A 72,089-nucleotide genomic window follows, 5' to 3' on the forward strand; every position below is an offset into this window, starting at 1 on the left:
TTCGCAATTCGCACTCCTCTGTGCTCTGTGCGATATGCACTCCTCTTCGCAATACGCACTCCTCTGTGCTCTGTGCGATATGCACTCCTCTGTGCTATTCGCATTCCTCTAAGCGATACACAAACCTCTGTGCTCTGAGTGATATGCACTCGCTTGTGTGACACATACAGAGCAGAGTCCCAGGAGGGAGAGTACGGCTGTCTCTCCTCCTGTCAGAGGATGCGGGTGTCTCTGGGTGCTGCCTGAGAATCCAGATAGTGCTGAGATTGAGATGAAGGGGATCTGGTGTGCCGAGAACCAGCGGAGAGAGAGAGGGGTCCAGTCCCAAGAAAGCCTACAAAGGTCGTGAGTACTGTGAATTGCCCCTGGGGGTCTACCTAGAGTCAGAGAGGACCACTCCGGAGAAGGTTCTGGGATCCAAAAGTCAGCTGGTAGCAAAGGGGTTGCCTGGTCAGAGGACCCTGAAGTATTAAAGGGGGTACCAAGGTTGAGGACCCTGAAGTGTAAAGGGGGCGCCTACAGTTTGGGCCCTGAAGATTTAGTGTACAGTGTGGAGTGTACAGGTTGAGAGTTGCAGCAGCACAGGATTTTACACAGAGCTACCTCAAGCCGGCGCAAGGCTGGAGGGAACTGTTCAGTGACTTTTGAGCGAAGCAGTGTCAGAAGTCAAGTATGCTACAGTCCTGGATCTTCTGAACTAACGTCGAGGTTCCAGCACAGTTTTCAGTGTTCCAATATCTTCAAGCGTCAAGAAGCGTTGGCCGGAATTCAGCTGGCACCAGGACAGCGCTAACAGGCCCGAAAGTGTACCTAGTTGAGCCAGAGGAGTATCCCACTCATTCCCTTCTCCCATCCCCTAAACTCAATAAAACAAAACAATCCAAGATGCCGGAATTGTCATTGTCTCAGTTCTCACACCTGGGGTTACAGCTCAAAAGTGCTGGGAGTGTTACCGGTAACAATGACAGACCCACATCAGGCTCAATGCCTGGAAAACTGCTACACATGGATCAAATCTCGGCCAGTCCCTGCTGAACCGGCCAAATTTTGATCCATGTATGGTCAGCTTAACTGAATCACTACTCCTGAATAGTCAGCAGGCAGCATAGAGGAGTCAATACACCCAAATCAGACGCACAACCCCACTCCAAACAAGCCTCCCTCAGACAGTAGACTACACTGGATCTTTCACCTCCTGGGGAGTTTTCTACCAGCCCCTGAGGAAAAGGACATTTGTCAGGGATAATACACGTTTTTATTACAGATATTTTCTCTATATTTATTTATAACAGATTATATTACATGTCAATGGGGGTTGTCTTTGGAGCTACTTAAGGTTTTTAGTGGTTGCCGTCATCCCTGATATATATACTAGAGCAAAATTGTGTTGGTTCCTCAAGCCAAAAAGATGGGATTGTGTAGGCAGGTAACTTTATATAAAACAAATAATTTATTGTGCAAATAAATTTAGAAAAGAACAATCAAACAATGTTAAACTTGTGAGAAACATTAGCGGTGTAACCGCTGGTTTTCCATTTTTACTTCTGCAGAAAAGGTGATTTCGTTGTTTACTGTGAAGACACCCGGACAAGGGATGTGAGTTAAACAGACGGTTTCCGAAGCGTTTCGTCTATAGGAGCCTTTCTCAAGGATATCACCAATATTTCTAAAAAAGTGAACAATTCTGAAATTAGTGACATTGTAATAATTGTGATATCTTATAGACATTATTCAAAAAAATATTAACGATTTTTGCTTCAAAAACTCCCCAGTGTACCTTGCTGTGCTTTGGGCAGAGAGATGTGGAGCTGGTTCCCCCCACTGCTCCCTCATGTTGCAGTGAGATCCTAAGTGTTCGAGTAGGCCTATAATCCATAGACTGGGTTGGTAACTGAGTACTTATGTGCATATAGTGGTATATACACCAACTGGGTTTAGAGTGCCTGCAGGGGTTTACTTACTTTAAACTTTCGATGTAACCTGGAGACTATGGAAGATATGGGGTGGTGTATGTCAACCAGTCAGGAGAAGACGGGGGTTCCAGGACTGACAATCCGCTGGCCTGATGTTGGCCTAGTGGAAACAAGTATTAACCATACTGGGTGGTGAGGCAGGCTCTGTGTGGGGCGGCCAGTGGGATTTAAAACTGGCAAGACAGCAGAGCAGTGAGTGGTCCTAAGCACTTACTTGGATATTGCCTAGTGTGGGGATCACATGGAGTATGGTTAGGGTGCTGGGTCCAAGGTCCCTTGGATCTGCTGCAGCCTAAGAAGACATATGTCTTGTCAGCAAAAAGTATATTTGATTCTTAAGGGCTGTGCTGCTTAAAGGTAGCAAAGACTTACTTTGGCCTGGTGGTTAGTGGGGTTCTTCACTGGAGGTCCCTGTTAGGTCCTGGCACCTGTCCAACTGATTAGATGTTCAGTCTCCTCTTGCTTGAGGAGAATGGCGTCTTCTGTGGATCCCCGGCGTCCTCTTATACACATTACGCATGCGCGGTACCGCGCATCGCGATGTGTGGCATCCCCAGGGCACCTTCCGGACAAGCGCTACTGCACATGCGCGCGCAGTCAATCGCTCGCTCCGGTCTGCGGGAGGCTGTGTAAGCTGACGCCGCTGACACGATTGGCTGACAAGTGACAGGAGATCTGTCACTGTGAGTAACCCTTAGATGGAAAGGGTCTGTTTGCCAAATTGAAAAGCCCCATAAGGGGCTTAGCGTGCCAGGTGAAGTGGGGGGAGCAGGTAACTGAAGGGAGGAGGCTGTTCATCTCTATGCAATGCAATGCACACAGTTTAGAAGGTATTGCACTCTGGAGAGAAGCAAGTTGTTAAGTAAACATATATACATAATAGAGTATTACATATTAGTATTAGTGTGTGAATATGTGCTACATATACACAGATGTGTGTGACAATTCAATCTGTAGTAATTCTGTGTAAATTCACGGTAATCATCCCCTAAATCCAAGGGGTGAACAAATTGGGTACAGGTGTTGTAGGTGAAGATCAGAGCTGATCAGCTCTAGAATAGAAAGCCTGTCAGGGGGTAGGTATGATGTCATATATCAGTCTGTTTTCCCGGAGGAGAATCCCTCCAGGAAGGGACGGTAACTCTCATGGTCATTTAAGCCAGGGGGTGTTGTTGCGTTAAGACATTTTATCCAGCGCATTTCGCGTTGGAGAAGGATTTTGTTCCAGTCCCCCCCTCGTGATGGTATATGAACTCTGTTAAGGGCTAGGAAGGTAACTCTGGGCATTTTATTGTTATGTGCATGGGTGACATGACGCCCAAGTGGGAGGTAGAAATTGCCAATCGTTATGCTCTGGACATGTTTATTGACTCTCTTACCAAATTCTTGGCGAGTCTTCCCTACATAAAAGGCCCCACATTCGCACTCAATTAGGTACACCATACATTTGGTTCTGCAGTTGGCAAAGTGGTTTGGCTGAAAGAACTCCCCATTTGGTAGTGTTTTTGATTTGCTTTTGCATATTACGCTGCATTGCTTGCAGCTCCCTCATGGATATGTCCCCTTGTCTCTACAAGGGTCTTTTTTGGGGGTGTCCTTGTATTCGCTTTGAATGAGCGAGTCTTTAATTGAGCCTGTTTTTTTGAATGTGATGGCCGGTGTGCTGGGGACTAGATCTTTAGTTGTGGTGTCCTGGGTAAGGATAGTCCAGTTTTTGTTTAGGATTTTCCTAATTTGGTGATGTTGGCTGGTATATCTGAGTATGATACGTGGTGTGTCTTCTTCCTGGGCTGGTTTCGATGTTTTTTTGAAGAGTATTTCGTGCCGTTCCTGTGTTCTGACTCTTTTGAACGCTTTTTTGAGGCATGATTTGGTATAACCTCTTTTAAGCAGTCATTTTGTTAGAGCATCTGATTCCTGTTGAAAGTCTTCGTAGTTTGTGCAGTTCCGTCTGATTCAAAGGAACTAACTGTATGGCATAGATTAGATGAGTAGAAAACATAGAAACATAGAATGTGTCGGCAGATAAGAACCATTTGGCCCATCTAGTCTGCCCAATATATCTGAATCCTATGAATAGTCCCTGGCCCTATCTTATATGAAGGATAGCCTTATGCCTATCCCATGCATGCTTATACTCCTTCACTGTATTTGCAGCTACCACTTCTGCAGGAAGGTTATTCCATGCATCCACTACTCTCTCAGTAAAGTAATACTTCCTCATATTACTTTTAAACCTTTGCCCCTCTAATTTAAAACTGTGTCCTCTTGTGGTAGTTTTTCTTCTTTTAAATATGCTCTCCTCCTTTACCGAGTTGATTCCCTTTATGTATTTAAAAGTTTCTATCATATCCCCTCTGTCTCTTCTTTCTTCCAAGCTATACATGTTAAGGTCCTTTAACCTTTCCTGGTAAGTTTTTTCCTGCAATCCATGTACTAGTTTAGTAGCTCCTCTCTGAACTCTCTCTAGAGTATCTATATCCTTCTGGAGATATGGCCTCCAGTACTGCGCACAATACTCCAAATGAGGTCTCACCAGTGTTCTGTACAGCGGCATAAGCACTTCTCTCTTTCTACTGCTTATACCTCTCCCTATACATCCAAGCATTCTGCTGGCATTTCGTGCTGCTCTATTACATTGTCATTCCACCTTTAAGTCTTCTGAAATAATTACTCCTAAATCCCTTTCCTCAGATACTGAGGTCAGGACTGTGTCAAATATTCTATATTCTGCCCTTGGGTTTTTACGCCCCAGGTGCATTATCTTGCACTTATCCACATTAAATTTCAGTTGCCAGAGTTCTGACCATTCTTCTAGTTTTCCTAAATCCTTTTCCATTTGGCTTTTCCCTCCAGGAACATCAACCCTGTTACATATCTTTGTGTCATCAGCAAAAAGACAAACCTTACCATCGAGGCCTTTTGCAATATCACTTATGAAGATATTAAACAAAATTGGTCCCAGTACAGATCCCTGAGGTACCCCACTGGTAACATGACCTTGCTCTGAATGTTCTCCATTGACTACAACCCTCTGTTGTCTGTCACTCAGCCACTGCCTAATCCACTCAACAATATGAGAGTCCATGCTCAATGACTGCAGTTTATTGATAAGTCTTCTATGTGGGACAGTGTCAAAAGCCTTACTAAAATCTAGATATGCAATGTCTACTGCACCTCCACCGTCTATTATTTTAGTCACCCAGTCAAAAAAATCTATAAGATTTGTTTGACATGATCTCCCTGAAGTAAACACATGTTGTTTTTCATCTTGCAATCCATGGGATTTAAGATGTTCCACAATCCTATCCTTTAATAGGGTTTCCATTAATTTGCCTACTATTGATGTCAGACTCACTGGTCTATAGTTGCTCGATTCCTCCCTACTACCTTTCTTGTGAATGGGCACGACATTTGCCAATTTCCAATCTTCCGGGACGACTCCTGTTACTAATGATTGGTTAAATAAATCTGTTAATGGTTTTGCCAGCTCACCACTAAGCTCTTTTAATAATTTTGGGTGTATCTCATCAGGACCCTGTGACTTATTTGTCTTCACTTTAGACAGCAATCTTAGAACGTCTTCCTCTGTAAAGACACATGCATCAAACGATTCATTAGTCATCCTTTCAAGTGGAGGTCCTTCTCCTTCTTTTTCTTCTGTAAAAACTGAACAGAAGTATTCATTAAGGCAGTCGGCTAGCCCTTTATTCTCTTCTACATACCTTCCGTCCTTTGTTTTTAATTTAGTTATTCCTTGTTTTAATTTACTTTTTTCATTTATATATCTGAAGAATGTCTTATACCCCTTTTTCATAGACTGAGCTAGTTTTTCTTCTGCCTGCGCTTTAAAAGTTCTTATAACTTGCTTGGCCTCTTTCTGCCTAATCTTGTAGATTTCCTTATCTTCATTGCTCTGGGTTTTTTTATAATTACAAAATGCTAGCTTTTTATTTTTAATGATTTGGGCCACTTCTGCTGAGTACCACAGTGGTCTCTTCCTTTTTTTGCTTTTACTGACAAGTCTAATGCAATTTTCTGTTGTCTTCAATAATGCACCTTTTAGGTAGTCCCATTTCTCCTGGACTCCATGTAATCCGTTCCAGTCTGATAAGGACTCATTTATGACTAATTTCATTTTTGAAAAGTCTGTTTTTCTAAAATCTAAAACTTTGGTTTTTGTGTGGTGTGACTCTTTCACAGTTCTTATATTAAACAACACTGACTGGTGATCACTAGATCCCAAGGTTTCGCCTACAATGACATCATATACCGAATCCCCATTTGTGAATACCAAATCCAAAATGGCCTCTCTCCGGGTTGGCTCCTCAACCACTTGTTGCAGAGACAACCCCAGTAGGGAATTTAGAATATCTGTACTCCTGGTAGAACTTGCTATTTTGGTTTTCCAGTTTATATCTGGAAGATTGAAATCTCCCATAATGATAACTTCTCCTTTCATTGTCATTTTAGCTATTTCTTCAACTAGTAGATCATCTAGTTCTTTAACTTGACCAGGTGGTCTATATATCACACCTACACGAGTTACTGCATGATTAACAAACTGCAACGTAACCCAAACTGACTCTATGTTGGCCTCACCAACTTGTATTAGGTTAGATTTAATGCTATCTTTCACATACAGGGCCACTCCTCCTCCTTTCTTGCCTTTTCTGTCTCTTCTGTATAAAGAGTACCCTGGTATGGTTATGTCCCAGTCATTTCTTTCATTAAACCATGTTTCTGTAACAGCCACTAAATCTACATTCTCAGATGCCATTATTGACCCAAGTTCATTGATTTTTTTACCTAAACTGCGAGCATTTGTAGACAGGACTCTGAGCTTATCATTTCTTAACCTCTGTGCTTCTGACCTGTTCTGGCATTGTTTTTCAGGGGGCAATTGGACTCTTGTATTTTCACTCTTTTTCCCCCCCTTCCTAGTTTAAATACTCTTTCGCAAATTCTTGGAGTTGTTCACTAAGTACATTTGTTCCTTTGAGAGAAAGATGCAAACCATCTTTTTTGTACAGTTCCTTTCTATTCCAAGTAGAGCTATCATGAGAAACAAAGCCAAATCCTTGCTCTTGACACCATTTACTAAGCCATATGTTGAACTCCTTTATGCGCCTCTGCCTATCATTCTGAACATTATGCACAGGCAGAACTTCCGAAAATGAAATGGTGGATGCAAAATCCTGTACGTCATTACCAAGTGTGATAAAAGATTTTTTCACCTCTGACACTTCATTGCAAGCCAGGTCATTTGTCCCTAGATGGACAAGAACATCCACGTCCCCTTCCTGCTTTGCTTGCTTAACAATATTAATAATACGTCTTCTATCTCGTCTAGCAGTAGCACCAGGGAGACATCTCACAAAACCATTTTCTTTAAGCTCCACACTTCTTATGATTGAATCACCCAGCAACAGCTGCTTCCTTTGAGACTTCACTTTATCTTTTTTGTCCTTGGCTGCAGTCTTGCATACATTAGACATAGGAGTCGATGGTTTCTCACCCTCTGTGCTTGAGTCCATATCCATGTTGTCCTTACATTCTGAGAGTGTTGCAAATGAATTATGGAGAACCACCGACTGTGGGACATGTCTTCTATCCACCACTTTAAGTCTTCCAGAACCTACAAACCCATCTGCCATTTCTGGGGGTCCTCTGTGGCAGTGGCATTGCAGCAGTCCCAGCTGGAGTTTGTTTAACAGATAATTTAAATATCTCTGATTTCAAAAATGCAATTTCCTGCTGCAGTAAGGAGAATTGTCTACAGATCTGACAGCATCCGAATCTCCAAAGAGTGGAACATGAAATAAATGCACAACAATTCCTGCACTGAACCAAGTCTGCCATTTTAAAGAGGAGAAAAAAAAATTGTAAATTTAAGTCAAACAAATCTTACCTTTTTTTTATTTTCTTTTTTCCACCTTCCAGCCTACCTCCTGACTATCTCCTGCAATATCTCTTCACTGTACTTAAAATGTTGTACTTGAATGGAGTACCTGCAGCTAATGAATTAGGCCAGCTAATGAGTCTGTCTCTATATGTACACACTCCTTCACCAGCTCCTCCCCCAGCAAAAAATGTAACACCTTAATGAGCTGGTCTCATTAGCAAATGCACAATAGCAAACACCTGACCAAATTTGCTGAAAAAGTTCGGAATTCGGCAACCAGAACCGACCAAAATGCAATGGGACAGGAACTGGGATTTAAAAGCCATGATTGGGCCAGAACCATCAGTAAAAGCCAATTGAGGGGGCAGGAGGATGCTAGGAATGTGATTGGAGGGACTAGGGGGTCCAGAGGCCAATCAGTAGTGAATACGCCCCCCAGTATATAAGATAGCCCCGCCAAATCTCTAGCACTTTAATACTGGGGCTGTGGAAGAGAGTGGAAGCATTTCACAAAAAATGCCCAAAAAAACGGCTGCTACAAAAACGCCCAGGTATGTTGTTGCAGGCGTTTTTTGGGGGGATTTTTTGGGCGTCTTTGGAGGCAGGCATAACATCTAAACTTCTGTATAGGGGTATATATACACACACACTTATATGTATTTATACACATAAACACATATAGGTGTGATAGGAGCGAAGTCCTATGCCTGTTAATTATTTTATTAGCGCAGGCATAGGGCTCTGCTACTTTCACACCTATATATGTGTATGTGTATATATACATACATGTGTGTTTCAGCTCTGTAGCATGTCCAGAACCAGAAAAAAAAAGTTTGTTTGTATTAGAATTGCAATAGAACAGGATAGTGGCTTCGCTATTTTCACACCCGGCTTTTTGTTGCAGGCGTTTATAGGGCGTGTTTGGAGGCAGGCATGACATCTGAACTTCTATGTAGGGGTATATATACACACACACATGTATGTATATATACAAATACACATATATAGGTGTGAAAGTAGCAGAACACTATGCCTGCGCTAATGAAATAATTAACAGGCATAGGACTTCGCTCCTATCACACCTATATGTGTGTATGTGTATAAATACATATAAGTGTGTGTGTGTATATATACCCCTACACAGAAATTCAGATGTTATGCCTGCCTCCAGGCATAACATCTGAACTTCTGTATAGGGGTATATATACACACACACACTTCTATATATTTATACACATACACACATATAGGTGTGATAGGAGCGAAGTCATATGCCTGTTAATTATTTCATTAGCGCAGGCATAGTGTTCTGCTACTTTCACACCTATATATGTGTATGTGTATATATACATACATGTGTGTGTGTATATATACCTCTACACAGAAGTTCAGATGTTATGCCTGCCTCCAAAGACGCCCAAAAAATGCCCAAAAAAACGCCTGCTACAAAAACGACCAGGTGTGTTGTTGCAGGCGTTTTTTTGGCCATTTTTTGGGCGTCTTTGGAGGCAGGCATTACATCTGAACTTCTGTATAGGGGTATATATACACACACACACTTATATGTATTTATACACATACACACATATAGGTGTGATAGGAGCGTAGTCCTATGCCTGTTAATTATTTCATTAGCGCAGGCATAGTGTTCTGCTACTTTCACACCTATATATGTGTATGTGTATATATAAATACATGTGTATGTGTATATATACCCCTACACAGACGTTCAGATGTCATGCCTGCCTCCAAACATGTACACAAAAAAGCCCTATAAACTCCTGCAACAAAAAGCCGGGTGTGAAAATAGCAAAGCCACTATCCTGTTCTATTGCAATTCTAATACAAACAAACTTTTTTTCTGGTTCTGGACATGCTACAGAGCTGAAACTTCACAGGTACACTTTTAGACCCCCCAGACACTAAATCCAAAGAAATCTCTTTTTTTTTTTTCAATATTTTTTTCAATAATTGGCTCTCTATCAAAAATGACAATTTTTAAGAACTTTTTTTGTGTGATTAATAGTCCCTGGGGCATGACCCAGAGCCCTAGGCACTTTTTAGGGGCATTTATTGGGTTTTAGGGCTTCAAAATTGTGTTTTTTGATTACCGAAGTTTGGGTCCCATTGATTTCAATGGGGTTCTGGAATCCGGGCCGAACTTTCGGGAAGTTAGGGTGTTCTGGTCGAACCAAACTTTTCAAAAGTTCAATCATCCCTACTTGTTATCTTCATCAGAAAATAATTCTTGTTCCCACACCCCCAGGTATAGTTTAGCGTATGAGGGGGCACAGTTGGTCCCCATGGCTACACCACATATCTGAAGGTAGTGGAAGCCTGCAAATGAAAAATAATTATGGGACAATATGTGTTCCAACATTTGTAGAATGAAGTTGTTAAACTTCATATCATGCAGGCTTTGCTGGCTCAGTAATTGCTTGATTGCTTGTATGCCTTTATCATGAGGAATTCTGTTATAGAGGGACTCAGCATCTATGGTTACCAGAAGGGCGTTTAACCACTTAAGCCCCGGAAGATTTTACCCCCATTCCGACCAGGGGGTATTTTGCGATTCGGCACTGCGTGACTTTAACGGACAATTGCGCGGTCGTGCGACACTGTACCTAAACGAATTTGGCGTCCTTTTTTTCCCACAAACAGAGCTTTCTTTTGGTGGTATTTGATCACCTGTGCGATTTTTTGATCACGCACTATAAACAAAAAAAGAGCGTCAATTTTGCAAAAATAACAATATATTTCAAATTTTTTTATATGAAATTCCCCCCCCAAAAAAATGTAAAAATCAAAATTTTTTAACATTTTCGGCCAATTTGTTTTATGCTACCTATGTTTGGTAAAAAAAATCGCAAAAAGCGTATTTTGATTGGTTTGCGCAAAAGTTATTGCGTTTACTAACAAAGGGAAAGATTTTTGTCATTTTTGTTGTTTGTTTTTTTTAACGCGTAATGGCGGCGATCTGCGATTTTTTTTGCGGTACTGCGACATTGCGGGGGACAGATCGGACCCTTGACTGACATTTTTGACACTTTTGGGGTTACCAGTGACATTTCTACAGTAATCAGTGCTATATATATGCACTGTTACTGTGAAAATACACTGGTAGTGAAGGGGTTAACTTTATTTGGGAGGGAGGGGCTGTGTGTGTCCCTAGGGGCGTGCTTTCTACTGTGATTGGCTGTGGCTTCAGCTGTAAGGACACTGATCAACGGATCTACATAGTAGATCCATGTGATCAGTGTCTTTGCAGCGAGGAGAATGACAGGCAGCTTGTTTACACAAGCTGCCTGACATTCTCCCTCTCCCCCGCCGATCGCCGAGTGGCCGGCGGACATCGGGTCCGCTGGTCACACGCGCGGGAGCGGGAGCGCGCCTCCGGGGGCGCGCGCTCGCTCCCTAGACCCTCACAAGCAAGCAACGTAGCCCTACGTTAGTTTGCCTGTGAGGGGCTGACCGCCGACGTAGATAGTCGTGCGGCGGTCGGCAAGTGGTTAATGGAAACTCCATCCCATCTACAATTTGCAAGAAATGTACAGTGTCCTTAATATGGGACGAAAGGTTGATAACGTGGGGTCTTAGGTATGTATCTATGACCTGACTGACTCTTTCGGTGATGTTACATTGCCCGACACAATGGGTCTTCCAGGTGGATCATGTATGTCTTTATGCACCTTCGGGAGTGCGTAGAATGTTGGGGTACGTGGATGTGGAGTGCGGATATATTCCCACAAGGTTTTTAATATTGTACCTTAATTTAGGGCCCTGTCTATCTTGCAATAGAATTCCTCGTTTTAGGAGTTGATGAGTACTGGGGAGATTGGTTTATAGCATTTGTGATTCTCCAATAGTTTCAGGCACATTCTTTTATATTGGTTCTTGTCCATAACCACTACATTGCCCCCTTTATCGGAGGGTTTGATTACAATTGAATCATTGTTTTGGATGACTTGGAGAGATTCCCTTTGCGATAATGACATATTGTCATTTCTTTGATGTTTGTTCAGCTTCTCAATTTCCATTGTTGTCTGCCTTACCAATAAGGCTATCGCTGGATTTAGGCTGAGGGGTGGGAATTTGTTTGACTTCTTTTTGAAGGCCAGATTGAGGCTGGTCGATACCTCTACATCATCTTCACTGTCTACCTCCTGTTGGGTTTGATCCCAATCTTCCTTCAGGTCATCAAGGCCTCCTTCCTGTAAGAGGATATTCAGGTCCCTGATGGCTCTGAATTCAGCGGCCGTTAATCCAGGATCCTGTTGTTTTTCGGGGGCTTTTTTATTGTACATACACTTTAATAACAGTTTCCGTGCAAATAGGTGGACATCTTTAATCGTTTCAAATTTGTCAGTCCGTCTCTTTGGGCAGAAGGAGAGCCCTAAAGATAGGACCTCCCTCCCCCCCTGTGTTAGATCATGGGATGAGAGGTTAATTATGGACATTCCCTCTTCGTTGCTTAATTTGTCGCTGTTTGGTTTTGTTGGGTTTGTACATTGGACTGTGGTTTCAACTTCTCTAAAAAAGGTTTCTGTTGTTTGGGGGGGACTTGCTCTTTGGTTTTAGAGCGTGTAAAAATGTCATGGTGTCTGGTTGGAATTGGTGCGCCTTCAGTTCCTTGAACTTGATCTTGGTCTCTGCTCTCGCCTCCTTCATTTTTCGTACCACGGGGTTCTTCTCTCGACTGTGTTTTGGTAGGAGAGCCCCCCCCCTCTTGATTTTTGGAATGGACCCCTCCTTCTCACCGCCGTTTGTTCAGACCCAGATGTCTGGGAAACGGATGATGAGTCAGAGGAGTAGCTATTACCTGCATGTGCATTATTAGTGGCCCATGGTTTGGATCTATTTATGTTGGATCGCCTAAATTTGTTCCACCTATAAGCTTTTCCTTGTGTAAAGGCATTTTTATCCCTCCAATACTTTTTTTCTTTGTTCCTCAAGATGTTTTGACTATGCTCTTCGATGTGTTCCTTGAGCTTCTTTTCTTGCTCACTGTATAGGGGTGTGCTTTTTAGGGGAGTAAGTTGTGTGTATATGGATTTAATCTCCTCATCCAATGTTTTTATTTGTCTTTTATATTCCTCATGTAGAAGTCGCATCAAGTTCTATGAGCATTCATTTAGGATATTTTCCCATTCTTTTTTCATGTTGCTGGTGATGTTGTCAAACATAGGAAAAATTTGTATTCTTAGACTTATTTGGTTAATATTTTCCTTTATGTATCTTTCAAAGGAATGTATGTGCCAGTACAAGGCAGATTTATTTTCCAATGTTCTCTTTAAAGTGGAAAAGAGGGCTAGAGTGTCAGAATCCTGCTGGTCTTTTGATTGAAAGTTTCTATGTATTCCTGACATAAGATCGTCCCATTCTGTACCTATAAGTTCTGCCATGGTTAGGTTTTAGATAACTGTGTGAGGGTAAACCTCCTGGGTAGGAGGTTATCTCCTTGCTTGAATCAATACTTCAGGGAAGAAAGAGGTTTAGTTACCCCCCCTTTTATGGTTGGAAGTCAAAGGGAAAAAGAAAGAAGTGTCAAGGAATATGTATTATATTCCTGAGTAGATAGTTTTAGTAGCTTCCAAAGATGCGGAGAGACTGAACGTCTAATCAGTTGGACAGGCGCCAGGACCTAACAGGAACCTCCAGTGAAGAAAACCACTAACCATCAGGCCAAAGTAAGTCTTTGCTACCTTTAAGCAGCACAGCCCTTAAGAATCAAATATACTTTTTGCTGACAAGACATATGTCTTCTTAGGCTGCGGCAGATCCAAGGGACCTTGGACCCAGCACCCTAACCATACTCCATGTGATCCCCACACTAGGCTATATCCAAGTAAGTGCTTAGGACCACTCACTGCTCTGCTGTCTTGCCAGTCTTAAATCCCACTGGCCGCCCCACACAGAGCCTGCCTCACCACCCAGTATGGTTAATACTTGTTTCCACTAGGCCAACATCAGGCCAGCGAATTGTCAGTCCTGGAACCCCTGTCTTCTCCTGACTGGTTGACATACACCACCCCATATCTTCCATAGCCTCCAGGTTACATCGAAAGCTTAAAGTAAGTAAACACTTTATTAATATATCTGTTGCCACACTTATTCGATTTCACTAAAGAGACAGGCTGATAAGTCAGCATTTTTATTCCGTTTTAACCTAAGTATGATAATGTGATACACTGTGTTTACCACTAGATGGCCCCAATGTGGTAACTTCAATAGCTGTGACAAATTACCTCTAATTAGGCTGCCGGCTATTTAAACAATCAACACACCACGCCATCACGTTCTGAAGAAGCGTGCGTGAGCACGCGAAACGCGTCAACGTCAGACGCCAGCACCCCACCGGCCTTGCAGGAGGTCACCTGTCTTTGTGTGGACCAATGAGACACGGCAACGTAGGACACCACGGGAAGCTGCGAAGACACAGCTCCGGAACTACGGACCTGTAAACATCGCTCTGCAAGAGAGGATACGGGATGGGCGAAGAAGCCTAGAAGTACTCGACAGTACGTATAGCCCGTCACCAAATGGGGGGAGTCAAACACACCGCCTGCCGTGAGTATGACCGGGCAAGGGATTCAGGACTTCACTCCGAACTGCTGGGAAACCTAGAGGAGGAGCTCTCGGTAAGATCCATTTCTTATACCCACTACTGGACAGTTATTAAGCCTTGGCTGCTGGGTGGATCGCCGACAGGTAGCCCCCTCTTACCCCACAGATAACGACCCGGGTCATAACCTACCTCACGAAGCAGGACAGGTGGCGCACCCCCCACAGTGAGGTACTTCTCCCCCAACCGGGAATTCCTTTTCCCCTCCCCCCTCTGGAACCTCATCCCATCCTCTTCATCTCCACACTTCCCCAACCAGCTCCGATATTGCCGTGCCACCACTTGCTTTACGGTCTCTAGCTACTTTTACAGTCAAGAGTGACTATCTATTTCCACCATGTTGGTGACAACAGGACTGGGTGAGACCGTCACAGGACATCTGTGAGCTCCCTAAAAGTGGCCACTCTGTGCACCTACTATTCCCTCCATGTGATATCAACCTACTGGATATAGTGGAATACAGTGTATCTGCCACTTTCAGTCACTACCTGTCTACAGTTGCACACACAGCCCCCAGCCATTATTTGCCCCCACTCTGTGATAGAGCATTGGGTCACCAAGACCCACCTCTCATACTTTGAGATTGCCTTACAGGCACACGGAGGCATCATGGCTCCCAGGGACTGAAGAAGTGATCTACAATTTACAATTAACACATCACTCCTCTCCCACTGGGCTGCCACAGACGGGGTCCCTGCACTAGGTGGAGTGCTGGTCTAGGGTGGTGCTGACACACAGCATCTACCACCCACACTGATCCAAGGAGTCGGCTTCATACTACATGCTTCACACTTTTTGATGTGTAGTTTTTACTTGATTATGTGAATTTATTTGTTTTTGTATTGCACCGCTTTAATAAAGTATATTCTTTTGCACTCATTACCCTGTGAGCCCTGTTAATGCAACCTTTCTAAGAGGGTCTGTCCCCTCTCACTACCCTTGGTCTTTTGATTACGTGCCTGGTTGCCTGGGGTTCCCGGTCTCACATTCCGCTAGGGTAGTATTCAGTACCTCTACTTGTTTGACCCATCTCGGTCAGTGGATCCCACTCACTTCACAGGTTTTATCTTCCTAAAGTAAGTAAACCCCTGCAGGCACTCTAAACCCGGTTGGGGTATATACCACTATATGCACATAAGTACTCGGTTACCAACCCAGTCTATGCATTACAGGCCTACGCCAACACTTAGGATCTCGCTGCAACACGGGGGAGCAGTGGGGGGGGGGGGGGGGAACCAGCTCCACATCTCTCTGCCCAAAGCACAGCAAGGTACACTGGGGAGTTTTTGAAGCAAAAATTGTTAATATTTTTTGAATAATGTCTATAAGATATCACGTTTATTGCAATGTCACTAATTTCAGAATTGTTCACTTCTATAGAAATATTGGTGATATCCTTGAGAAAGGCTCCTATAGCCGAAACGCGCCGGAAACCGTCTGTTTCACTCACATCCCTTGTCCGGATGTCTTCACAGTAAACAACGGAATCACCTTTTCTGCACAAGTAACATGGAAACCAAGGTGTAACCGCTAATGTTTGTCACAAGTTTAACATTGTTTGATTGTTCTTTTCTAAATTTGTTATTTGCACAATAAATTATTTGTTTTATATAAAGTTACCTGCCTACACAATCCCATGTTTTTGGCTTGAGGAACCAACACAATTTTGCTCTAATATTACATGTCAATAGTCCAATATAACTCTTTTAGACCCTTGATATCTCATTAAAGAGAACCTGTCATCAAACAATGCATCACATACAAAACTTTTTATCCCCTATGTGACTTATTTAAAAAGTGTAAACAAAATGAAAGTTGCACTCAAGCACTTAAAATCCCCTCCCCTCCCACCCCACATATATACACATATGTACTTAGACAGACTGACCTGGGGGGATTCTAGTGGGGACAGACTGACTTGGCAGGATTGCCCCAGAGGACAGGCTGACCTGGGGGAATTGTTTTTTTTACGGGGGGGGGGGTTACTGTGGGACAGACTGAACTAGGGTGGAGGGACTGTACTGAGGACAGACTGGGGGGATTGCATTGGGGGACAAGCTGACCTGGTGGTAGAGGATTTCACTACAGGGCAGATTATTCTGGGGAAAATTGTACTGGGGACAGACAATGTCATGGCAGTAGGGATTCCTTTATTCACCTAATTTCTGTGGATATAGGAATCAGTTAGTTTTTTAAATCAGCCGCTAGCTGAACACAGTGGTGTACTATCCATCAATGCAAACATGTGCAGTGCACACAGTCCCCAAGGGGGATGTGGCCCACTGTGCTCCAACAAACACTACACCCATGGATGCTACATGTTCCAGGTGCTACAGCTGCACCTGTTACTAAGTACATACAGCTCCACTAAATTTATACACTGCCTGCCTGAATTCTCCTCCCTCCACCTCTCCCAGAACTCCCCCATATTTTGCTCCAAAGCTGCCTGCAGAAAGATGCCTAAGGGGTGGAAGAGGCAGAGCTTCTGACCGCCGCTGACAAGAGCTGGTGGGTTGGGAGCTTATTGCCCATGTTTAAAGATCCCGCCGATGTCGACTGCAGGAGTTTATTCTGAGAGAGGTGAAAGAAGGAGAATCTAGTGTATCAAATCAGCGGTGCTGTATGTACCTAGTGACAGTGTGGGGGAGGTAATTTGGAAGAGTTTTGTAAGATGTAAGGAGGGACTTGAAGAGGGGGAATGAGATGGCAGGGAGGGTGGGGGTGAGAACAGTCTCTGTGGGGTGAGTGGGAGGCCAGTACTGCTGCTGTGTGCCTGTAGCCAGTGTCAGTTGCTCTATGCATGCCACTACCCAGTTGCCTCTGTAGTGCTGGGAGCAATGAGTTAGGGCTTGTTCACAACATATACTTTCCTATGATCGGCACTCCTCCCCCTGCACATACTACCCACCGCCATACACTCCGCACTCCTCTCCCTGCACATACTACCAACCACCATACATCCCACACTCCTCTCACTGCACATACTACCCACCTCCATACACTCCACACTCCTCTCCTTGCACATACTACCCACCCCCATACACTCCGCACTCTTCTCCCTGCACATACTACCCACCTCCATACACTCCGCCCTCCTCTCCCTGCACATATTACCCACCGCCATACACCCCACACTCCTCTCCCTGCACATACTACCCACCACCATACACCCCACACTCCTCTCCCTGCACATACTACCCACCTCCATACACTTCACACTCCTCTCCTTGCACATACTATCCACCGCCATACACTCCGCACTCCTCTCCCTACACATACTACCAACCGCCATATATCGCACAATCCTCTCCCTACACATACTACCCACCTCCATACACTCCACACTCCTCTCCTTGCACATACTACCCACCCCCATACACTCCGCACTCTTCTCCCTGCACATACTACCCACCTCCATACACTCCACACTCCTCTCCTTGCACATACTACCCACCGCCATACACTCCGCACTCCTCTCCTCCACTAACTACCCTATCCCATATAGTCCACATTCCTCTCCTGCACTAATTACCCGCAGCCATACACTCTGCATTCCTCTTCTGCACAAACTACCCACCTCCATACAGTACACTCCACACTACTCTCCCTGTACTCTCCCTGTACTAACGACAGAGGTACATGGATGAATATAGAAGAGGTATATTGATTAACAGAATGGTATATAGGAGAGGTATGTTGATGTACAGGATGGTATATGAATGTACAGGATGGTATATAAGATTGGTATATGGATGTACAGGATGGTATATAAGAGAGGTATATGGATGTACAGGATGGTATATAAGATAGGTATATGGATTTACAGGATGGTATATAGGAGAGGTATATGGATGTACAGGATGGTATATAAGAGAGGTATAGGAATGTACAGGATGGTATATAAGAGGTATTTGGATGTAGAGGATGGTATTTAAGAGTGGTATATCGATGTACAGAATGGTATAAGGATGTACAGGATGGTATATAAGAGAGGTATATGGATGTACAGGATGCCATATAAGAAAGGTATATACTGTAGATGTACAGAATGGTATATAAGAGAGGTATATTAATGTACAGGATGGTATATAAGAGAGGTATATGGATGTACAGGGTGGTATATAAGAGAGGTATATGGATGTATGGTATGCTATATAGGATGGTATATAAGAGAGCTATATGGATGTACTGTACAGGATGGTATATATATATATATATACATATACCAGTATATATATATATATATATATATATATATATATAGTAGGATTTGTTCTGCACTGTACATTCCCCATTTAACATTACCCCATTCTGCACTTCATGTACTGTAAGTCATCTCAGACTCTATTTAACCACACCCCCTTTAACCACTAAAGGACCAATAGCCTTTACCTATTGATATTCAAATAATTGGCCCTGGTGAATTGTTCATCTTGACTTGCGGATACCAGGTCCCAGTGAATGAGGAACTTCCTGATTTGGAATCCTTTCCTAGGCTGTTTTGCATTCTCAAATGGGTTTATTAGGCTGTGTACCAGTTTAGTAAATGTGTGTGAGTGGGGCCAGCTATATATTGTGCTCTGTGTGACAACGTTGTCCATGTGGTTTTAACCAAAAGGGTTTTGGGGGTTCCAGATTTGTATTGGTTTTTGATTGGACATTTTTTGATAAATAATTTTTGTATTATACACCATTGTTGGTTGTCCCTTGCATCTTCTTTTTTTTGGGGGTGACCTTTGGTTCCCCCTGTTCTTTTCCTTGATCTATAGCCTTAGCTGTGGAGGTACCCTGGATGGATGAATCAGTGATTGTACATTTCAAATAACCACTCCCACTTTAAGTGGGTTTAGGCTACAGTGTATTTTTTTCTAGTTAATTACCTATTCTAACAAAAAAAAGGGTAGGAAACATGATGACAATATGCGAAAACTAAGAGGGAGCTAAAAAACGAATGCAAAGAACAGCTGAGAGTCCATCTACCTGATAACTACAATGGGAAGGGTCACATAACCGGTAAGGGTCCCTTTAGACTGACATAAATCCATTGTCTAATGCCTGACTAGTCTCCTCTTTCTTTTCTAAATAATGTCCTTTATAGCATGCTATTACAGAATCCTCAAAGCTATCATTGCTTATAGAGATGAATATTTCAGTCTAGTCTTCCCTCTTTAAATTAAGCCTATTACTGAAAGGTTACAAGTACACCAAATGGCTAATGAGGATAATTGATTTTTTTTGTCAGGTTTTTACTTCAATTTCTTTCCCCTAATTTACGAGAATAGATAATTTGAAAGATCTGAAAGGGAACAGACATGTGTTTCTTGGCAAGTAGTGAAATGACATTTTTTTTGTGTCAGTTTCAGACAATAGAATACCTACTCTGCTTCACATGTTTGTGATGCTAGATCTAACATTTTAAAGTACGCAACCATTATTAAACATTGACTATGGTGGGAATTTGCAAATGTAGTCAGGTAATTTATTAGGATATATACAGTGACCACATGGGAATTTTTATTTTTTTTTGAAAATTAAAATGTAAAGAGAAAAGCTATTTACCATTTTTTTTTTTTATACCTATGGGCTTTGTTTGCTTGACCAAAAATATGTCGGCATAAGCTATTACAGTTCTGTAACCATTAAAATAATTACATTATTTTGTTTTTAATGCAATAAATGTACATATCTGTATTTGACCTGGTATCACCCGCTTGAAGTCTACAGTATGTTCTCTAAAGCGGAGACAAAGAAACAGCACAAGGATCCAATCAGGTGTGTTGCAGCGCAAGAAGCATGAATCCAGCAGTGTGCTTCTTCTCCATTTACAGGGGGGACCAGTAAGTGAAAGTGAAACTACAGCAAAGAAAGATTAGGTCCACTCTCCTGCTCAAGACGGGCTGTGTGTAAATCGCGACTGGATGGACAGCAAAGCAAATCCTTTTGGCAGGTAAAACACCCCTCTTACATATATACAGTATATTTCATCTATATATTTATTGGTTTACCTGAAGTTCAGCCTTAAAGTAGAATTTCAAGATAGACTTAAGTGGTTGTAAAGTCAGAAGGTTTTTTTTACTAATGCATTTTATACATTAAAATAAAAAGCCTTCTGGGTGCAGCAGGCCCCCCTTTAGCCCCCTAAAACATAACTGAGCCCATCTCTATCCAGTGATGTCCATGAATGCCTTGGCCATCGTGGCTCTCTTCCCTTCTGATTGGCTGAAACACAGCAGCTGCTCCATTGGCTCCCGCTGCTGTCAATCAAAGTCAGTCAGCCAATGAGGAGAGAAAGGGGGTGGGGCCAGGCCACAGCCCTGTGTCTGAATGGACATAGGGAGCTGTGACTCGGCTTGGGTGCCCCGTAGCAAGCCGCTTGCTGTGGGGGCACCCAACAGAAGGGAGGGGCCAGGAGAGCAGAAGAGGGACCCGAGAAGTGGAGGATCAAAGCTGCTCTGTGCAAAACCAGCTGCATAGAGCAGGTAAGAATAACATATTTATTATTTTTATTAAAAAAAAAAAAAATAAACGAGACTTTACAATCACTTTAACTAGTTTTAACAATGCTCCTCTCCCCTTCCGAACATCTATACTGATTAACATTTGTATTAAAGACGTGTATACTTACCTATTTTCAGTGCGCTCATGATCTAGCTCAGTCAGCAGTGGCCGTATGGGAGAGGAGGGAGTACCAACAACAGATAACCAAAAGGAACCTATAGATGATGTCCAAGCTTTACCAGCCATTGTCAAGTGCTCTTTCCTCTCCCCTGCAGCCGCCGCTAGCTAAGACATGACCAGACTGGAAAAGGGTGAAAATAGGTAAGTATATACCTCTTTCCTATTCAGTCATCAAAGGTGTTAAGAGGGAGAATTTTTAAGACTAGTTAGGTTTTTCCTGAAAAAGTCTACTTTAAAGTGTTTGTTACCCCAACACTAGATATTCCTGATATGTGCCTGCTGTACCATGTACTTGTATCACAAAGTATCCTGTTCTCTTTGTATTGCTTCCTTTGTGTGAAATCCCTGGTGTTCCTGCCAGTCCTTCTGCTTTGCTATAGAAAACCACACTAAGCAGGAGAACACATCATGGTCAGTTCTCTAGCTATGCTGGGAACTCAGCCTGCTCTCCTCCAATAATTATACTCTTTCTGACATGCCCCCGCTTCACAGCCATTCATTGGGAAGCTCAATGTACTGCTGCTTCTACCCCCCCAGCTCTTATGCAGCTGAGAACAGATGGAATGTAATCAATTATAAAAAAGGGGAAAAAGTATTTATGATGTATTTTTATATCTATACACAAATGTTTTGCCTTTCATTTCTATTTTAGTTGTTTTACAAGGTGATCGTTTACAATCGCTTTAAGCGACAAAAGCCTCAACCCACTCGGATGAGTTGTTTTAACACCATCTCATGATTCTTTTCTTTACTCTATCTCATGGTAATTTTCTTCTAAATTTGTTCAATTCACAAACATATATATCACCAAGATGAGTCATCTTTATTTTTCCACACATAATGAACCATTTATCTGTTGTAAGCTCTACTTTTTCAAAAATCATTATTATCTTTCTTTTAACAACTCTGCTCCATATATACTGTAGATCCATATATAACTATTGAAGCTCCCAGTTATCACCACCATCATGAAGATAGTTTTAATTTTTTTTTTTTAAAGATGATAACCTACCTTTTTTGAATACAATTTATACAGTTTGTTAGATCTTTGCTAGATCAGGTTAGATCATCAATTGTTGTTTGCGTTAGAGCTCACACAGAAGAAGCAATATTAACAGTTATTTGCTAGGGGGCTAACCGGTCATCAGCCCCCCTCCCTATTTTAAAAAATTGACCAAACAGTTAGCTATTTTGGTAGCCATTTGTTAGATCCGGTAAGATCAAGTGGTTTTAATGTTAGATCTCAAATAATTAGAGACTTATTAAGTGGTTTATGAGGGGGGGCTGCCCCCCATCAAATTTTCATAAAACCACTCGATCTTACCAGATCTAACAATTAGCTTACAAAATAGCTGTTTGGTCATTTTTTTTTTATAAGGGGGGGGGGCTGATGATGGGTTAGCCCCCCCCTCCCTGTTATATTGCTTCTTCTGTGTGAGATCTAACGCAAACAACAGTTGATTTAACCTCATCTAACAAAGATCTAACAAACTACAAAAAAAATCACCTGATTCATAAACCAATATAAATCCTCACATCCATGACTCATGGAGAAGAATCATATAATTTGATGACCACAGACAAAAATGATGACTCTGGTGCATTGTGGCTGTAACGATCTGTCACTGAAGGTAATTCTCAGACTGTCCAGTGTATTGTGGAGTGAGTGGGAGGAGTTGTCCAAGACTGAAAGTACCTTGGACAACATTCTCCTCTCTAACACTGTTTTTCAAGATTCCAACAACATCACTGGCCTTGTGAATCCATTTATTGAGTCTGTTGGAGTAGGCTGTATACAGGAGAACACTGGCCACCACAGACTCATAAAATATCTTCAGCCTCATCCAGCAAATGTTAAAAGACATAAGCCTCCTCAAAAAATATACCCTCCTATAGAAAACTTCAGTGTTCTTGCTCCAGTACAATTTATTTTCTACGTGCACCCCAGATGCATGTAATTCTTCTCTACATTCACATCAATTCCTTGGATGGAGACAAGGGTCACCGGTGCTTTCCTCCTTCTCAAATCCACAACCAGCTACTCTGTATTAGTCACATTTAGATACAGGTGATTATCCTCACACCATGTGACAAAGTTCCAGTCAGATAATCTACAATCCATAACACAAGGGAGACATCAACCTGCATAGCTGTTAGTTTCTCACCCAGGAGAACCGGCCTGATGGTATCAAAAGCACTGGAGAAGTAAGAAAACATGACCCTCAAAGTGCTTGCTTGTTTATTCAGGTGAACGTACATGATGATAGCATCCTCAACTACCAGTCTAGACTGGTAGGCGAAATGCAATGGATCCTAATATTTACTAACCATGGGCCATGACTGATGTACAACGAGTCTCTCTCCAAGGTCTTCATGACGTGGGAAGTCAAAGCCACTAGAGCCACAATGACACTGTATCTTCAGCACATAAACAAGGCAAGATGTCTTGCACAACACAGGGACCTTACGTAGACTCAGGCTCAGGTTAAAGACCTGTTGAAGGACACCCCAGCCAGTCAGCACACGCCTTAAGCATCCTGGGGCTAACGCCATCAGGGCCTGCTCACTTTCCTGCCCTAAAGTGGCTGTACACCCTTACAAATAACCTGTGAAGTGACTGGCTTCAAGTGATGAAACACAGAGATTAACCACTTAAGCCCCGGAGGATTTGGCTGCTAAAGGACCAGGGGTTTTTTTGCGATTTTTTACTGCGTGACTTTAACGGACAATTGCGCGGTCGTGCGACGCTGTACCTAAACAAATTTAACGTCCTTTTTTTCCCACAAACAGAGCTTTCTTTTGGTGGTATTTGATCACCTGTGCGATTTTTTGATCACGCGCTATAAACAAAAAAAGAGCGTAAATTTTGCAAAAATAACAATATTTTTCACATTTTTTTATATTAAATTCCCCAAAAAAAAAAGTAAAAATCAAAATTTTTTAACATTTTTCGGCCAATTTGTTTTATGCTACCTATGTTTGGTAAAAAAAATCGCAAAAAGCGTATTTTGATTGGTTTGCGCAAAAGTTATCACGTTTACTAACAAAGGGAAAGATTTTTGTCATTTTTGGTGGGTTTTTTTTTAACGCGTAATGGCGGCGATCTGCGATTTTTTTTCGGTACTGCGACATTGCGGCGGACAGATCGGACCCTTGACTGACATTTTTGACACTTTTGGGGGTACCAGTGACATTACTGCAGTAATCAGTGCTATACATATGCACTGTTACTGCAAAAATGACACTGGCAGGGAAGGGGTTAACTTTATTGGACAGGGAGAGGTTAAGTGTGTCCTAGGGGCGTGCTTCTAACTATGCAGGGACATTCCTATTGGTGTAAAAGCAAAGATCAACCGTTCTACATAGTAGAACGGACAGATCTTCACTTTTACACAGGGAGAACTGACAGGCAGCTTGTTTACACAAGCCGCTCTGTCTTTCTCCCTTCACAGGAGCGATCGCAATGTGACTGACGGACATCGAGTCCGCCGGTCACACGCACTGACTTGTCTGTGAACGAGCCGCGGCGGGCGCGCGCCCGCCCGCGATAGGCTCGCAAGTCAGTGACAGGCGAGTGACGTACCGATACGTCACTCTGCCTGGCCGGGGCTGACCGCCGCAGTATATAGTCGTGCGGCGGTCGGCAACCGGTTAAAAAACTCCTCCTATATAAGTTGTACCTGTCTATCTGCAGTCTTCTCTTCTCTACATCCTTTCAAAGTGCTGAATTTTAAAGCTTGTCTGAGAGTCCAGGAAACAGAGGGCAGAGAGAGAAAATTCCACTCTGCAGAGCTCAGTGATAAGAGCCCTGAAAGCTGATTGGAGAGAAGGGACACACCCCCCTCCACACAGCACACAGGAACAGAGTTGAGGCTGTCAATCTCCTGGAGGTCCCTCCCTGTCATGATTTTTCTCTTGGTGTCAGCAAAGCTTGTCAGAAGTTATTCATGCAGATAGCAGACGAACTATGAAGCAGGCAAAATTTACACTTGGTGCTCTTGATACAAGTGCACTGTATAGAGGGATATGCTTTGTTCATATTTCTTGTCTCCTCAACTGTCTACTAGAGATGGGCCAATCACCCCCTTGTTTGGTTCACACCAGAACTCTGGAACAGGGAAAAATGTTGGCCCCCGGCCACAAACTCTAATAAAGGCTTTGGGACCCGAACATGAAAAATCAAAAGTCCCCATTTTGAAGGCTTATATGCAAGGTTTTGGCCATTAAAAAGGCCATATTGGCCATAAAAACAATTGTTTTTAAAGCAGCAGTGATTTTAATGATGCCTAAAGTGAAACAATAAAATTGAAAAATTCCTTTTAATATAGTGCCTGGGGGGGTCCCCTTAGTCTGCCTGTAAAGTGGTGCATCTGTACCATGTATAGAACCTGCTGCAGGAAAACTGACATTTCCAAAGAAAAAAAAATTACATTTAAATGGACTTTGCAGCTGCAAGCTATTGCCAGCAATATAGAAAAACAATTAAAACATTTTCTTTTTTTTTCATTTTTATTGTTGCGTGTTAAGCATACTTAATTCACTGCTCCTGAAAAAAATGATAACAAAACAAAATGTATATATATATATATATATATATATCTTGATACATTTTCCCCATGGCAGTACCCAGACCCCCATATCCCTTTTATGGCCAATTACTTGCATATAAGCCTTTAATATGGATATTGATTTTTCCTGTTCGGATCTCATAGACTTCAATGGGGTTCGCAGTTTTGGGTTATAACAATTCCCCTGTTTGGGAGTTCTGCTGCGACCTGAACAGGGGGTGTTCAGCCCATGTCTAGTGGTCGGACACTATAGCTAGCTTCTGTGTTCTTTACCTTTTAGCAGCCCTCTTTCCATAAGGTAAGCAGGCCTACTAGTACACGGTTGCCCCAGGACTTATCCACAATGCTATAGTGCCTGGGCACCATGCTGGGAAAGGCGGAAATTAAACAAAGCAAACAGGTACTTGTGGTTGGCAGACAGGCAAAGTGGTTTAATGACAGTCCACGTACAGGGCAGGCAAAGTTAAGGATAGTTGGGGTCAATCTGTATTAAAAAAGGCAGGCAAAGTTCGGAGAATAGTTGATATCTGATCCAAGGTCGTCAACGAGGGAATCCAAACAGCAGAGCAAGACAGACAGACAGAGAGCATGATCAGATATTACACACGCTATTACAAGCATGAGACTGCAAGCTTGGCTGGCTTATATCAGGTTTGGTCTCCACCCAGAGTCTGGTCACATCAATCACCTTGCATATAGACAGACAATGAGAATGCCATAGCCAAAACTAGGATGCTGGAATAAGGAGCAGGAGCGCTAGACACTCCTGACAGGTATTTTATTTTTTTAATTATTTTTTATCATTTTATTTTTTTACAATTTTATTTTTTATTAAATATTTACATTTTTTTAGCAGCCCATTAGGAGGGCTTTGGGGAAATATTAGGGGTCTAAGCAGACCTCTGATATCTCGTTTTTCTTGAAAAAAGGCCGCACATAACGAATTAACAGTAAGAGCTCTACGCAGTTTCCCTAACCATTCACAAACTGAAGCATAGTAAAACAGTCTACTGTGCTTCAGTTAGGTATGAACATATGTTTGTTCAGGAAAGGAAGGGTTTAGTAAATGAGCTGATGGGAGAGGAAAGGGATAAAGTTCCTCCTCCCTAAACTCGCTCATTCATGTCTTTATGGACCTATGTGTTCATCGGAACCATGTTAGCATCAGAATAACAGCTGATACATAGGTTCACGGTGTAGCGGGCGGTTTGCGTTCCAGCCTGCGTTTTAGAAATGCGGAAGTGACGTTAGGGCGTAGCACGTGACCCGACACGTTTCGTCATCAACGTATGACGTCGATGCTAACATGGTTCCGATGAACACATAGGGAGTACCGATTCAACCCCTCCAATACAGTGAACTGGATCCTGCACACCCATCCCAAGCCCACAAGGGATCGTAAAACAGCCAAGGAATCACGTACCCAGGCTAGACCTCAAGGGGTCGTTTGGTAAGTGGGCTGTACATCTGATAAGGATTCTCTCCTATGTCTGCGTGTGGAATCCTATCTCACTGAGCACCGGCACTTTTTCCAGTTAAGCACATACAAAGACTGTATAATTAATAGTGAAGATCACTTCACATCAGCACTGTTTTGCACAAATCTTCTTTTGCACTGAGGATTGTGGCAATAACACCTGCACTTGGCACTTAAAGGACTATTTTGTTTATGAGTGGTATTTAAAGCACAGCCACCTTATTTGCATATTGTTGCACACAACTTTCTTGTGATAATCAAGCATTTTGGTTGTATTGTTTATATTTGATTAAGCACAGCCACTTTATATATTTTCATAATTGTTTTGCATATTGCTGCACCACTATTGATTTGATGATATTGATTTAGCAACTTTGAGCGCTGTCCCAGTTTTATTGCAAATAAATAGGAATAAAATAAACTAAAGAAAAATTAAGGCTGAAACCACTAATGACGCTTCCACTGCATACAATATATCAAAAATAAAATCAACAACAGTGCTGCGCCAAAATGAATCTATTGCAAATAATAAATATAATACTAATAATAGATAAATGACATGTGAGAAAAAATTATTTGCAATTGATTAAACTTACATATAAATCAATAGGTGCAAAATAACAGAAACATTAACTGGAAATCCATGTGAAAAAACATGCTTTAAAAGTCCATAAAGTGCAAAGGGTGCTAAAGTGAAAAAAATGCTTTGAGCAGGAGGATTGATCGGTCATTGACGTCTCCTAGTTTGCAGAGATTGGATTGCTTTTATCCCCTGAGGGGAACTGCTAGCTCTGACCCGCTGCTAACACAGGGGTCAGAATGGGAGGTGAGCCGCAATTTCTTCCAGTGGAGGAGAGCACAAGCACATTATTTATCCAGCACTGAAAGCATTTTTTCACTTTGAAACCCTTTGCACTGTTTTATCACATAGATTTCCAGTTGATTTTTTTATTATTTTGCACCTATTGATGTAGTATATGCAAGTTTAATCAATAGCAAATAATCTTTTCTCACATGTCAATTATCTATTATTAGTATCATATTTATTATTTGCCCTAGATTCACTTTGGCGCACCACTGTTGTTGATTTTATAGTTGCTACTACAGCCCTAAACTTGGTCACCTATTTCTTATACCATGTCAGTGTGTTATTGACAGGAAAAGTCTGTGAGAGATAAAGTCCATTACACCCATAAGGATTGCTATAGAGGTGTGTAGACCACAGTGGCAGAAAGAGGGCATACAGCAGTGCTTCAAAGAATTATGGAAGCTGTCTTAACTGCCAAACAATTTGTATTTTGTCCAGCCAACTCCTGAGATTTTCATCCAAAACTGAAAAACTGGCACAGTGATCTCACTTGTCTTTGCTGAAGTTAAGGCCCGTACACACGTACCGATTGTCGGCCGTAAATATTCGGCCGACGACCGATTGGCCGATTGTAGGCTTGTTAGTATGATGCTTCTGACAGCCGACAGCGCACTTTCTGCCGAAAAGAATCTGTCGTGTAGGCATTAAAATTTTTGTAGGCCAACACCAGAACGGCCGATTGTTTGCCAGTCAGTACAGAGTTCGGCCGACAATCAGCAGATTTGCAAGACTGGGCATGCTCAGAAAAGACAAAACACACGGAAAGTTAACCATCACATGACATCACTTCTGCAGTCGGCTGCTGTTGGCCGACAAAATTCATGTGCAGTCTTTTGCAGTTTTCAACAGACACGACAGCCCTGGACAAAAGACGGCCGATCGTTCGGCCGACGATCAGTACGTGTATATGGGGCATTAGGCAACACAGAAAGGTCACCTCCCTGCCTCACCCTGTGATTGTACAATAAGGCAGTAGCAACAGGCTGATGAGGCGACCCCTCTGGTCTCTTTTCCCTATCAGCAGGTGCATGAAGCATGCCTGAATTGACCTCTTGTGCAACTTCCTATCTAAATGCTGTCATTAGATTGAATACAGGATAAAATAGTGTTTAATTCAGATATTTACACTACCTGCATTTAAAAAACATTTTCAGCTATATAAAACCCCAAACCAAAAAATGTAATATATTTCAACGTATCAATCATTAGATGTGGTGATAAATAGAAGTGAAGAACAGCACAAAACCCCTAAAGAAGCGCTAGCAAAATGAAATACACAAAACCTCAAATAAGATCAAAGTATGAAATTGTAGAGCTTACCAATAAGTTAGCCAAATATTAGATGATCAAAAAAATGCAAAGTCCATATGAGAACATAATATACATGTCCACCAAAGCTCTAAAAACATGTATATTTATAAAAATATGTCCACCAAAAATTCAGTTCATCAAAGCATTTGGAATCCTATGGATGTATATCCAAGCAGGTACCTGATGGTACTGGGCTCCTCAGGTGAAAAGAGTTTCTTTAAAAGGATATTATCCGTGGATCAGTATGCAGGAAGAAATTAGAAAACAGATCATGGTGCAGTACCTACACACTGAGATGTAGTACACACATGGGGAGGGTATCACCAGTGATGGAAATGACAAAACCTCAAACGTGCATGGTTTCTTCCCCCCTCATGCAATGCAAACTCACCAGAACATATACGTTTCAACCACCATCAATGAGAGGAACTCAGCATGACATCAATGCACACCCCAAAATATGGACCTGTATGTTCTCATAACTCCAATAAAGTCGCCATCATCAATGTTTACAAATAGAAAAATTGTTTTATTAAACTGATATAAAACACATGAACAAACAAAGTAGTCACTCACATTATAGATCAGATTGTCACTCCAAATGGTTGGTAGCAGTAATAACCTTGGTGTGCGACCCTGCCCAACATGTTTCTGGCTAGTGCCATTCGTCTGGGGCTCCGTTTAGCGATCTCTTTTCCTTCCTCTTATATCTCCAGCGACTTCCCTCCCCTCTCCGCTCTATACTCTCTGAGAAAAGAGCATACCCAGTACTTCCTGCAAACCTAATTTTCGTCCGGGTTGTGCGTTTCAACAGTTGCCTCCAAGTTGTGCATTCCAAGAATGCACAAAAAGAGTGCAGTGGCACTGACTGCATTGACCAAAGTGATATGGTGTAGGAAGAGCCAGAGAGAGATGTATTGATTGAATCAGCAATTTGCCAGCTTTTGTTCCTAACTTGTACCATACAGCACTGCAACACATTCTCATGCACATCGGATACTGAGTATAACCAATAATTGTCCGCACAGGTCAGGCACAGGAGGAAACTTGCAAGCAAAAAGTTGAGGGAGAAAATAAATGTCTGCTGCTGGAGCATTAACTGACTATTTTTTATCAGTGCTTTGTGGCATCCACTGTCATGTTCACCAAATTGATCCAATAGACCTTAATGACATATATAATTTCTGGCTGTAGTTGCTGCTGTATATGTTGGCAGTGACATTCACCATGTTATATATTAAGAATCCCAGTGGGCTTACAATTTTATGTAGAATCTTGCAATATGTTGTAAAAACACCTAAAATAGGGAAAAGTGATTAAATTCAGTAATAAATACAGCAGGATCAGCAGCCCTAGCATCTCATCCAAATGAATATTTATTTGGCAGACAGATGACTTGACGTGCTTTTCTTCTTGCCAAGACACTACAGAGTTTTTTTTTTTCTCTATAAGCAATACAATTATGTTTATTTTAACCCTGAACACTTAGTGTAACATCATGTAAGTGTTAAATAGTTGTCTTTGTTTTTAAGACACTGAAAACGTGTTTCAGTAATATCAGGGAAAGAAGTGCAGGGCACCATGACTTTGGTGAAGTTTAAGAGGGGAACTCGACAGTTAGATGAGGAGTGAGGAGCATCTGAACACAAGGATTTGAAGGTGTCATAATAAAGGAATGGAAAGTAGTTTGCCCACCTGAGGTGATATTTCCTTTAGCAGCTAGTGTTTTTGTCTTTCTCTAATGCTCATCAGGACCCTAGAGGCTCCATAAGCCCATATTATTGGTGCTTTAAAACTTTGCACTTACTTAAGGTCAGTTGCCCTTTCTAGCAGGCATTGCATCAACAAGGGCTGGAGGTTTAGGTCCAAGCAAGAAAGAAGTGTATTGGGCATTCAGTGACTGTTAGGGGAAATTAGAATGTTGCTATAGAGAAAAAAAGAAGGGAAATGTGGGCTGTAATACAACCCAACATACCCTAGAGGGGAGAGAGGACTTTCAAAGGCACATAATGAGATGCATGACTCAAAATATAAAAGAAAAAAATACATTTATTTACAATTTACAATTATTGATTACATAATAAAATTAGGTAGAGAGTAGCCAAAAGAGACAGCTCCAACATAGACAAAAAAAAACTATACAGGACATCAAAAGAAAGAAAAAACACATTAAAAACAAAGCCAACAGCATATATTAGTACATTCAAGAATAATATGTCTCATAAATGATAAGTCATTTCTACTTGACTGGTGCAAGGAGTACTCGATTAACAGGTCTATGGGTTTCGCGATGTGCTTCCTCAGGACCTTTGTTAATCAGAGTAATTCTTCTCTATAATATGCATGGTGAATAAAGACTCCCGGGCGGACACAGGGGATCAATAGGGGGAAGGCAGCTAGAGCCGGCGTAAAAATTTAAGTATATCCTGTTTTACAAGTATGTTAAACACATGTCTAGTGTGGCATCATAAAGCATTAAAGTTGAGCATAGACATGGTAAGTCCAATGACCAGTTGATGGTTGGTAATAAGGAAATGGTTCAATTAAATAAAGAAGTATGCCACTTATAGAAAGGTTCACAACAGGGAGCCGATGGAATCTCAAAAGGTATAGAGTAGCCAATACGTAGCGGCGACTGGGTGTTTATAGTCCTGTGTGGTCCAATAGAGAATCCGCACAGATCCTGTGGTAACAGGATATTCTATAGATACATGAGTATACCTTATCACAGCTTATAGCCAGAGAATCTTGGCGATATGTAAGAGGCCAAAGCCCTCCCAGCCTACGATAGTATGGATCCCGATTTGTGCCGCCATGAATGCTTTTATTGTAATGGGGGTAGCCCCGACTCTTGATGTGTATAGAGGAAATTTGATTTTACCATCAGTATAGGAGGTCCCTTTCAGTATGAGTGGTTAACTTACCTATGGGTGGACCTGCTATAGAAGATTAGAAGATAATGGCTGCATTCTTTCCAATAGAAGGGGGGGGGGGGCATAAAAGCCTCCCATTTGCAAGCCATCTGGTCCCAATGTTGAGGGACAAAAGCCTCTTACCCACATCCTGTCCTCCAAAAGAAATGTGGAGGCATGTGGGAGGAACTTATAGAAATCTGGAATTACCTTTTAATCACCGTTTAACATGGTGGCCCTAGATATCCTCCACCCCAGGGGAATGAGTATGGGGTACATTAGCACTCCTTCTTAATAATTCTCAAAAAAGTAATAAAAAACACTGACACCTTGAAATTGTGGTAATTAGGTTGTCCATTTTTCCCTGTCTGCACTACTGCCATTGAATGTCAGATCAATGGCTGCTAGAAATAAACAGTCAGAAATCCTGGATGATGCCATTTACCATATTTTCTTATGCCAAATATGGTCGAAGATGTCACCAGGGATCTCTTTGGTGGTTGTTTACATTACAGTAGCACCTGGGATCTGTTATTTAGTTTTAGAGAGAATTTGGCAAAGTAATATTTATGGGTGGTCATATTGTTTGGCAATAGATCTACACCACAGAATTATGTGACTAATGATGGATCAGGGGGCATATTTTGCATTTTTTTTTCAATAAAGAGTTTTATTCATGGTGTTGGAGTATTTATGTACTTTTGACATTTTTATGGCAATGAGTAATAAGGGGTAGTAGTTTACCTGGTACTCATTCTCTTGAGAGTTGGTGGAAACCTGGGGGTCCTTTTATTCTTAAAGGAACCTCCAGATTTCTCTAAGTTCCTCAACAAACTCCAACATTCATTTTGGGGGACAGAATGTGGGGAAGAGGCTTTTTCCCCTGTTTATCCACTGAGGTGTTGATGCTCCATAACTGCACTCCCATTGCAAATGACAAAATGCCCAGTGCTGTTATAATAAACACAGCACAGGGCATCCTGGGTGATGTCATTCACCAAATATGGTTTTGACCATATTTAGTTAATGATGTCGCCTGGGATCCCCATCTGCTTTTTTATTTGCATTCTAGTAGCTGAGGATTTAGGCATGCAAACTGGCCGAATATGACTATTTTGTTCGAGGGTTCACCAAACTACAAACAGCCTAGAATCCTAAACTCAAAGCTGAAGGATGTCCCTACCAATGGTAAAATCAATGATTAAATTAAAAAACTATTTTCTTGCAACAAACTGCACCCAAAGTTGTACTTACTAAAGATGTTATTTTTTTTTTTTTTTTTTTTATATACAGGAAACTCCCTTATGGGATTAAGAAACATGTTTTATTCCCCTGAGAAGAAAAATTGGTCAAAGTTGTCCTGGGTTTTCTGTTTTCCCTTTCTTTATTCCAAAACTGGAGTTTATCCGAGGTTAACCATTATGGTCTCTTGTCTTTTTAATCTAAATAGCTGTGTCCCAAAGCCCTAGAGTAATGTACTGTAGAAACTTTATTAATATATAATAATATTATTTCAATTGTTGAAATTGCAATCAACAAAATATGAAAAGTGTAAGAATATTTGTATTAACGTTGTTTGATTCTTGGCAGTAGCTGAAACAGCTGGCACTGTTTTTCAGACATTGAAGATTGTTGGCGCATAAAACATTACATTATACTGTAAGTAGATGAAAAGAGCAAAGCCATGCAATTTTTTTTGAAATATAAAACTTAGGACATTTTTTCAAATATGTACAAATACATTTTTCAGATATGCACAATACAGTTTTCTTTCCTTGAAACTCAGATTTTACTTACAACCCATACAATGATTTTTTTTTTTCTGTAACACGCATGGTAAGTGTAACATCATGTTCCTGTGAAATACCTGCCTTTGTATTGAGACATTGACACTTGCTCACAAATAATCATGTTGCCATGCTCAAGGTATTACTTCTAAGGTCAAACCAATAATATAATAGAACACTTGATTTTAAATTATATATTTTCAAACATGCTCATTAAAGCTGTATTTCCCCACTAACACTTAAAGGAAAGTGAAAATTGAGAAAATTGTATTTGTAAGCAAGGGGGCTTTTGCACCACCTAGCTGCCATAATAGTGGAGTAGGAAGTGGACTATGTTCTCTGTAGTGAGGTGGTATTAGGGACACCTGATCATTCACCATGTGTTCTGGTAAGAAAGAGTTCAATGTTAAATGTACACACTGGTTAAAATGCTTATAGTTAAAATATTGAAATATTCCTAATTTAATTAAGAAGAATTCAGTACCATTTCAGATGTTTTGCAGCATGTCTCCTCTTTATCCCTTTTCCACACTTGTTATGCTCCTTCAGTTAAAAGTGCAAATAGTCCATTACAAGTTCCCCTTAATATCTCTGCTCTAATTACCATTGATATTCCGGATACATGCAAAACATCTCATGCACCATTATGGCGTAACAATACCTATCTCCTCTCTCACCCCAAAGTGAGGGAGGAGCTTCAGGCAAAAATTGAGCACTGCTTCACGCTTAATGAAAATGCTGAATGCTCCCCTACCACAGTTTGGTGTGCACATAAGGCTTTCGCCAGAGGAACCTTAATACAAATAGCAGCCAGGGAAAAAAAGAAAAAGAAACAGCCTATTTCACAACTGCACAAACGTATAGCTGAGCTAGAAATCAAACATAAACTTACAAGTGACACTAATGATGCACTCCTGAACCACCCTAACGCCTGCCGAGAGGAATTATGACAGGAGCTGACTATGACATGTACATGTACTTTAAATGCCTTAAACTATCATGGTACTTTTAGAGCAACAGAGCAGGGAAACTCTTAGCATCCCAGCTTTAAAAAAACAACAAATGTAAAATAATCTAGTTTTGTATCCTTAATAAAAAAACGATGAGGCTGATTTTCTAAAGGATTTGAGAATGTTAACACAATAAATTGTGTGAATAATAATTTCAATTCATGTTCAGAAGAAAAGAATTACATTATTTTATTTTCATATAACTGGATAATTGAAGTGAATCTTCTGAATATTTTAAAATCTTTATCCTTTAGTAAATCAATCTTATTAAATTGCAGTGCTTAGAGTTGCCTGTAAAATTTCAAACAAGTTAAAATGCTGTAATTGATTAAGTGTGAAAAAAAGCATTCTTTGGGGTCATTATGTGTTTCAAATATTTTTATTGAGAGTTTACAGTTAATAGTAACAAGTACAGAGTAAAGCATAACGCATATTTCGTTTTCCATCAATTAAAGACATACATGTGAGTGAATAACAACAAACAAGCAAATGTAAGGTATATAACACCAAATATAAAAAGAGAGACATGGCTAAAGATGGGGAGGATCACAAATACTTCTGAGTGAATTAGGTGGGCAAGGCAAGGGCCATGGCAGGCAAGGAGTATTAAGACTTAGCACTAGTGAAATTGGTAGTTGGTATTCACTTTGAACTTATGCCTGGTGCCACTGAAGCCAGAGTTGCCAGAGGGATAGTGCTTTGGCACAGGATCCAGTGCTGGATGCCATCATGAGTTCATATAAGAACAGTGAATATGCACTAGTTCAAGAGTATTTGTAATGGAGGGTGCACTGACTTTCAGAGTTTTTTTATGTTTAGTCTGGCAGCTAGGAGAATATGGGTTGTTACATGTAGGGATGATCGAACTTTTGAAAAGTTCGGTTCGACCAGAACACCCGAACTTCCCGAAAGTTCAGCCCGGATTTCAGAACCCCATTGAAATCAATGGGACCCGAACTTCGGTAATCAAAAAACACAATTTTGAAGCCCTAAAACCCAATAAATGCCCCTAAAAAGTGCCTAGGGTTCTGGGTCATGCCCCAGGGACTGTTAATCACACAAAAAAAAGTTCTTAAAAATTGTCATTTTTGATAGAGAGCCAATTATTGAAAAAAATATTGAAAAAAAAATGAGATCTCTTTGGATTTAGTGTCTGGGGGGTCTAAGAAGTGTACCTGTTAAGTGTCAGCTCTGTAGCATGTCAAGAACCAGAAAAAAAGTTTGTATTAGAATTGCAATAGAACAGAGATATGGCTCTGCTATTTTCACACCTTGCCGGTTTTGTTTCAGGTGTTTTTTTGGGCATTTTTTGGGGGTCTTTTGAGGCAGGCATAACATCAGAACTTCTGTGTAGGGGTATATATACACACACACATGTATGTATATATACACATACACATATATAGGTGTGAAAGTAGCAGAAACCTATGCTTGCGCTAATGAAATAATTAACACCCATATGGCTTCTCTGCTATTACACCTATATATGTGTATGTGTATAAATACATATAACTGTGTGTGTATATATACCCCTATACAGAAGTTCAGATGTTTTGCCTGCCTCCAAAGACCCCCAAAAAATGCCCAAAAAAAATGCCTGCTGCAAAAACACACCTGGGCGTTTTGTAGCTGGCGTTTTTTTGGGCATTTTTGGGCGTCTTTGGAGGCAGGCATAACATCTGTACTTCTGTGTAGGGGTATATATATACACACACACTTATATGTATTTATACACATACACATATCTAGGTGTGATATCAGAGAAGCCATATTGGTGTTAATTATTTCATTAGCGCAAGCATAGGTTTCTGCTACTTTCACACCTATATATGTGTATGTGTATATATATATATATACATGTGTGTGTATATATATACCCCTACACAGAAGTACAGATGTTATGCCTGCCTCCAAAGACGCCCAAAAAATGCCCAAAAAAACGCCAGCTACAAAAACACCCAGGTGTGTTTTTGCAGCAGGCGTTTTTTTGGGCATTTTTTTGGGGTCTTTGGAGGCAGGCAAAACATCTGAACTTCTGTATAGGGGTATATACACACACACACTTATATGTATTTATACACATACACATATATAGGTGTGATAGCAGAGAAGCCATATGGGTGTTAATTATTTCATTAGCGCAAGCATAGGTTTCTGCTATTTTCACACCTATATATGTGTATGTGTATATATACATACATGTGTGTGTGTGTGTATATATACCCCTACACAGAAGTTCAGATGTCATGCCTGACTCCAAACATGTCCTCAAAAAAGCCCTATAAACGCCTGCAGCAAAAAGCAGGGTGACAGGGGCGAAGCCACTATCCGGTTCTTTAAGTGTTCTAAGAGAAACAATCTTTTGTCTATAGCGGTCACCCTGACATGGAAGGGTTTTGTCACCCTGCCATAGCAGTCAGAGTCAGTTCACCCTACACTACACTACGGTCACCCTGACACTTAACACTTTCCCTACAGAAACTAGATTTTTGAATCTAACTAAAGTGGAAAATAGTACCCTAACTACACTAGATATCCCTTTCCTCACACTAATAATTGCTAAATGACACTTTGAGAGCAGAAGTAACAGAACTGCTTCCACTCTCTTCCACAGCCCTGTATTAAAATGGTAGAGATTTGGCGGGGCTATCTTATATACTGGGGGGCGTATTCACTAATGTTTGGCCTCTAGACCCCCTAGTCACTCCAATCACATTCCTAGCATTCTCCTGCCCCCTCAATTGGCTTTTACTGATGGTTCTGGTCCAATCATGGGCTTATAAAGCCCATTTCCTGCCCCATTGCATTTTGGTCCGTTCTGGTTGCTGAATTCCGAACTTTTTCAGCAAAAAGTTCGGAATTCGGCCGAACCTCGAACAGTCAATGTTTGGGTCGAACCGATGGTCGACCCGAACCGTTCGCTCATCCCTAGTTACATGTTAGTAAGGGATGGGAATGCTATTGTTAGATGTAGAAGAGCTAAAGTAGGGGATGGGAGGATGTGTGCCCCAGAGATGTCTGCTATGATATGGAAAATGCATTCCCTAAAAATGTTGCAGGGACAGACAGCTCCAGAATATGTGGAGCATCTTTTCCCGTGATCTGCAGATTTTACAGCATTAAACAGAGGACTGAGGTCCAAACATGTACACTCTGGCAGGTCTTAAGTATCACCTGAGTGATATATTTTGGGTAAGTTCCCACAATGAGCAATAGGTGGATTGATATGTTTATTGGAATGCTCTCAACCATTGCTGGTCTTAGTAAGGGGTCCCTAGGTTTGATTCCCACTGGAAAATTGATTTAAATTTGGTAAATACTTGCTCAATAGATCTCCCACACAATAATAGACTCCCCCAGCAACAATGGACCACACACAACAAAATACCACACCCAGCAACAATAGACCCCACCACAGCAACAATAGATCCCCCACACAACAATGGACTACCCCAGCAGCAATTAAATCTACCCCAGCAACAATAGATCCCCTGCAGCAACAATGTATCCCACCCCAGCAACAATAGACCCCACACAACAATAGACCCCATCACACAGCAACAATGGACCACCCACAACAAAATACTACACTCAGCGACATTAGATCCCCCAGCAGCAACAACAGATCCCTCAACAGCTAGCATAAATAGACTCTCCAGCAGCCAGCAACAATAGACCTCTTCCTCAACAGTAAATCTCTACAAGCAACATAAGCGCCCCTCAGTCACAATAGATTCCCCACCAGCAACCATAGACCCTCACAACAAACAGATCCCAACCAGTGACAATAGATTCCCTGCAGACAACAACAATAGACCCCCCAGCAACAATAGATCCCCCACACAACAATAGACCCCCCCAGCAACAATGGACCACACACAACAAAATACCACACCCAGCAACATAAGACCCCCCCAACCCCCAGCAGCAACAACAGATTTTCTAGCAGCCAGCATCAATAGACCCTCCAGCAGCCAGCAACAATAGACCTCCTTCTCAACAGTAGATCCCCACCAGCAACATAAGACCCCTCAGCAATAGATTCTCCACCAGCAACAATAGACCCTCACAAAAAACAGAACCTTATTAGTGACAATAGATCCCCCAGCAGCCAGCATAAATAGACCCTCCAGCAAACCCCACACACATTTTACATGCATTCAGTGCTGGAGGTGCCAGAACTGCATTATCCCACATTCTCACTGAATAAAAGCCATGTGTGTTTACCTTAGATTGTAAGCTCCTTGAGGGCAGGGACTGATGTGAATGTATAATGTATATGTAAAGCGCTGCGTAAATTGACAGCGCTATATAAGTACCTGAAATAAATAAAATAAATGTATATATGTAAATATATATATTCACTGGGTGATTTATGTATGTTATTCTTGTATTTTTATGTTTTTGCCTTTCATGTTTATTGGATAGTACAAGGTAAAAAATAAGAGAATAGTGTGGTACATTGTGGTTTTTTCTTTAAAGAACACATAGAAATATGGGAAAGTCTTAGGTGTAAGCATCGCATGTATGCAGTTTTTTTTCACATAGTGGCTCACATGGTCTAATAAACATTAGCTTTCTAAATAGGGAAGATGAAGGAAATTTAATACAAATTGTATAACCTACTTTATGGAATTGTATCAAATCAAGTAATAGAAGCTCTTTTAGGTTGATCTATATGCCCTACCCTAAAATCTCTTGGAATACTCAAGTGGATTGCAGAAATATAGTTCACAGAGGATTAAAACAATTAGGGAATGTGCTTATTAGTAGTCAACTCCAAGCTTTAAGATCAGGCATGGGATTAAATTGATTAGTTCAGCAGGGCCATCAAGAAACATGACAAGGCTCACGTGTTACATTACACACACATTGTCTTGGCTCAGGTGGTATTGGAAAATCTTTTTCCACTTATCGAATTAGGGATGTTCAATTTAGTCAGACATATTTTATTACCACCAAAACTTTCTGACTCGGCAAAAAACTCTTTTTGTCCATGTTATAAAATATCAGATGGAAACCTGCTATTTAAACCATATTTTACATTCTACTGAAACCAATCACAATGCATTACTCTTTGTGAATAGATGTATCCCACTTAAATATTATACATTAAATCTCTAGTCAGACATACAGAAGGTTTGGTGGTAGCAAATGTATACACAGAAGAACAACATAAAAACATGGTCTGGTTAGGAGTACTAACTTGGCTGTTTTGAGGCATAGGTAGGGAAATGGAACAACTAATGACATACAAGTTTCCCAACACGAGATGCCATTTTAAATGCTAATTATTTATTGGTTAAAAAAATTCAAGTGTTTACAGGTTGGCTGTGCACTCAGGTTGTGTGAATACGTTTTTCCATCTTTTTCAGAACGCTTCCCATTGTCTATTTTTAATGACAAATGTGAGTTGAAAATCTGACTTAGAAATGCTCCTATGTTTTATGGCCACTGATCAATGTCCAAGAATAACAGTGTGAATGCATGGTCTGAATGCTTGTTTGTTTCTGAGACAGATTGTATGAAGTAGAAGACCTACTTCCAGAAAGTTATAATCTTGGGGCATGTCCACCAGATGTGATATAGAGGTCCAATATGGCCACAATTTCTACAATAAAGTGGAAAAGAGTCCATGTGTGTTGAACATGTGGAGTATCAAAGAAGCCATTTTACTGCTTTCTGCCACTGGGCTTCCTAAACAGTTTGAGCAAGATCTGTTTTCCAGAATAAGAGACTTTTCAGTATTAAAGAGTTGAATAAAAGGACAGTAGAGGCGCGCTATGCCTTTAGCATTAGGGTCATATCCGCCACTCCCCACAGTCTCTGAGGTACTATCATGGGAACCCCGGCAAAGACAATGCTTTTCCAAGTGAAAGTCTCCAAAGGCCTTATCCAGGAGACAAGTGCATTAGAAATATTGTCTATTCACCTCCAGCTATCACTTTCCAGACCAACTGTGTGATGCTTCTCTAATTAGCTAGCTAAAGACAGGCTTAGGTAGGCTAGGCTAGCTAGATAACACTTTGCTGAATTCCCTTGTTTTCCTTAAAATACTTCTGGTTGTCTCTAATACTCCAGAGATAAAACTATAATCCTACCACTTTATAAAACTCTGGTCCGACCACATCTGATGTATTCTGTCCAGTTCTGGTCGCCAGTCCTCAGAAGGGATGTATTGGAGCTTGAGAGAGTACAGAGAAGGGCAACAAAACTTATTTGGGGATTAGAAGACCTTAATTACGAAGAGCGTTTAGAAGCACTAGATTTATTCTCCCTGGAAATGAGATGCCTGAGAGGGGACATAATAGCGATTTACAAATACCTCAATGGTGATCAGAGCATAGAAAAAAACCTATTCAGTCGCAAGGAATGCATGAGGACACAAAGTCATACAATGCGTTGAGGACAAGAGATTTAACCTCAGGCTACGCAGGGGGTTCTTTACTGTAAGGGCTAGAAGACAGTGGAATTCCCTGCCACAAATGGTAGTAACTGAGGAGAGTATGGCTACTTTAAAAAAGACTCTTGGACGTACATCTCAAGTATCGAAATATTCAGGGGTATGAGAAATGAATAGGTCCACACACACTTACACAGGTTGAACTGGACGGACTATTGTCTTTATTCAACCTCACCTACTATGTAACTATGTAATACTGGAAATGTCATGCTTCTGCTGGCCTGTTTTTTCAATCTATGCTCTACCTCACCCATTTGCTGTGACTCTTACCTTGCTGGACTATAAAGCTACTACCTGAAAATTAACATGGCTGTCAAACAAAGTCCCGCCTCCTGGACCGATTCCTATGATAGACAGCACACTGGTCCAATACTGGTTCAAGAGGTGGGACAATGTTTGATAGCAGCCAGCATTTCAAATAAAAGCTGTGTCACAGCAGATTCCCACTCTATGTGACCTGGCCAGCAATCCTCCCATCACTGCTGCATTGGTGGGCAATGATGAGGCTGCACTTATGGGTACTGATAGGCTGCATTGATGGGCACTGATGAGGCTGCACTTATGGGTACTGATTGGCTGTATTGATGGGCACTGATGGGGGTGACACTTATGGGCACTGATAGGATGCATTAATGGGCACTGATAGGCTGTATTGATGGGCACTGATGAGCAATGATGAGGCTGCTGCACTGATGGGCACTGATAAGGCTTCACTGATGGGCACTGATATGCTGCATTGATGGGTACTGATAAGGCAGCACTGATGGCCACTGATGAGGTGGCACTGATGGCCACTGATGAGGCTGTACTGATGGACCTGCACTGATATGCTGCACTTTTGGGCACCAATAGGCTGCAGTGATGGCCACTGATAGGCTGCACTAATGCCACTGGTGAGGCAGCAATAATGGGCACTGATAAGCTGCACTGATGGACACTGGTGAAGCGGCACTGATAAGGACATTCGTAGATTTTTCCTCCTCAAAAATTGGCAAAATAAGGCATCAAATTCTTACCACACCACATGTTTCTTCCACATCACTTCCTGACCCATCCAATTTTCCTGGTTCTTCTCTCTCCCACTTCTCTCTACTTTGCTCTGTATCCCTGATTATATTGGCCTCTAACATGAAATCTTTCACCTGCATACTTGATCCTATTCCCACCGTTTATTTAAATCCTGTTTTGGTTCTCTATGCCCCATTATTCTCAATATAGTTACATAGTTAGTCAGGTTGAAAAAAGACACAAGTCCATCTGGCTCAATCAATAAAAAAAACAAAAAAAAAAACAGTAATGAAAACCCAACCATACAATCCCATATACACAATCCTATACCCGCAGTTGATCCAGAGGAAGGCGAAAAACCCCAGCAAAGCATGATCTAATTTGCTACAGCAAGGGAAAAAATTCATTCCTGATCCCCCGAGAGGCAATCAGATATTCCCTGGATCAACTTTACCTATAAATATTAGTACCCATTTATATTATGTACACCCAGGAAAGAATCCAGGCCTTTTTTAAAGCAATCCAGTGAGCTAGCCAGAACCACCTGTGGAGCCATTTAATATCATAAATGACTCCCTTCGCTTCAGTTTCGTACCAACAATCCTCAAAACTGCCGCCATCACCCAAAAAACCCAACGTGGCTCTGAACAATTAAACAGCTGTCGCCCGTTATCTAACTTACCCTTCCTTGAACAGGCTGTGATATCTCAGTTACATAACCACCTGACTTTAAATAACCTATTTGAACCCCTCCAATTTGGTTTTTGGCAAGTGTACAGCACAGAAACTGCTTTGGTGAAAGTCACTAACAACCTTCTGTTAGTTTTTGATTTCGGCTTGCTAACTGTTCTTATTCTACTAGAATAAGCCTGAACTTTTGAGAAAGCCTATTGGGCGCTAGGTGGGCGGTGACATAATCATGCTGGCACTAGGTGGAGCTGTGTATGCAGAGGATTGTATTGTCAATTTTTTACTTCTGAAACGTGAATGGATTTTTATTTTGAAATAAATACTTTTTATTTGAGATTTGTACTATGGTTCGCTACTCGTGTCTCCAATATGATTGACACCAGGCTGAGAGCTATGGATTTGGAGTGTACAGACAGTGGGAGTGGTGCCACTTATAACACTAAAAAGCACATAAAGACCTCCATTAACCAGTTCTAGACAGGAAGGATTTGCCCCCTTAATGACCAGGCCATTTTTTGCGATTCGGCACTGCGTTACTCTAACGGACAATTGCGCGGTCGTGCAACGCTGTACCTAAAAAAATTGATGTCCTTTTTTCCCACAAATAGAGCTTTCTTTTGGTGGTATATGATCACCTCTGCAATTTTTATTCTTTGCGATATAAACAAAAAAAGAGCGACAATTCTGAAAAATAACAATATTTTTCACATTCTGCTATATAACATTCCCCCCCCCCCCCAAAAAATAAAAATCAACATTTTTTAACATTTTAGGCCAATTTGTTTTCTGCTACATATTTTTGGTAAAAAAAAAATCACAATAAGCATATTTTGATTGGTTTGTGCAAGAGTTACCTCATCTACTAACAACGGGAAAGATTTATGTCATTTTTATTGTTTTTTTTTTTTACTAGTAATGGTGACAATCTGCAATATTTTGTGGGACTGCAACATTGCGGCGGACAGATCGGACCTCTAAATGACATTTTTGACACTTTTGGGGGAACCAGTGACATTACTACAGTAATCAGTGCTACAAATATGCACTGTTACTGTACTAATGCCATTGGCAGGAAAGGGGTTAACACAGTGGGTGATAAGGGGTTAAATGTAAGCCTAGGGGAGTGATTCTAACTGTATGAGGGCGGGGCTTTTGAAATGATCACAGAGACCTGTGATCCTATATAGCAGGATCACAGGAGCTCTGTGGTCATTCCAGAGAGAAGAACGGTCAGCTGTGTTTGCAACAACTGATGCGATCGGAGCCGGCAGCCCCATGCATCGGAGTCCCCGCTGCTGTCAGTTCACACAGGAGGGCCAGCCTACCGCAGTAAAACTGCCACGGGCGGTCCTTAAGTGGTTAATTAGTAAGGTCCATTCAAGCAGGCGAGAAGAAACCCAAAGGTGGGGTGTAGGGCATTGTGGTGATCAGAGGCAATTACTGAGGAGTTTTTGGTGTATGGGATTGCACTTTTTTCACAGACATTGAATCATCTATTGATGGACTGTACATATATTTCAAAGAAAATATGGACTCAGGGCTGATCCTGGGTGGGTACACGGGGTGCACTGCACCCAGGTGCTGCACATGGGGGGGGGGGTGCCGAAGCTTAGGTGCCACGGATCCCCCTCATGCTTGCTCTCCCCACTGGCAAATGATAGCAGTGGGTCAGAGGAGGAGGAAATTGTGCTGCTCCCCCTGCTCGAGACACTGTTGTCAGAAGAGGGCTCTCTTTTCCCTGCCCATTCCCCCTCCCTCCTTCTGTCAGCAGAGGGTAGAGCGGAGAGAACAGGAGTACAGCAGGAGAGAGCAGCTTCTTTACCCCTCCTTCTCCTCCTCATGCTACTGTACTCAGGAGCGGCGCTTGCCAGGACAGCTGCTATGATTCTTCCCTCTCCTTCCTACTGGCCAGGTAAAAAAAAAAAAACAATCACAAAGCAGCGGAAAGGAGGATCATGGGACATGTAGTTCTGAGGACTGGTGGGCCCATTGCAATCCTATGAGGCAAACTACAGCACCCAGCATGCCCAGCTGAAGGGGAGGGAAAGAGAGCTAGGCTATGGGTGGCAAGTGACACGTTGCATCTGGTGGCAGGTGACGATGACAAGTGACAAGCTACATCTGGTGGCAAGCAAGGGTGGCAAGTGACACGCTACATCTGGTGGCAAGCGACGCTGGCAAGTGACATGCTGCAACTGGTGGCAGGTGACGGTGGCAAGTGACATGCTGCATCTGGTGGCAAGCGACAGTGGCAATTGACATGCTGCATCTGGTGGCAGGCGACAGTGGCAAGTGACACGCTGCATCTGGTGGCAAGTGATGGTGGCAAGTGACACGCTGCAACTGGTGGCAGGCGACGGGGGCAAGTGACATGCTGCATTTGGTGGCAAGCGACGGTGGCAAGTGACATGCTGCATCTGATGGCAAGCGACGGAGGCAAGTGACACGCTGTGTCTGGTGGCAGGCAACAGTGGCAAGTGACACACTCCATCTGGTGGCAATCGACAGTTGCAAGTGTCATGCTGCATCTGGTGGCAGGCGATGGTGGCAAGAGACACACTGCATCTGGTGGCAGGCGACAGTGTCATGGGACACGCTGCATTTGGTGGCAGGCAATGGTGGCAAGTGACACGCTGCATCTGGTGGCAGGCAACAGTGGCATGCTGCATCTTGTGACAAGTGACACGCTAAGGGTTCCCACGGATTCTGCATTATGGTGAGTTGAAATATTTCATTATATATTACAGTGTAGGCAATGGTGGCAAGTGACATGCTGCATCTGGTGGCAAGTGACACACTGCAAATGGTGACAGGCAATGGTGGCAAGTGACATGCTGCATCTGGTGGCAAGTGACAGGCTGCAACTGGTGACTGGCAACGGTGGCAAGTGGCATGCTGCATCTGGTGGCAAGCGACGGTGGCTAGTGACATGCTGCATCTGGTGGCAAGTGACGGTGGCAAGTGACACGCTGCATCTGGTGGCAAGCGACGGTGGCAAGTGACACGCTGCAACTGGTGACAGGCGACGGTGGCAAATGACAAGCTGCATCTGGTGGCAGGCGATGGTGGCAAGTGACAAGCTTCCTCTGGCAGAAGGCAACAGTGGCAAGTGACACACTGCATGTGGTAGAAGGCAACAGTGGCAAGTGACATGCTGCAACTGGTGACAGGCAACAGTGGCAAGTGACACGCTGCATCTTGTGGCAAGCGACGGTGGCAAGTGACACGCTGCATCTGGTGGCAAGCGACGGTGGCAAGTGACACGCTGCATCTGGTAGCAGGCAACGGTGGCAAGTGACAAACTGCATCTGGTGGCAGGCGACCGTTTCAAGTGAAACGCTGCATCTGGTGGTAGGCGACGGTGGCAAGTGACACGCTGTATCTGGTGGCAGGCGACAGTGGCACGCTGCATCTTGTGACAAATGACACGCTCATGGTTCCCACTGATTTTGCATTATGGTGAGTTGAACTATTTCATTATATATTACAGTGTAGGCAATGGTGGCAAGTGACATGATGCATCTGGTGGCAAGTGACACGCTGCAACTGGTGACAGGCAACAGTGGCAAGTGAGATGCTGCATCTGGTGGCAAGTGACACACTGCAACTGGTGACAAGCAATGGTGGCAAGTGACATGCTGCATCTGGTGGTAAGCGACGGTGGCAAGTGACAAGCTGTATCTGGTAGAAGGCAACAGTGGCAAGTGACATGCTGCATCTGGTGGCAAGCGACAGTGGCAAGTGACATACTGCAACTGGTGACAGATGACAGTGGCAAATGACAAGCTGCATCTGGTGGCAGGCGACAGTGGCAAGTGACAAGCTGCATCTGGTGGTAAGCGACAGTGGCAAGTGACAAGCTGCATCTGATAGAAGGCAACAGTAGCAAGTGACATGCTGCATCTGGTGGCAAGCGACGGTGGCAAGTGACACGCTGCGTCTGGGGCAAATGACGGTTGCAAGTGACACGCTGCGACTGGGGCAAACGACGGTTGCAATAAAACAAATAACTTAAAACAACAAACAAAAACAGAAAAATAAAACAGTTTTCTTCATCTGTGAAGGACAAGGCCCATATGGAGTAGGAGGGAGGTTGAGGTGGCGGTGGATGTGGCGGTGTAGGTGGAAGCGGCGGTGGAGGGGGACGAGGTAGCCAACACTGCTTTTTTTCAGTCATTTTAAATTAGGGTACACCCCAAAAGAGTGAGAAAGATCAAAAATATAACAATGGCTGGGTAAGGTCGGTATCCATCTCTATTCTGCGCAAGGTACGGAAAAGTCCTGTGGGATCCATGCCTGGTTCATTTTAATGAACATGAGCTTGTCCACATTGTCGCTGGACAGGCGGCTGCGCTTGTCTGTGATAACGCCCCCAGCCGTGCTAAATACACGTTCAGATAATACACTGGCTGCAGGGCACGCCAGCACCTCCAAGGCGTAAAGGGCAAGCTCAGGCCATGTGTCCAATTTGGAGACCCAGAAGTTGAAGGGGGCAGACCCGTCATTCACTACATGTAGGCGTGTGCACACATACTGCTCCACCATGTTGGTGAAATGCTGCCTCCTGCTAAGACGTTCAATATGAGCTGCTGGTGCTGCTGTTTGTTGTGGCGTGCTGACAAAGCTTTTCCACATTTCGGCTATGCTAACTGTGCCTTCTGAGGTGCTGGCGGTGCCCTGGTTGCGTTGGCGACCTCTTCCTCCTCCTCCTCTGCCTTGGCCTTGTGCTTCCACTGTGGCCCCGCTGTCAGGTGGGAATGCCAGCAGCATCGCGTCTACCAGCGTGCGCTTGTACTCGCGCATCTTGCGATCACACTCCAGTGAGTGAAATAAGGACGGTACGTTGTCCTTGTAACGGGGATCCAGCAGCGTGGCCACCCAGTAATCAGCACAAGTTAGAATGTGGGCAACTCGGCGGTCGTTGTGGAGACACTGCAGCATGTAATCGCTCATGTGTGCCAGGCTGCCCAGAGGCAACGAAAGGCTGTCCTCCTTGGGAGGTGTATCGTCTGTGTCCTCTGTATCCCCCCAGCCACGCACCAGTTATGGCCATGAGCTGGCCTGGGTGCCACCCTGCTGTGAACATGGTTCCATCTCCTCCTCCATCTCCTCCTCCTCATCCTCCTCATCCTCCAGAACTGTGTCCCTGCTGGACAATTGTGTACCTGGCGTTTGTGTGTGCAGGAACCCACCCTCGGAGCCACTTGCGAATGACTGCCCTGAAAGCCTTGGAAATGTTACCTCTTCATCCTCCTCCTCATCCTGTGCCACATTCTCTTCCATCATCGTCCAAATCGTTTTTTGAAGGAGGCATAGAAGTGGGATAGTTAAGCTGACAACGGCATCATCGGCACTGGCCATGTTGGTGGAGTACTCAAAACAGCGCAACAAGGCACAGAGGTCTCGCATGGAGGCCCAGTTATTGGTGGTGAAGTGGTGCTGTTCCGCAGAGCGACTCAAGCGTGCGTGCTGCAGCTGAAACTCCACTATGGCCTGCTGCTGCTCACACAGTCTTTCCAGCATGTGCAAGGTGGAGTTCCACCTTGTGGGCATGTCACATATGAGGCGGTGAGCGGGAAGGCCGAAGTTACGCTGCAGCGCTGACAGGCGAGCAGCAGCAGGGTGTGAAAGCCGAAAGTACGCACAGACGGCCCGCACTTTCTGCAGCAGCTCTGACATATCGGGGTCATTTTTAAGGAACCTCTGCACCACCAAATTCAGCACATGCGTCAGGCAAGGGATGTGCATCAAATCGGCTAGGCCCAGAGCTGCTATGAGATTTTGCCCGTTATCGCACACCACCAGGCCGGCTTGAGGCTCGCTGGCAGCAACCACTCATTTGTCTGCTGTTCCATGCTCCTCCACAACTCCTGCGCAGTGTTTGGTTTTTCCCCCAAACAGGCAAGTTTTAAAACTGCCTGCTGTCGTTTACCCCTGGCTGTGCTGAAGTTGGTGGTGAAGGTGTTACGCTGACCGGATGAGGAGGCGGTAGAGGATGAGGAAGCGGAGTAGGAAGAGTTAGGAACAGGAGGCAAACTGAAGCGCCCTGCAATCCTCGGTGGTGGAAGGACATGTGCCAAATTGCTATCCGCCTCAGGCCCATCCGCCACTGCATTTACCCAGTGTGCCGTTAGGGAGATATAACGCCCCTGACCGGGCTTACTGGTCCACGTATCGGTAGTTAGGTGGACCTTGGCACAGATGGCGTTGCGCAGTGCACACCTGATTTTTTCCCCCACTTGGTTGTGCAGGGAAGGGATGGCTTGCCTGGAAAAGTAGTGGCGGCTGGGCACGACGTACTGTGGGACAGCCACCGACATAAGGCTTTTAAAACTGAGCGTCTCCACCAGACGGAATGACAGCATTTCAAAGGCCAAGAATTTTGAAATGCTGGCATTCAGGGCCAGGGATCGCGGGTGGGTACTTCCTCTTCCTCTGAAGTGTTTGGGAGATGGAAAGCTGAACGCTTCCACGGGACATTGTGGAGATGGTTGGTGACCCAGGTGGTGGTGTTGCTGACAGATCGTCTGTTTGCGGGGTGGCAGGTGCCGGTATCACTACAGAGGTGGATAAAGAGGCCGAGACTGTAGCAGAAGAGGAAGCAGGAGGAGCAAGAGACCGTTCTTGGTTTTGAAGGTGTCTACTTAACTGCAGCTCGTGCTTTGCACTTAGATGCCTGATCATGCAGGTTGTGCTCAAGTTGAGAAGGTTTATGCCTCGCTTCAGGCTCTGATTGCACAGGGTGCAAACCACTCGTGTCCTGTCATCAGCACATTTTCTGAAGCACTTCCACGCTAGAGAACTCCTTTGAGCTGGCTTTGGTGCGCTCGGTCCCTTGCTGCTTAGGGCAGTAAAAGGCGTAGTGTCTAGGGCTCGGCCGCTCCGCTTCTGCACCCTGCTCCCTCTTCTGCTGTGCTGGTGGCTCTGTACGACCACCGCCTCTTCCTTCAAACTACTCAGGTCACCTGCGTGACCTTCATTCCATGTGGGGTCAAGGACCTCATCGTCCTCCACATCATCTTCCACCCAGTCTTCACCCCGGCCCTCCTTGTCGGTCTCCACAATTCTGAGTGCCGCAGCAGTTGGCACCTGCGTTTCGTCATCATCGGAGACGTGCTGCGATGGTCCTTCCATGTAGTCATCTTGAGAAATAAGTGGTTGGGCATCGCTGCACTCAATCTCTTCCACTTCTGGGGCAGGGCTAGGTGGATGGCCCTGGGAAACCCTGCTGACAGAGTCATCAAAAAGAAGAAGAGACTGCTGCATGACTTGGGGTTCAGACTGCTTGCCTGATTTGCAAGGGGGTGAGGTGAAAGACGGTTGGACATCGGCTGCAGGTGCCAACTATGACCTTTCTGCAGTAGACTGGGTGGGAGACAATGTGAAGGAACTGGAGGCACTGTCAGCAGCAAACCAATCTACTATCGCCTCTACTTGTTCTGGCCTCAACACTTGTAGAGGAGCATGATGCCCTACCAAATACTGCTGCAGGTTCTGTCACCTACTCACACTTGAGGAAGGTGTTTCACTTGTGCGTGTAGCTGGCACAGATCGACCACGTCCTCTCCTTGCAACAGGAGCTCTACCAGCAGCACCACGACCCAGGCAATGGCCCCTATTTGACGGTCTCCTCATATTTCTGTAATTTATGAATTACATAGAAAGGTAATAGCCCTAGAAAGGTGTTTATTGAATAGCGGAACAAAACAACAGTATCGCACTGGTGTATCTCACAGTCAAATATGAAAACTATGCCGCAATTTAATTTTTTTTTACCCCAAAAGGGTGTTTATTAAATAGCGGAATAGAAAAACAGTACAAACACAGACTAGGCCCCGATTACAATTTTTTGTACCCTAAAGGGAGGATGAGGAAGAGGAGTAGGAGGAGTTCGGAACAGGAGGCAAACTGAAGCGCCCTGCAATCCTCGGCGGTGGGAGGAGATGCGCCAAACAAATTTAAAAGGTGTATATCACACGTACCGATACAGACTATGCCGTAATTTAATTTTTTACACTCCAAAAGGGTGTATATTGAATAGCGAAATAGAAAAAATTTTATAAAACGGTGTATCTCACACGTACAAACACAGACTAGGCCCAGATTACAATTTTTTGTACCCTAAAGGGAGGATGAGGATGAGGAGTAGGAGGAGTTCGGATCAGGAGGCAAACTGAAGCGCCCTGCAATCCTCGGCGGTGGAAGGAGATGCGCCAAACAAATTTAAAAGGTGTATCTCACACGTACCGATACAGACTATGCCGTAATTTAATTTTTTACACTCCAAAAGGGTGTATATTGAATAGCGGAATAGAAAAAACTTTATAAAACGGTGTGTGTCAGGCATTGGCATGAATACGCATGCGTGGCCAACTCCGGGCAAAATCAACTAAGAACGTGCGTGCGCCAATGCACACGCATGCACGCAGGACGTGACGGCGATTGGCGCCAAACGGCCTATTTAAGCTCAGCAATGACAGTCACTAGTTGCTGGATGATCTTCAGCTCCCCATGTCCCTTGTGCCTTGTTTTGCCTGCTTATCTTGGATTTCCTGTTGCCGACCCGGATTGCTTGACTTCGTCTCCTCTTGATACCTCTGGCTCCTGACCTTTTGGCTTGTCCCTGGACTCTCCTCTGTTTTCTCCAGTGTCTGACCCGGCTTGGCTCTTGACTCCGCATTACCAGTCTCCTGTGGGCTACCCAGCTTACCTTTGTTCCTGCAGCACACCTGCCTGGCTTGTCAAGTGTTCCAGATCCGCCTTGGACCTATCACCCATTGGCCGCAGCCACCATCTGGCCATCCCAGCCGGCAACCCGTGCTACTTCGGGCACAGCACTCCCTGTCTCACCTCCAGGGGTGTTCTGCACCTAGCCGCAAGGGGAGCCCTCTCTACACTCCGGCTTCGGATCAGGTACGTGACAGTATCATCCAGCCATGACAGAAGCCGAGAGAGGTGCCTCCCCGCTGGAAGCCTTATGCCAGCAAGTTGCAGCTTTAACTCAGGCTGTGAAGAATCTTCAGGAGGGTTACTTCCAACTGGAAGGTCCCCTAGAGTATCTGTCTACACCATCTCTGGTGGCTCCTTCAGATCCATCCGCTGCAGTCTCTAACCCTGCTCCTTCAGCTTTGGGACAATCAGCTTCTATTCCTGCCATGATGGCTCCTCCTCCTGAACCCAGAGTACCCCTGCCTGAACGCTTCTCTGGTGACCGCAGGAAGTTTAAATAATTTAAGAACGCCTGCTTATTATACTTGGCTCTGCAACCCAGAACTTTTTCCTTGGAGACAGTTAAAGTAGGGTTTATCATCTCCCTGCTGTCTGATGAACCCCAGTCCTGGGCCCACCATTTGCTGGAACAGAAGGATCCTGTTCTGGACTCTGTTGAGGTCTTCTTTGAGACAATGGCCCAGCTGTACGATGACCCACAACGTACAGCCACTGCCGAAGCGACACTTCATAAATTACAGCAGGGCCGACGCCCCGTGGAAGATTACACCGTGGACTTTCGCAGGTGGTCTGCAGACACAGGCTGGAATGAGGCTGCCCTCAAACATCAGTATCGGCTAGGCCTGTCGGAAACTCTTGTGGATGAGTTAGCACGGGTTGAGACCCCCACCACTTTAGAGGGGCTCATTCAATTGGCCATCCAGACGTTTGCGGGAACATCGGTCTGAATGTGCTCAATCCTTTCAGCCTGCTTGGATGCTTGGATGCTACCCAAGGTGCCACCACCTCCTGCACCTTTGCCGACTGCTGCCAACCCAATGTCACCCGAGGAGCCTATGCAGATCGGGGTGGTCCGTTCAGCCTTAACCCCTGCGGAAAGACTTTGTCGCAGGCAGCTGAACTTATGTCTGTACTGTGGGGACAATGGACACTTCCTTCGTAACTGCCCAGTCAGACCAAGCCTCTTATTTCCAGTCATATGCATGTTCAGATCCCTGGATCTTCCCCCACTCACCTGGTCCTCCTTGTTTCTTTGCAGGTGGCAGGAGGGGAGATCAAGCTGCCAGCCATCATTGACTCCAGAGCCTGCAGCTGTTTCCTGGATATCTCATTGGCAAGAGACCTCCACATACCTCTCCAGACCAAGAACCATAAATTAGAAATCCACCTTGCAGATGGCACTACTCCTAGATCCGGGCCCATCATCAAGGAAACCTTACCTATACTTGCCACAACCGGCCCTGACCATCAAGAACTTCTTCACTTTGACGTTCTTCCTTCACCCATGTTTCCTGTAATTCTCGGAATCCCCTGGCTCCGGGCACACAACCCGCTGATAGACTGGTCTAGAGGGGAAGTATCCTTTAAGTCAGCGTACTGCCGTCAACATTGTGTGGCTCCTGAGATCCCGCCTCCTGCCAGCTGTCTTTCCATTCAGCCTGTTTCCAATGTCGGCCAAAATGTTCCCTCTGTGTACCACAACTTTCTTGATGTGTTTGATAAAAAGAAAGCGTACTCATTACCACCTCACCGTCCCTACGAGTTGTTACCTGGTGCCGAAATTCCTTTCGGCCATATCTTCCCGCTCTCAGAGACTGAGCTTGAAGCCCTACGGCAATACATTGACGAGAACCTCAAAAAAGGGTTCATTCGTCCTTCCTCCTCTCCGGCCGGAGCCGGCATCTTTTTCATAGAAAAGAGGGACCATACACTAAGGCCTTGTGTGGATTACAGAGACCTAAATAAAATTACTATAAAGAACCGGTACCCGCTTCCTCTCGTTCCTGAGCTTTTCCAGAGATTCCGCTCCGCTCAAGTCTTCACCAAATTAGATCTATGAGGTGCTTATAACTTGGTACGAATCCGCGAAGGCGACGAGTGGAAGACTGCTTTTCGAACCCGTTTCGGGCACTTCGAATACCTGGTTATGCCTTTTGGGCTGTGCAATGCCCCTGCCACTTTCCAGCATCTAGTAAACGATATTTTCAGAGAATTCCTGGACAATTTCCTCATCGTTTACTTAGATGACATTCTTGTTTTTTCTGCCAACTTGGAGTCACATAGAATACACGTGCAAAAAGTATTGGCCACTCTCAGAAAACACGGGCTCTATGCAAAGGCGGAAAAATGCGAATTCGAGAAAGCATCAATACAGTTTCTAGGTCTGATCATCTCCACGGATGGAATAGCAATGGACCCTCAGAAAGTGTCTGCCATCTTAGAGTGGCCTGCCCCCACGGACAAGAAAGGTATCCAGAGTTTTGTGGGTTTCGCAAATTTTTATCGCATATTCATTAAGGACTTTTCCCGCATCATTGCCCCCATTACTCAAATAACTCAGCAACACACCCGCTTCCACTGGTCTTCAGAGGCTCAAGAGGCGTTTGACAAACTCAAGGCTGTGTTCACCAGTGCCCCCGTGCTACAGCATCCGGACCCGGCTTTGCCTTATGTCCTTGAGGTTGATGCCTCAGAGGTAGCCACGGGAGCAATCCTCTCTCAACGCCAGGGACCTAAAGCTTTGCTCCACCCAGTAGCTTTTTTCTCGAAAGCTCACTCAGCCTGAGAGGAACTATGATGTAGGGGACCGAGAACTGCTGGCCATCAAGGTGACACTTGAGGAGTGGCGGTATTTGTTGGAAGGTGCAGCCCATCCAATTATGAAATTTACAGATCATAAAAATCTTGAATATCTCAGATCTGCCAGACGCTTGAGACCTCGACAAGCCAGATGGGCCCTATTCTTTTCAAGGTTTAATTTCCATCTTACGTACCGGCCAGGATCCAAGAACGGGAAAGCAGACGCCCTCTCACGGATGTTCCCTGAAACTCCTATGGATGTCACCCCTAGCACAATTTTTTCTGCCCAAAATTTTCTGTTAATCCAGCCGGATCTCAGGACCACCCTTGAACGGGCCTCTACCCAATGCACTGCCCCTGAGACTTCTACACTCCAAAAACAGGGACATTTTTTCTTGCATAATAATAAAATTTTTGTACCTCAGGAAGCCAGACTCACGGTCCTTAAAGCATTCCATAACCACCAATTAGCCGGTCACTTTGGGGTTCGTAAGACTCTGGAACTCATCCAACGATCCTATTGGTGGCCGAGTGTCAGACAAGACTGTAAGGATTATGTGAGTTCCTGCACGACCTGCCTTCGGAGTAAGGGCAGCCATGTCCAAGCCTTCCTGTTCCTAAACAACCTTGGGAAATGTTATCCATGGACTTTATAGAGGACCTACCTTCTCCAGAGGGATTCTCTACAATCATGGTGGTAGTAGATCGCCTATCTAAAATGGCTCACTTTGTGCCCATGGTTGGCACTCCTTCAGCCGTGGACACGGCACATACCTTTATCAAGGAGATCGTGAGGTTTCATGGTCTGCCCAGCAGCATTGTGTCCGACCGAGGAGTACAATTTACCTCCAGATTCTGGAGGGCCCTTTGCAAAATCTTTAACATCGAGGTCTGTCTATCATCAGCATATCACCTGCAAAGTAACGGCCAGACAGAAAGGACAAATCAGACCCTTGAACAATATCTCCGCTGCTTCTCTACATTTTCACAGGACAATTGGGTAGCCTTGCTCCCGTGTGCTGAGTTCGCATACAACAACTCAATTCACGCTTCCACACATCAGTCTCCGTTCTTTGCGAACTATGGTTTCCACCCATCTTTTCTGCCTAGCCCGATACCTGAAACTACGGTACCTGCTGTGCAAGATAGGACAACCTTCCTCCAAGAAAATGTTCTGCTCCTGCAAAGGACTATGCAAAAAGCACAAGAAAACTACAAACAATTTTATGACAAGAGGAAGAAAGACAGTCCTGCCTTGAAGGTGGGAGATAAGGTGTGGCTGTCCACCCTTAACCTCAAGTTGTCCTGCCCATCTAAAAAGTTGGGGCCAAGGTTCATTGGTCCCTTCCCAATCAAAAGAATAATTAACCCTGTGGCCTTTGAATTGTGTCTTCCTAATACGTACAGGATCCATCCAGTGTTCCACGTGTCCTTGCTCAAACTGGCCAATCCTGGTCCCTTTCCTAATAGAGATGATTTGCCTCCACCTCCAGTTCTAGTACATGGCGAAACAGAGTATGAAGTTGAATCCATTCTGAATTGCCGCAGAAGAGGAAGGCAAACCCAGTATCTGGTGAAATGGAAAGGCTATCCTCCGGAAGAAAGTTCTTGGGAACCTGCGCAAAACATACATGCTCCAAGGCTGTTACGGGACTTTTTCAAAAAATTTCCTGGAAAACAGGCCCTTTTGAGCATCCGGAGGCTGCCCTTCAGGGGGGGGCACTGTCAGGTAAACTCCAACAGTTTGGCTAATCAGCGCATTCGCGCATTGGCGCGAATACGCATGCGTGGCCAACTCCGGGCAAAATCAACTAAGAACGTGCGTGCGCCAATGCGCACACGTGCATGCAGGACGTGATGGCGATTGGCGCCAAATGGCCTATTTAAGCTCAGCAATGACAGTCACTAGTTGCTGGATGATCTTCAGCTCCCCGTGTCCCTTGTGCCTTGTTTTGCCTGCTTATCTTGGATTTCCTGTTGCCGACCCGGATTGCTTGACTTCGTCTCCTCTTGATACCTCTGGCTCCTGACCTTTTGGCTTGTCCCTGGACTCTCCTCTGTTTTCTCCAGTGTCTACCACGGCTTGGCTCTTGACTCCGCATTACCAGTCTCCTGTGGGCTACCCAGCTTACCTTTGTTCCTGCAGCACACCTGCCTGGCTTGTCAAGTGTTCCAGATCCGCCTTGGACCTATCACCCATTGGCCGCAGCCACCATCTGGCCATCCCAGCCGGCAACCCGTGCTACTTCGGGCACAGCACTCCCTGTCTCACCTCCAGGGGTGTTCTGCACCTAGCCGCAAGGGGAGCCCTCTCTACACTCCGGCTTCGGATCAGGTACGTGACACGGTGTATCTCACACGTATAAACACAGACTAAGCCCCGATTACAATTTTTTGTACCCTAAAGGCAGGATGAGGATGAGGAGTAGGAGGAGTTCGGAACAGGAGGCAAACTGAAGCACCCTGCAATCCTCGGCGGTGGAAGATACGCCCCAAAAATTTGGAAGGTGTATCTCACACGTACCGATACAGACTATGCCGCAATTTAATTCTTTTTACCCCAAAGGGTGTAGATTGAATAGTGGAATAGAAAATATGATATAAAAAGGTGTATCTCTGTAAGATTCTGGTACCTCTGGTACCCTTAATAATCTATTTCCTTCCAAATATGCGTCCCACCTTTCTTACTAGGTGGTACGCATACACCTTTAAGACAGATGATGTCATCGCTTACAATCTCACACGTACAAACACAGACTAGGCTCCGATTACAATTTTTTGTACCCTAAAGGCAGGATGAGGAGTAGGAGGAGTTCGGAACAGGAGACAAACTGAAGCATCCTGCAATCCTCGGCGGTGGAAGATGCACCCCAAAAATTTGGAAGGTGCATCTCACACGTACCCATACAGACTATGCCGCAATTTAATTATTTTTACCCCAAAGGGTGTAGATTGAATAGCAGAATAGAAAATATGATATAAGAAGGTGTATCTCACACCTACAGACCCAGACTAGGCCCCGATTACAATTTTTTGTACCTTAAAGGCAGGATGAGGATTAGGAGGAGTTCGGAACAGGAGGCAAACTGAAGCACCCTGCAATCCTCGGCGGTGGAAGATGCGCCCCAAGAATTTGGAAGGTGTATCTCACCCATACCGGTACAGACTATGCCGCAATTTAATTCTTTTTACCCCAAAAGGGTGTATATTGAATAGCGGAATATAATTTTTTTTATAAAACGGTGTATCTCACACGTACAAACACAGACTAGGCCCCTTTTACAATTTTTTGTACCCTACAGGCAGGATTAGGAGTAGGAGGAGTTCGGAACAGGAGGCAAACTGATGCACCCTGCAATCCTCGGCGGTGGAAGATGCACCCCAAAAATTTGGAAGGTGTATCTCACACGTACCGATACAGACTATGCCGCAATTTAATTCTTTTTACCCCCAAAAGGGTGTATATTGAATAGCGGAATAGAAAAAAATGTATAAAACGGTGTATCTCACATGTACAAACACAGACTAGGCCCTGATTACAATTTTTTGTACCCTACAGGCAGGATGAGGAGTAGGAGGAGTTCGGAACAGGAGGCAAACTGAAGCACCCTGCAATCCTCGGCAGTGTAAGATGCGCCCCAAAAATTTGGAAGGTGTATCTCACACGTACCGATACAGACTATGCCGCAATTTAATTCTTTTTACCCCAAAAGGGTGTAGATTGAATAGCGGAATAGAAAATATGATATAAAACGGTGTATCTCACACGTACAAACACAGACTAGGCCCCTTTTACAATTTTTTGTACCCTACAGGCAGGATTAGGAGTAGGAGGAGTTCGGAACAGGAGGCAAACTGATGCACCCTGCAATCCTCGGCGGTGTAAGATGCGCCCCAAAAATTTGGAAGGTGTATCTCACACGTACCGATACAGACTATGCCGCAATTTAATTCTTTTTACCCCCAAAAGGGTGTATATTGAATAGCGGAATAGAAAAAAATGTATAAAACGGTGTATCTCACATGTACAAACACAGACTAGGCCCTGATTACAATTTTTTGTACCCTACAGGCAGGATGAGGAGTAGGAGGAGTTCGGAACAGGAGGCAAACTGAAGCACCCTGCAATCCTCGGCGGTGTAAGATGCGCCCCAAAAATTTGGAAGGTGTATCTCACACGTACCGATACAGACTATGCCGCAATTTAATTCTTTTTACCCCAAAAGGGTGTAGATTGAATAGCGGAATAGGAAATATGATATAAAAAGGTGTATCTCACACGTACAGACCCCAGACTAGGCCCCGATTACAATTTTTTGTACCCTAAAGGCAGGATGAGGCGTAGGAGGAGTTCGGAACAGGAGGCAAACTGAAGCACCCTGCAATCCTCGGCGGTGGAAGATGCGCCCCAAAAATTTGGAAGGTATATCTCACACGTACCGATACAGACTATGCCGCAATTTAATTCTTTTTACCCCAAAGGGTGTAGATTGAATAGCGGAATAGAAAATATGATATAAAAAGGTGTATCTCACACGTACAGACCCAGACTAGGCCCCGATTACAATTTTTTGTACCCTACAGGCAGGATGAGGAGTAGGAGGAGTTCGGAACAGGAGGCAAACTGAAGCACCCTGCAATCCTCGGCGGTGGAAGATGCGCCCCAAAAATTTGGAAGGTGTATCTCACACGTACCGATACAGACTATGCCACAATTTAATTTTTTTTACCCCAAAAGGGTGTAGATTGAATAGCGGAATAGAAAATATGATATAAAAAGGTGTATCTCACACGTACAGACCCAGACTAGGCCCCGATTACAATTTTTTGTACCCTAAAGGAAGGATGAGGAGTAGGAGGAGTTCGGAACAGGAGGCAAACTGAAGCACCCTGCAATCCTCGGCGGTGGAAGATTCGCCCCAAAAATTTGGAAGGTGTATCTCACACTTACCGATACAGACTAAGCCGCAATTTTATTCTTTTTACCCCAAAAGGGTGTATATGGAATAGCGGAATAGAAATTTTTTTATAAAACGGTGTATCTCACACGCACAAACACAGACTAGGCCCCGATTACAATTTTTTGTACCCTACAGGCAGGATGAAGAGTAGGAGGAGTTCGGAACAGGAGGCAAACTGAAGCACCCTGCAATCCTCGGCGGTGTAAGATGCGCCCCAAAAATTTGGAAGGTGTATCTCACATTTACCGATACAGACTATGCCGCAATTTTATTCTTTTTACCCCAAAAGGGTGTAGATTGAATAGCGGAATAGAAAATATGATATAAAAAGGTGTATCTCACACGTACAGACCCAGACTAGGCCCCGATTACAATTTTTTGTACCCTAAAGGCAGGATGTGGAGTAGGAGGAGTTCGGAACAGGAGGCAAACTGAAGCACCCTGCAATCCTCGGCGGTGGAAGATGCGCCCCAAGAATTTGGAAGGTGTATCTCACCCGTACCGGTACAGACTATGCCGCAATTTAATTCTTTTTACCCCAAAAGGGTGTATATTGAATAGCGGAATATAATTTTTTTTATAAAACGGTGTATCTCACACGTACAAACACAGACTAGGCCCCTTTTACAATTTTTTGTACCCTACAGGCAGGATTAGGAGTAGGAGGAGTTCGGAACAGGAGGCAAACTGATGCACCCTGCAATCCTCGGCGGTGGAAGATGCACCCCAAAAATTTGGAAGGTGTATCTCACACGTACCGATACAGACTATGCCGCAATTTAATTCTTTTTACCCCCAAAAGGGTGTATATTGAATAGCGGAATAGAAAAAAATGTATAAAACGGTGTATCTCACATGTACAAACACAGACTAGGCCCTGATTACAATTTTTTGTACCCTACAGGCAGGATGAGGAGTAGGAGGAGTTCGGAACAGGAGGCAAACTGAAGCACCCTGCAATCCTCGGCGGTGTAAGATGCGCCCCAAAAATTTGGAAGGTGTATCTCACACGTACCGATACAGACTATGCCGCAATTTAATTCTTTTTACCCCAAAGGGTGTAGATTGAATAGCGGAATAGAAAATATGATATAAAAAGGTGTATCTCACACGTACAGACCCAGACTAGGCCCCGATTACAATTTTTTGTACCCTACAGGCAGGATGAGGAGTAGGAGGAGTTCGGAACAGGAGGCAAACTGAAGCACCCTGCAATCCTCGGCGGTGGAAGATGCGCCCCAAATATTTGGAAGGTGTATCTCACACGTACCGATACAGACTATGCCACAATTTAATTTTTTTTACCCCAAAAGGGTGTAGATTGAATAGCGGAATAGAAAATATGATATAAAAAGGTGTATCTCACACGTACAGACCCAGACTAGGCCCCGATTACAATTTTTTGTACCCTAAAGGAAGGATGAGGAGTAGGAGGAGTTCGGAACAGGAGGCAAACTGAAGCACCCTGCAATCCTCGGCGGTGGAAGATTCGCCCCAAAAATTTGGAAGGTGTATCTCACACTTACCGATACAGACTAAGCCGCAATTTTATTCTTTTTACCCCAAAAGGGTGTATATGGAATAGCGGAATAGAAATTTTTTTATAAAACGGTGTATCTCACACGCACAAACACAGACTAGGCCCCGATTACAATTTTTTGTACCCTACAGGCAGGATGAAGAGTAGGAGGAGTTCGGAACAGGAGGCAAACTGAAGCACCCTGCAATCCTCGGCGGTGTAAGATGCGCCCCAAAAATTTGGAAGGTGTATCTCACATTTACCGATACAGACTATGCCGCAATTTTATTCTTTTTACCCCAAAAGGGTGTAGATTGAATAGCGGAATAGAAAATATGATATAAAAAGGTGTATCTCACACGTACAGACCCAGACTAGGCCCCGATTACAATTTTTTGTACCCTAAAGGCAGGATGTGGAGTAGGAGGAGTTCGGAACAGGAGGCAAACTGAAGCACCCTGCAATCCTCGGTGGTGGAAGATGCGCCCCAAAAATTTGGAAGGTGTATCTCACACGTGCCGATACAGACTATGCCGCAATTTAATTCTTTTTACCCCAAAAGGGTGTAGATTGAATAGCGGAATAGAAAATCTGATATAAAATTGGTGATTTTTCAATAGCACATGTGAACACAGCAGTGTCTTATGTTTTATGTCACGGTCAGCTCAGCAGCAGGCTATGAAGGGGAAAAAAAAAATTCCCCTTTAACTTTGTAATTTTTAAATAGCAGATTAGTACAGACTATGCCACAATTTAATTTTTTTTAACCCAAAAGGGTGTATATTGAATAGTGGAATAGAAAAAAGTATATAAAATTGAAAATCACTCAATAGCACATGTGAACACAGCAGTGTCTTATGTCACGGTCAGCTCAGCAGCAAGCAGGCTATGAAGGGAAAAAAAAAAAAATCCCCTTTAACTTTGTAATTTTTAAATAGCAGATTAGAACAGCAATCTGTAGTAAAATATAGAGAAGCTATAGGGAACTGGGGCATAGGTTGGGATTTTAAGGGGTACCGTTATAAAACGAATACATATAATAGATAGATTATTTAAAAGTATTTTTTATTAATCACATATACTCCCCAAACAGGGGGAGAACGAAAATAGACAAAACTGTTACAAAAAAATCATATAAACATATATATCAATGACAGACATGTACACTTATAAAATATCAAAGCAGAATCACATCCTTGAATATGTGGGTGAACTCATCAGAGGTCACAGATAGGCCCGGGTATACCAGTGCCAATATGTATCTCTCTAATGGATCCATGTTCCACTACCCGACATGTTTCGCGGTTAACACCGCTTCCTCAGGGGCACAAAGGATAGAGCTTGTAATAAAAGAAGTGAAAAAATGATAAGAAAAATACAAGATACAAAATTAGTAACACATAAATATCAAAGTTACAAATTTTAATAGTTCAAATATCAGTGTGTGTCAAGTGGGATTGTCCGCGTCTGCCTCGGCCTGTATGCCAATGTAGGTTAATTTATTATATATATGTACTATATTCTGAAATATGTGATCGAATACATGACGTGTATATGTCACAAGTTGGAGAGGCTTTTGCCTATTGCTCCATACTTGACACACACTGATATTCGAACTATTAAAATTTGTAACTTTGATATTTATGTGTTACTAATTTTGTATCTTGTATTTTTCTTATAATTTTTTCACTTCTTTTATTACAAGCTCTTTCCTTTGTGCCCCTGAGGAAGCCGTGTTCACCGCAAAACATGTCGGGTAGTGGAACATGGATCCATTAGAGAGATACATATTGGCACTGGTATACCCGGGCCTATCTGTGACCTCTGATGAGTCCACCCACATATTCAAGGATGTGATTCTGCTTTGATATTTTATAAGTGTACATGTCTGTCATTGATATATATGTTTATATGTTTTTTTTGTAACAGTTTTGTCTATTTTCGTTCTCCCCCTGTTTGGGGAGTATATGTGATTATTAAAAAATACTTTTAAATAATCTATCTATTATATGTATTAGTTTCATAACGGTACCCCTTAAAATCCTAACCTATTCCACAGTTCCCTATAGCTTCTCTACCTGACTAGGGATGAGGTACCTATAAATTCAATATATCTTTGATACAATGAGCTAAATATTGCTATGTAGTAAAATATAGCTGAACGCTGCACACAACAGACTGATAAAAATATTTTTTTTTTCTCCCTCCTCCTCCTCCTCCTCCTCAGTGGGCTCAAGTGAGGGCAAAAAGATTGTTCACTGCACCACCCCCCACACTGCAAAATCGATGTAGATCGCTAACGGACGATTGTTCTGTCCCTGCCTAATCTCTCCAGCCTGTCCCTAAAATGCTCAAATAACTTTCCCTGCCTACACTCCGACCTGTCCCTGCATTCTTTTCGGGCACAATTTTTCACTGTCTGTCCCTAATCAGCAGCCAGCACGTATGATGTGTGCTCTCTCCCTACACTACAGCAGAATGACGCACCGCGCTGTCTCTCAAACTTATAAAGACATGGGTCACATGCTTCAGATGGCCAATACTAATACATTAATAGGCATGGCTGGGGTGGCTTAAGGCACACCAGTTAAACGCTTGTTGATTGGCTGTTGAAAGCCCGCCATTAAAAGCACGCCATTACTTACAAAACAGGAAATAAAATTACCGAACACGGATTTTAAACCCGAACATACAGTAAAGTTTTCGGGTCCGTGTCCGGGTAGCAAAAATCCAATTATCCGGTACGAACCCGAATAATACAGTCCGTGTTCGCTCAACACTAATTATTATAGATAGATATTAGTTTCATAGTTACCTATAGTGATTGGCAGGTATCAGGGAGAGGGGGAGGCTGGGCGGCAGATAGTGTTAGTGATGTCAAGTGCGCACTCCACACCTGAATACAAAGGATGTATCTATATTATCTTGTTTTGTGATCTACTGATCTACTAATATTGATTTGAGATATTTTACACTTGTATTTACCTTGAGAGCTGTGTAAAAAGGAATCACAGCTAGACTATTCTATGTGTTCCATATACCACAAGGGGGAGGGAGAGAGAAAGGTAGTAGTCCGTATTTTGGAATATAGGTGTCAAGGTATTTTTCTTCATAAAATCTACAACAAAAAAGTCAAATGAAGGTGTAAGTTCTAATGACTAAAAATGCCATAATAATTAGTTCTCCAGTGTTTGGCAGTAAGTACTTACAGGTGACTTGTGACCCAAGGTGTAGTTGATGTAGAATAGCAGTGTTTAAGGGTATTGGCATCCCACCAAGTGGGGAGAGGGACAAATTCCCATATCCCATATGGTAACAAGAAAGTCCTTTGGCACTAAAACAGAGAGATAGCATATAGGTATTTAGTGCTTTGGAGGGCTCTAAAGAGGTATTTCAGCATGATATGTATCCTGGCCACAGCTCAAGGTGCAAGTGTACTCACGTGGTTATCTGCCTATCTCCGCATCCCAGCCGTCCTATTTCGTTCGGTGGTGGTATAGTGGCCTATATAGTCCCAGCACACCGGCCGCTAATCAGCACAGGTGCCAAACGTCGGCCGTGGCGCACCGGAAGTGCGTCAGCGGACCTTCGCCGGAGATGACGTTCAGTGGAACGCATCTCCCCCGGAAGCGGGAGTGGTCGGGCGGAAGTGTCGGATGCTCACAATCAACCCGAGAGTTCCGCTGAAGCACTTGTGGTGCGCTGCGGCCGACGTTTGGCACCTGTGCTGATTAGCGGCCGGTGTGCTGGGACTATATAGGCCCCTATATCACCACCGAACGAAACAGGACGGCTGGAATGCGGAGATAGGCAGATAACCACGTGAGTACACTTGCACCTTGAGCTATGGCCAGGATACATAACATGCTGGAATACCTCTTTAGAGCCCTCCAAAGCACTAAATACCTATATGCTATCTCTCTGTTTTAGTGCCAAAGGACTTTCTTGTTACCATATGGAATATGGGAATTTGTCCCTCTCCCCACTTGTTGGGATGCCAATACCCTTAAACACTGCTATTCTACATCAACTACACCTTGGGTCACAAGTCACCTGTAAGTACTTACTGCCAAACACTGGAGAACTAATTATTATGACATTTTTAGTCATTAGAACTTACACCTTCATTTGACTTTTTTGTTGTAGATTTTATGAAGAAAAATACCTTGACACCTATATTCCAAAATACAGACTACTACCTTTCTCTCTCCCTCCCCCTTTTGGTATATGGAACAAATAGAATAGTCTAGCTGTGATTCCTTTTTACACAGCTCTAAAGGTAAATACAAGTGTAAAATATCTCAAATCAATATTAGTAGATCAGTAGATCACAAAACAAGATAATATAGATACATCCTTTGTATTCAGGTGTGGAGTGCGCACTTGACATCACTAACACTATCTGCCGCCCAGCCGCCCCCTCTCCCTGATACCTGCCAATAACTATAGGTAACTATGAAACTAATATCTATCTATAATACTGTATCTAGCCAAAATGCTTTGGAAGACTATCATAGTCCTTAATATTATTAATTTGCAACTTAGGTGGGTTCTGTTTGCCCCCCATCAGCCGTAGCTCACTGTGGATGACACAGCATGTTGCACTGGAGGAGGTTGGTCTATGCATTGGCTTATTAGTTCTCATGATCACAATTGTAAAGAGTTTTTTTGTATATAAATGCAATCGTAAATTGTATGTATGGAAGACTAATTATTATATATTTCTGCTTATCTTGTTAAGAGATTACCTAACCATCTGGGGTCCGGAAGAAGCGTAATGCAAAACGCGTTGACCTTGCCAGATCAGTACAACACACGTGTCTCTTGCTAACCAATTGTGTACAATGCTTGTATATTCACTCTGAACTTACATGGAGCCTTTTCCACAAAGGGCAATCTTTTTTATATGTTGTTAATTGTTCTCTTTTTTAATGTACATCTTTAATAAAATGTATAGATTTTAATTAAATCAATTGTGCCTACTCAGTTTGTGCCCCTAAAGTCCACCACTCCAGACTGGGCAACTTTAGTTGTACCATTCGTTTTTCTCCTCTTATCAATACTAGGATTATGGCACACAAGGGTTAGCTCATTCTTTTTGTCAATTATATATTACATGCTGCATCTGGTGGCAAGTGACACGCTGCAACTGGTGACAGGCAACAGTGGCAAGTGACACGCTGCATCTTGTGGCAAGCGACGGTGGCAAGTGACACACTGCATCTGGTGGCAAGCGACGGTGGCAAGTGACATGCTGCATCTGGTGGCAAGCGACGGTGGCAGGTGACACGCTGCAACTGGTGACAGGCAATGGTGGCAAATGATAAGCTGCATCTGGTGGCAGGCGACAGTGGCAAGTGACAAGCTGCATCTGGTAGAAGGCAACAGTGGTAAGTGACACGCTGAATCTGGTGGCAAGTGACATGCTGCATCTGGTGGCAGGTGACAGTGGTAAGTGACATGCTGCATCTGGTGGCAAGCGACAGTTGCAAGTGACATGCTGCATCTGTTGGCAAGTGACAGTTGCAAGTGACACGCTGCATCTGGTGGCAGGCGACGGTGGCAAGTGACACACTGCATCTGGTGGCAAGTGACAGTTGCAAGTGACATGCTGCATCTGGTAGCAGGTGACGGTGGCAAGTGACACACTGCATCTGGTGGCAGGCTATGGGTGGCAAGTGACACGCTGCATCTGGTGGCAGGCGACGGTGGCAAGTGACACTCTGCATCTGGTGGCAGGCGACAGTAACACGCTGCATCTTGTGACAAGTGACACGCTCTGGGTTTCCACTGAATCTGCATTATGGTGGGTTGAACTATTTCAATATATATTACAGTGTAGTAATAGAAATAATGTGACTAAATCATCCTGACACCATATCAAGCATGGTGTCAGGATGATTTAAGTGCTAACACGTCCTTTGGAAAGATTATTTCATTTTCCTTGATCGGTGTTAGAAATGTTGAAGAAGCCAACGGGAGCCGCAGACTTTTACTGCATTCATGTTCTTTATTTCTTGTTTCCAAATCCCTACATTGCTAAGTAGTGGAGCTGAGATTAGTTAATGCTGGTAAAATTCAGGATGTGGTTGGACTACTTGCAGTTTAGGCTTACTGAAACAACTGTAAACTCAAAAGTTTAGAATTTCTGATGATAAGCTGTTGAGCATTATCCTTAGGTGTTGTGCCATTTACTCGTTGCCATAGAAACATTTATAAAGGGAAGGAGTTAGTAAGATGACCACGCCCATGTGGAGGGCGCCAGAAATATTTCTGTACCCAGGCGTCTGTGACCATAGGATTGGCCCTGGATGGACTCAAATAAATGTATTATATATAAATGATTTTTACACTATTTTTACATATTTATTTATACACTATAATTTGAGTGCACTTTATTGAAGGAGAGTGCTGCACTTTTTTGTGACTATATATATTTATTGCATTTTGTACAGGTGTTTGGATGCATAGTGATGCTAGCTGCTTTCTATAGTATATAGAGTTGAGTAATAGGTGGTTTATTCACAGGAATAGCGCAGAAAGTTTTTTCACATTTATACATTTTTTAAGTGTAACTCCAGCTAAAAAAATAATGTTCTCCTTTTTTAGATAGCATAGGGAAGAGTTAATACCCCTGTAATGTTTGTTTTGCTGTCTATACCCCTGTTCAGAAGGTTTCACTTCACTTTCTGTCCCTATGACAATTGGATTTTGAAAACTTTGGGTTGTTGTGGAAACAAGGATTGGTGATAAAGCTTCAGGAGAGACACCTATTTCCCATGATAACGATTATAGGAGTGAATTTCCCTTCATAGGGGGAGATTTCCTCTCACTTCCTGGTGTCAACCTCCATTTGTAAGTATAAGTAATTTCTAAAATAGATGTTTGTAACTTGCGGACTGCCTGTACGGTGTTCCTCAAGTCTCAGTCACCCCCCTTGTTTCTGCCCCCACATTGTCTCTGTAGTCGGCAACAGGGAGGAAAAAACTCCTTTTCCAGATCCTGTGCTTCTCTGTGCAGCTGCAGAAAGGCTCATCTTTGCCCACCCCCCTTTTGAGCAGTCCGCAGCAGACAGGAGGACAGAACTTCTCCTACAGATCCTGCACCTTGCTGTGTAGCCACAACATCACCTTGTCTCTGCCTCCCCTGGTCTCAGCATTCAGCAGACTCTGTAAGCTGACTCCGGCCCTCCTCTGGTCCTCCTCCAAACCTTGCACTTTCTTCTTCCCAGATCCACCCGCATCTTCTTCCTGGCAGTAGCACAGGGTAAGGGGGTGCATTGTGATGTAAGGAAGGGTTGGTGACTCTTGACTTATGATGTTGGGGGGGGGGGGCTCTTGACATCTCATGTAAGGTTGAGGGGGGGTGCTCTGGACATCTAATCTTACAGATATAACCGGCCCTTTGAGGGCAACCATAATGCTGATGCAGCCCACGATGAAATTGAGTTTGACACCCCTGTTTTAAAGGCTCTCACATATTGTGTGATTAAACAAATACCTCTGGCTGGTAAATTTAACTGTCTTGTCTTTTCTCCCTTCAAAAAGGAAGCCGGAATTTGAGAATAAGGTTCCAATGTTGGTGCCTCTACCAAGTTCATACTGTAGATCTTGTCCAGACGAAGCTATGCAATTCCTTTGCGAAACACGTTGACATCCCCAGTGGCCTCAACATTTTGGATCCCCGTTAGAAGCCGGGCTGCGGAGACCGATACATTGTTTCTTGCTATCTATGAACTTGGTAGAGGCAGCAACATTGGAAACTTAGGTTGCTTGCTGGGGGGGGGGGGGCACCCGACAGGAGGGAGGAGCCAGGACCACCAGCATGAGACCAGAAAAGAGGAGGATCCTGGCAAACCATTGCACAGAGCAGGTAAGTATAACATGTTTGTTTTAGTTTTTTTGTTTTTTAAAACAAGGCTTTAGTATCGCTTTAAGGCTCCTTTCACACGGCCGCTCCGTGTGAAAGGTCCGCTGCGGGACTTTTTTTTTTTTTTTTCCACGGAGCGGATGACATTTCTGTCATCCGCTCCGTGTGCCCGCATATCATCCCATCCGTTTGCGGATGATATGCGGACATAATGTATTTCTATGGCACTGCGGATGTCAGCGGATGACACCGCTGACATCCGATTTTCCTTCCTTTCCGTTTTTTACACGGAAGGAAAAATAGGGTTCTGTTCCGTTCATAAAAACGGAACAGAACTGACAGGAGGAAAATCGGGTGTCAGCGGATGGTATTCCGCTGACACCCGCAGTGCCATTCACTTACATTGATGTCCGCAAATCATCCGCAAAAAAATAGGATTATTTGCGGACACACGGAAAGCAGCGGAGCGGCCGTGTGAAAGGACCCTTAGTATTACCTTTAATTGAGCTTGTGCATATACCTTTCCTTTATTTTCTTCTAGCATTATTTTTCTAATGTAAAATGCACTTTAGTGCACTGTAAAGGTCCTGGAATTATGGATATATATCAGAGTGTTTTATGCAGATCACTTTGTTAAGCCCAGAGGAGTAAAGATGGCAAGAAAGACCACAAAAGTGTTGAATAAATGATATAGAGAAAGATCTGAAAATTTTTATAAAAAAGGTGGTTATAAAATTGGTCACCAGAATAAAAAGGAAAGAAGTCATAGCAGAGGGCAGACCTATACAAGAGTTGTACTGCCAAGGAGTAAGTATGCCCAACTTTTTTGATCAATTTTAGTGTACATGTATTCATCTATACAACTAAGTATCCTTGGAATGGTGTAGTGACCATGAGTATAAGAGCAGACACACACATTTACGATCAGATCCTTTCAGTAGATTACTAAATAACTTGGTAGGCAGCACAATCAGGAGGCAATAATATTTATAACTTTAAAGTTATTATACTAAATATACAATACACCAACATCACATCTATGTTTATGTTTATGTGTACCCCCCAGAAACATGATTGTGAAAGGTCTACATCACCTAACTGACCATAACATCTGGTTTTTAACAGTGTGTGTAGCTTTAGTTACTTTAGTTCCATTGTTAGCCTATCCAGTGATGGCGAACCTTCAACTACACTGCAGAGTGCATGAGCATCATGGGAAATGTAGTTCCAAAACATCTGGGGTGCCAAGGTTTGCCATCACTTGCCTATCCTCTCCTTATTACATGCTGGTACTAAATGTTCACATTTAGATAAAAAGAAAAAGTATTTCGGCTCACTGTGAAAAAATATTAGTGTTACATCTGATCTCCTATGACACCTCCAAACCTGTCACCCTGTCAGTGAGATTATAGGGAATGGGTGCGATGCCCTTTGGTGGCTAATGAGCACCTAAGACTTAGCTGTGCCACATCCTGAAAATTACACGTATTAAGGTTCAAGAAAAATAAATAATGGACTTTATAGGCACATAAGTAAAATGTAACAATTTATTGATCTACATTACCATTTGTTTGTATACAGTACAATAGTATAAATAGAAAAATGTAAAAAATATTTTTGGACACAATGTGTTCTAGTGAACAATGTATCACATATACTGCTTGTTGCAAACATACAATATATCAACATATACCATTGTTCCTGAGATTTGTAACAAATCTATTTGAAAAACACGCATTTATTAAAAAACAGTATATAGGTGCATGTATCTGTTTATTATTATGTTTTGACTTATTACATGTTCTAATAAATGCGTGTTTTTATTCAAATAAAATAGATTTGTTAAATCTCCTTAAGAAGCGACTGATATGTTGCAAAACATGTGAAGCGAAACGTTTGAGGACTAGTGGTACCCCAATATTTTGAGGATTGGTATATGTTTTAAATATTCTATGTTTGCAACAAGCAGTATATGTGATACTTTGTCCTCTAGGGGATCCACATTGTGTCCAAATATTTTTTAGAATTTTTCTATTTCTACTATTATACTGTATGCAACAAATTTTAATGTACGGTAATTTAATGTAAATTGTTAGATTTTACTTATGTGCCTATAAAGTCCATTATTTTTTTTTTTCTTGAACCCTGTCAGTGAGGATCACACACATCTCCTTTGCACACCATTGCTTACGTCCAGAGTGACTAAGCTCAGGGACTTCTTTCCCAGCCGGTTTCCTCATATTTCTAGTCCACTGACCCAGGTGCATATCATCTGTGATTAAATATATTCTTGTTCAAAAAGTACTTAATAGACTAAGGAACCTTGTTACCCTTATATACTGTTCTCCTTTTTGTTGTGGGTCATTGGCCTTTTACACTTTGCGCCTTTTACTGGAATCCCATGTCTGTAATAATGTCACTTTTGTTACTTCTTTTAGTGTCCTTTTCTTTGGCACAGCTCCAATCTGAATCAGATCTCCATAGCAACACCGTAATAAACTACATCTAGAGCTTCTTTCTGCAGGATTAATGCACAAACTACGAGTACAGTACATGCTTCTCACAGTTGATGCCATTAATCAGCACAATAACAAAAACATTAGGAGGGAGGTATTTACATAGTGGGCATGTAAGCTATTTGTAGATAGCCTCTTGGACCCCCACAGAAGTCAGGCCTGGGAGTAGCCAACCAACCTATCTCATATTAATTATGTTACTGTGTCTATTTTTAGTTTTCAGCCGGATAAATGAACTGGGTTGTTTAATGCAAGCCATCAGGACATATGTCCTACAGTATATAGTCTGAAAACAGATATATCATAATTGTTGACAGAAAAGATTTCTGTACTTCAAATTCTAAGCACACCAAATATTATTTCACAACCAATAGTATTTCTAAAAGAAAGGACAGTTTATTAAAATAAAATTGGTATGTTTGT

This window comes from Pelophylax lessonae (assembly GCF_965119305.1).
Source record: "Pelophylax lessonae genome assembly, chromosome: 3".
Classification (NCBI taxonomy): Eukaryota; Metazoa; Chordata; class Amphibia; order Anura; family Ranidae; genus Pelophylax; species Pelophylax lessonae.